The sequence below is a fragment of the Microtus oregoni genome, unplaced genomic scaffold, assembly GCF_018167655.1.
Source record: "Microtus oregoni isolate MIOR12 unplaced genomic scaffold, Mior012 000023F_ref0000262, whole genome shotgun sequence".
Lineage (NCBI taxonomy): Eukaryota > Metazoa > Chordata > Mammalia > Rodentia > Cricetidae > Microtus > Microtus oregoni.
In genome coordinates, this window is record NW_024543082.1 from 31,080,645 (window position 1) to 31,152,733 (window position 72,089).

Genomic DNA, 72,089 nt, shown 5'->3' on the forward strand with positions numbered 1-72,089 from the left:
CCTAGAAAAGAAACTCACTAAAAAATGTAAAGTATATTAGGTTGAGAGACATAAAAAATAATTTTGAGTTGTTAATACAAATTAGAATAGAAAGTGAATTAGGTACAACACATTGGACTCAGCAGGATAGGATAGATAAAGGAGTGTTTTCTCTGAAATTGTCAAAGGCAAATGGATTATATATTGTCAATGTATATATTGCCTGTATATATTGTATATTGTTACTGTACTTATTGTATATAGTTTTTTTTATATTAGTTATAGCCTTCTTTTTATTTTAGACAAAAAAAGATGTAGTGACATTTTGTTTGTGTTTTCTTTTATTTATTAATTAATTTATTTATTAAAGATTTCTGCCTCCTCCCTGCCACCGCCTCCCATTTCCCTCACCCTCCCCCAATCAAGTCCCCCTCCCTCGTCAGCCTGAAGAGCAATCAGGGTTCCTTGCCCTGTGGGAAGTCCAAGGACCACCAACCTCCATCCAGGTCTAGTAAGGTGAGCATCCAAACGGCCTAGGCTCCCACAAAGCCAGTACGTGCAGTAGAATCAAAAACCCATTGCCATTGTTCTTGAGTTCTCAGTAGTCCTCATTGTCTGCTATGTTCAGCGAGTCCGGTTTTAACCCATGCTTTTTCAGACCCAGGCCAGCTGGCCTTGGTGAGTTCCCGATAGAACATCCCCATTGTCTCAGTATGTGGGTGCACCCCAGTTTGCCTGAAGAGCAGAGTGCAGAGCTAAGCCACTATCAACCAGACAGTGGTGGCTCACACCTTTAATCCCAAGACTTAGGAGGTAGAGGCAGAGGGATCTGTTAGTTCAAGGCCGCCTGGGCTAATGAGATTAAATCTGTCTAAAAGAGTAACACAGCTCATACAAAGGGGATCCCAGCACGTGGGATCTCACACCTTTAATCCCAACACTAGGGAGGTAGAGACAGAAGTGATATTGCTGGGTGGACAGAGGAATATAAGGCAGGAGGAAACAGGACTTCATTGCAGTCTGAGAAGCCAGTCTGAGGACAGGATCGCCCCTTCGGTCTGAGCATTGGTAGAGGTAAAATGTCTCTCTTGCAGTTGGCTGCACTGCTTCTCTGATCTCTCAGCTTCCACCCCCTAATATCTGTCTCCGGGTTTTATTTATTAAGACCAATTAGACTTCATGTCACAGTTTCAGGTCAGAACGGGGAGGAAGAAGCTGTGTGTGTCAATTTTAGTATCTATCAGAGACCCCTCTCCCTATCTGCTGCCTATCAGGAATCTCCTTTAACTCGTACACAAATGCAAATGCAAGTGTACACACACACACACACACACACACACACACACACACACACACACTTTCCAGGACACACTAACATGTTTCACCTTTTATCTCCCAACAGCGCTATCAAGTACAAATCCACCAAGGGACACTTATTAGGTCAGAGTCCCGGGATCCAATTGCTTCTCCAACAAGTCTTTAAGACATGAACTCTGGCTGGGCACTCCACATCCAGAGCCCCATCCTCTCCCTGTGGCAGCAGGACTGGTAGGTTCTGCACTTCAGAGGTAAAAAAGGCCTCCAAAGGCAGCCATCCTCCACTAACCTGACCCTCCTTTCCTCCAGTGTGGTCCGTTCTTCAGCTTTCCAGAGGGTGGATGCCATCACCTGGTCACTGAGATCCAGCTGCTTACAGGAATGAGGGCTACTCACATGCCAGCACATATGATATGACTGGCCCCAGCCTTGCCTCTCTACCATGCATAGGGACAGGTTGCAACCAATGTGGACCAGGGGAGGGCATAAAACCCTGTTCTACTCTGCCACCCACTGAGGGCTCCCGCCCAGGTAAGAAAAGGACAGCCTGGCACACATAGGCAGCAGGTATCTCCTGGTGGAAGGGAATGCAGATCACAAGGGCCCTGGGGTAGTGGTCTCACTGTCCATGGCTCTCTGCTCCCAGTGCTCACACTCTGAGCTGCAGCTGATTTATCCTCCAGCTCTCTGTCCCAGTGACCCTTCTCGTGGTCCACTAGACAGTTGTGTTTAATGGATCAGAAAACTGCTGTGAGTCTGAAAAGCCTTCCCAGCAGAGTCATTGTGATCAGGATAGGGGCTTCTCTGGGAGAAACATCTTCCAGGCCTCATAGAACCTCACGGAAAGTCTCTGGATCTTTCAGCCAGAGGCTGCCTCTACCCAGGTTCTTGACTCAGGAGCCAGGGATATCTTACTGGGAATGGCTTGAGGCTCTGAAAATAAGGAGAGACAGCTGAGGTACAGTTCCTCTGTGTCCCTTGACCAAGCCAGGTCAGCAGTGGCAGAAGGCATTGGTCTGTCCTGTCAGGCTGCCCACACTGTGGAAGAAGGCGTTGGTCTGTCCTGTCAGGCTACCCACACTGTGGAAGAAGGCGTTGGTCTGTCCTGTCAGGCTGCCCACACTGTGGAAGAAGGCATTGGTCTGTCCTGTCAGGCTGCCCACACTGTGGAAGAAGGCACCCCTTTCTCCATCCCCAGCTGTCATCCACAGACACCAGACAGCATCACTCCTCATCTCATTGACTGGTCCTGTGGTGATATTTTGTTTGTGCTTTAACAAATAAAGTTTGCCTGAAGATCAGACTGCAGAGCTAGCCATGCTAGTTCCCATAGAGGCCAGGCAGTGGTGGCACACACCTTCACTCCCAGCACATGGGAGACAGAGGCAGACAGATCTCTGCCAGGCAGTGGTGGCACACACCTTCACTCCCAGCACATGGGAGACAGAGGCAGACTGATCTCTGTGAGTTCAAGGCCACCCTGGGCTGTATGAGGTTGAATCAGTATAAAAGAGACACAGAGCTTGGCAGTGGTGGCTCACACATTTAATCCCAGCCATAGGAAGATGGAGATGGGAAGAGATATGACTCGGTGGAGAGAGGAATATAAGGCCGGAAGAGACAGGAACTCAGGATGCAGTCTGAGGTTTCATAGAGATGGCATTCATTCTGAGACAGGAGCTCAGCCCATTTGGTCTGAGGATTTTTTTAGAGGTAAGAACTAGTGACTGCTGTTCTGCTTCTCTGATCTTTCAGGTTTCACACCCTAATATCTGACTCAGGGTTTTTATTTAATAATACCAGTTAGGATTCCATTACATTGGTCCAGAAAGTATTTCTTTTTCCTCGTCCACATGCCAGGCTGGGTCCTTTTCTCCCAGAGCAGTAGTTCTCAACTGTAGACAATTTTTCTTTCCAGGGGACATTTGCTGGTCCAGAGATATTACTGGGGTATCTGTGTGTGTGTGTGTGTGTGTGTGTGTGTGTGTGTGTGTGTGTGTGCCCTTGCAACATGGGCTGCACCCTAAAGGGGGTCTCTAGTCCTGTCAACCCCAGGCTTCAAGCAATCTCAGCAAAGTACAATCAAATGTAATGTCATAATCAAACTCACCATTTTGTAAGCTAAACAAACACAGAAATAAAGAAGTAAAATGGTCACATCCCTCCATTGCCCGAGCTGACCTTGGCTGAGAAACTATGAGATAGGTGGGGAGAGGGGCTGCCCTGAGGTCAGGGAGGGTCAGGATGGAGAGGTCAGGTGTGGAAAGTAGTGGACACAGTCCTGCGCTCTGTGGGTGATCCAATCCCTGGCTGCAGGGGGCTCTGTACAACCTGGTTCTGCTTGTGCATCAGGGCTTGGTTACCCCAGGAAACTGAGCTTCTGCTTGAAGCCCTGCACAGAATAGTGTGGGAGTTTAATAACTGTGGGTGAGGGCGGTGCTTCACTCAACTCCTTTCCTCTCCCACAGGGACTGCAGTTCCCGCAACCCACAGGTCCCCGCAACCCACAGGTTCCCGCTCTCATATCTGAAAGGATTTCACGTCAGTCTGGCCGTGAACTCCAGTTGTCTTAAAATTTTGCCCTAAGTCCCTAGCCCAGGAGCGTGTTTGTCTTTGTGTAAAAACAATGGCATGCTAACTGTAGGCAGACAAGGTCCTGCACTGTCTGAGACCACCACACACAGGACTTTAAGGGAGAAAAGCAACACCTATTTGTTCAGGATGGGAGCTGTGCACTGGGCTTCTTCAGAGCTTCCCAAACATTTTCACTATGTAATTCAGGTTAAGCACTGAGTTAGAGCTGTGTTCAATTGACAAAAATGCTGTGCAGTTTTGTACACAAGGGCACATAAATAAACGGGCACTTTTTATTCCAGAGAAAAGTCTGGTGTCTTCTGCCACCCCAGCTAGCTTCTTTCCCTCTGTTCTATCAACACATTTGTATTCAGTTTCTTCTTGTCCTGTGGCAGAGGGCATTATCCAGCACCGACTCTTAACTTTCCTGTGCCTCAATTTCTTCATCTGCAAAATGATAAAAATGAATCGTACCTTCATCATTGCCCCAGGGCTTAGGATGCAGGCGCATTTACCCATGAGGTTGTTTAACCTTGTAGAAATGTTTCATATGAGAATCATCTCCCTCCCTCCCTCCTCCTTCCTTCCCTCCCTCTCTCAGGCTCTCTCTTGTTCTCTCTCTCTTGTTCTCTCTCTCTCTCTCTCTCTCTCTCTCTCTTGTTCTCTCTCTCTCTCTCTCTCCTGTTCTCTCTCTCTCTCTCTCTCTCTCTCTCTCTCTCTCTCCTGTTCTCTCTCTCTCTCTCTTCCTCCTTCCCCCAACCCCACCCCCGCCATGGCCACTTTGAGGGAGCTTCAAGGTCTTTGGAGAACTCGGTGGTGTCTGTGAACTCGGGACCCCAAACTTGGCTTGCATTGGAGTAATTTCAAAGTTAACTTCGAGACTGTCCCCTGAAAAGGACAGAACACAGAGCCAGCAGCGTTTCCGCAGAGTATCTGTGCAATTGCTGATGCCAGGGAAGACGCTCTGGCCGGTGCACTCTGGAGCTGGGACCTTTGCAGTCAGTTAGGCTGCTTGTCAGCAGAGCAGCTAGCAGGTCTGGTCCTGGGGCCCAGACACTGACTGACCTGCAGCTGTGCACCCTGAGAGTCCAGTGTGCCTCCTCCCTCCACTGCGCACCTATCACAGTCCCTGAGCGCATTGCCCTGCGCTCCGCCCACCTGCAAATGCCTGCCCAGTCAGCGACCGCCCCAGCCTGGACAGCGCCTGTGGACCACCTGAGCAGGACAAAGGTAAGGGAATCCTGAACACCAGGGGGAAGGGACCACAGGGCAGGCCGGCATCCATGTGTTCCTTCTTTCTGTAAAATGAAGGCAGGAATGTTATGGAGCTTGTGGGAGCCTGGGTTCACTGACAGAGTCTTGTATACACATGAAGTTGTGTTTCTGGGTGGGTAACAGCATACACACATACATGAAAGCTACGCATCATATGGACACAGCATTTGCAGAACTCTTCTGCCTCCTCATCCCGTTTCAGTTCACAGGTTTCTAAGTTTACGGGACAGAGTCAGCTTTCAAATAATGAAAGCTAACAGAAGAAAGCTGCTATAGATATTTTTTTCACTTTTCTATTTGTTCTACCAACTTAAAGAAAACATATATTTTTTTTTTTGGTCCTATGTGTATATAGCGTCGTCTTCTGGGTTTGTTTCTCCTTCATTTACTACTTCTGCCCTGGGTCAAAGGATGGGGGAATAGGTTTTAATGAGATGGGGTCTGGGAAAAGGTCTTGCTCCAGTCAATGCTGGGGTGCCCAGTGGTTGCTCTTGTCCATTTTCTGAATGTAGGGAATTCTTGTTGCATGGCTGAGGTCTATACACACTTTAATGCCCATTTTTTTCTTTCTCTTCCTTCCCTTCCTTCCTTCCTTCCTTCCTTCCTTCCTTCCCCCTCTCTCCCTCCCCTCCCGCTTCTGCTCCTTCTTCTTCTTTGTTACAGGGTTTCTCTTGTAGCCCTGGCTGTCCTGAAACTTACTCATAGACCAGGTTGGCGTCAAACTCACAGAGATCTGCCTGCCTAAAGGCTCTGCCATAACTGCCGCCACCACCCAGCTTGCCCATTCTGTATAATGAAGTTTTTCAGTTAAATTATTGCTTTGGAAAAGGAATACAACTGAGTGGTAGAGAAATCCCTGGCATATGAGAGGCCCCAAGCTCAGTCGTAAGAACTGAAAATAACTACAACCAAAAACCTATCTGTTTACTTGCCTGTCAATCACCCATCCAGTCTTGTGTATGTTCCATCTATCTGCCTTGTCTTTTTCAGTTTTTGTTCTCTTAAAAAAAGTTTGAGTAATATGCAAATTTGTCTTCAAAGAGATTTTTTTTTCTGTCCTTGACAATGAAGGATTTTTTTTTATTAAGAAAAGAAGAAAAAAAACATAAACAAAAAACAAGTTTCCACCTCCTCCCAGCCTCCCATTTCCCTCCCCCTCCTCCCACCCTTCTCCCCCTCCTCCCACCCTTCTCCCCCTCCCCCCACTCCTCTCCCCCTCCCTCTCCAGTCCACAGAGCAGTCCGGGTTCCCTGCCCTGTTGTAAGTCCTAGGTCCTCCCCCCTCCGTCCATATCTAGGAAGGTGAACATCCAAACTGGCTAGGCTTCCACAAAGCCAGCACATTAAGTAGGATCAAAACCCCGTGCCATTGTCCTTGGCGTCTCATCAGCCCTCATTGTTCGCCATGTTCAGAGAGTCCGGTTTTATCCGAGATTTTTTTTTTTTTTTTAAGGAGTGACTGTGCACGGGTCTACTTAGAAAAATTAACAAGAAAGTCTAATTCTGAGGAAGAAGCTCAGGGCAAGGCTGTTGGCGTCAAGTCCCGGAAGAGATCTTGGGAAGCAGATCTTTCTCCCTCCTCTCCACCCCCAGCTTGACCCAGACAGTTCTTCCTTTATGAACGTTCCTCTCAGCAGATGTTCCTTCTTTTGTGGGTTGTGGGCAGGTGCTCTGAATAAACAATGGGCTTCTCTGTCTGAGACTGGACTTTATGAGATGAGGCCAGGTGTTCTGACATGCTGGGGAGTCTCCTTTCAGCTGGGCTCTCCTCCTTCTGTTCCCACTTGCTGGTTACAGGCAGTGGTCAGGAAAGGTTAGGTCAGTGCAGAGGACCCTAGGACTTCCATAGGCGGTCTCTGCTAACCTGAGCCTGACCTCGGCCTTAAACTCTGAGCTCAGAAACCTGACATCTGTTCACATCTGTTCTGTTTGTCCATTTAACTGGGCATCAGATCCTATTTCTCCTGGGTTTTCTGGTCCTGAGAGCCACTCCTGGTTCCTGTGGTCTTGAATAGCTGCCTGGTATCTTCTGTCCCCAGTACATGAGTTGACTGAACAGGATGTGATCCTTCCTTGAATATGACAGAGCTAGTGTCCTTTTCCTGACTCTAAGTATCAGCTACCAGGAACTCACTGCATTGTCATTGCCCCACCCTGGGTTGGGTGAGCTGAGTGAGTGTGTATGTGCATGTGTGACTATGTGTGTGTGTGATTTATGTATAGGGGTTGGGGTGGAGTTGTGGATGAGGAGGGTGAGAATGGGAGTTGGGGAGTGGCCTCCAGTACCCAGTTGGCTTTTCTCCTGATCCCTATTGCTTGTCTCTGCTCACTTCTCTGCCATCAGGGAAGCACAGGACTGGCAAGGGATCTTTCCACTTCTCCTGATCTCAGTCTTGGGGATTGTGCTCCATCAGCCTTTGCGACTGGCCTCCTGTGGGTTTGGACAACACTTTCCTTATCTTCTGGTAAGAGGGAATTATCTGAGCCCACGTCTGAATCGGCAGAGTGAAAGGGTGGGTAAGATGGATGATAGAGGTTTGGGTAAAGTTACCTAATCTCAGTTTAAAGCCAGGATCATGAGATTGAGTGTCCCCAGACTGAATTTGAAATAACTGATGACCAGCTGTCCTGGTAGTCGTATGGCATGAATAGGTTAAAGCCTGGACTCTGGAAACCACAGTCCTTGGGTGCTAGTTATTAAGATAGTTCATATTCCCCACTGCCCAACTAAGGGAGAGTGGGGGGTAGTGATGTTCCAGACCAGATTCATGTGGCCTAGATGCTACGTTGACATATCAGATGAACTCAGGCTCATTATAATTTCAATATAGAGATAAAAACACGCCATCCCATGCTGAGAAAGATCTTAGCTTGTCACAGCCCTTATAACTCAGCCTGAATGAGTGGCCGTTCAGAGCGCACACTTGCTCTGGGAGAGAAGAAGGGTCCTTTGGAATCTAAGTTGACTGTGCTTATCATTGGCCATCTAGTCAAATTTCTAGGTGGTTCTCTGAACTGGTTAGCCATCTGTATGTTATACCGAGTAGGGAAAGAACCTGCAGACCCAGCTATAACAGAGTTTTTGACAAAATTATATAAAGCGAGGACATGGATGATTCAAGGTATGGCTGAGGGGAAGGTTCTTATTGTAGGCATGAGGAGTGAACAATTAGAGGCACCTGGAAGAGTCCAGAGCAGGGACAGGAAGTAATAGACTGAACTGAGCTTTGAGAGAAGAGAGTAATGGGGAAGTAGAGTGAGAGAGGAAAAGTAGAGAAGAAGAGAGGAAAGGAGAGGAGAGGAGAGGAGAGGAGAGGAGAGGAGAGGAGAGGAGAGGAGAGGAGAGGAGAGGAAAGGAGGGGAGGGGAGGGAAGGGAAGGGAAGGGAAGGGAAGGGAAGGGAAGGGAAGGGAAGGGAGGATAAGAGAGAGGGGAGAACAAAAAGAAGAGGTCAAGAGGGGCTCATGGATGAAATGGCAGGGTTATAGAAGAAGAAGCTGGGGAATGGAATCCCCTGAGCTGGAGAGGATTAGGGGCAGGGTTAGAAGAGCTGAGAGGAGCCACAGGAACTGAGTGAGCTTGGAGGTCAGATTGTGCTTTCCATTGCTAATAGGCATCACAGAGAGCCATTTGTCCCTAGTTTGTTTGTTTTTTTGTTTGTTTTCAGAGATAGGGTCTCTCTGTAGCTTTGGAGCCTGTCCTGGAACTAGCTCTTGCAGACCAGGCTGGTCTCGAACTCAAAGAGATCCACTAGCTTCTGCCTCCAGGGTCCTGGGATTAAAGGCTTAAAAGTATGTGCCACCACCGCCAGGTAGTGAGTTGAAAACCAAGACCAAGGGTTCAGAATGCTATATAAAGCTATTCCTTTGGTAAAGATATCATCCAGACTTTTTATATCTGATTTTGAACATCATCCCACATCCTCAGTAAGAGCTAGAAGTCATTTGGGACCAAACAGGGCTAAAAATGTAGTTGATCACTTCCTCATTACCTATGTACTCATGGAGACAGAGGAACTCGGGCACATTAATTCAACCTGTACCTCAGGTCTCTCCATTGACACCACAGAGGCTGATATTATTATTTCTCTGGGTGCACATGAAGACGATATGGTCACACCTTTCCTTGTGATACCAGCGTTAATGATTATTGCAGCATTGCCTCTCATTTTCTAAGTTCTCTGCTGAGTTTTGCTTGGTTATGGAAAAAAATAAAAAGCTTCTCAAATTATGAAATAACTTGGTCTTAAGAATAATTTCCAGTTAGTATAAGATATATATTTGGGGCTCAGTAGACTAGCAGAATAGAGGACAGACTTTGGGGCACAGTGGCGAGTGTGCTGACTCAGGTTTGGGCTCTCTTCCATGTAGCTTGTTCTCTCTGTCTAAACTCCCTTCCCTGTGTCACTGTTCAAGGCTGTCTGTTCTCTCTCTTGCAAGACCTCATTTCTCTGTTCCCTGGGGGTGTGTTAATTGCCATGTGTTAGCTATGCAAGTTCCCTGTTAATCTCCTGGGTCTCTGGCAATTTTCTATGTCCGTTGTGTTTTGCTGACTAAATATTCCTCATTTCTCTGGGGAGCAGGACATTTATCAGGCTCCCCTTTGATCCACTTCTGGGAGTTCCTTTTTCCAGATTAGCTGGCCTGTCATTCTTGTTTAACACAGGCAGGATCACCTGGTTAGCTGCCTCTGTAGATTACAAGTTAGGTTGACCATTCTGCACTAACTCCCTTTTATATGTGTTTTATTCAAATTCTTCTCAGAGCTTCAATGGAACCCTCCATGTATATTACAATCTACTTCTTTGTTGTCCCATGTTATAAAAAATGGGGAGAGGGATCAGGCAATGTGAATAATCATGATGGCAGATTGCTATTAATGTTATTCTTACCAAAACAGGTTTTCAAGGCCACTCAGGTTAGGAAGGAATCAAATTTATACTCAAAGTTGCAAACTATTTCAGGCTGTAGAAAAGTCAGAGAGTTGCATACAAGCTATGTGTGAGCATGTCCCTGTCACATGGGTGGCACCTGCTGTGACTTATAAGGTGAGATAGTAAAAAGTGAGTTGGTCATAAAGTGTCGCCTTTCATTTCTCTCCCTGCCTTTTACCCTTTCTCCCTGCTCTGGATCCTTCCTCCATCCTTCCTGTGTACGTGTTCATATCTCTATGTGTGAGTCTGAATCTCACATCACTATCATAATGCTTTTGAAATTTGCTGGTATTAAGCTGTAGTGCTAATTTCTGCATTTTCATCACTATTGCTAGATATCTAGATGTTTTGCATTTTTATATAAAACAGAGTGGTAGGCATTCCTGATCTGTCTCCTCTTGCACAACTGTGTGATTTCCTGTAGATTAAGGATCTATCCATATGAGTGTAATTGACTTCCAGGGCTGTTCTAGATTGGTCTCAATCTGTCCTAGATCCTGAGGGATGTTACTTGAGAGGGTAGGGGCTGCACTAAACCACACTCCCACCAACCATATGGTTCACCACAGCTTGGCCAAGACTTAGACTCTCTGGACCTTTGCATTTGTATTAATAGAAAAAGTAGTAACTCTGTCTCATTGCTTTAGTATTCTTTTACCTAAAGCAGGTTGTGGTGCACACCATTAATCCCAGCACTCAAGAGTCAGAGGATGGAAGATCTCTGTGATTTCAAGGCCAGTCTGGTCTGCAGAGCAAGTTCTAGGACAGCCAGGGCTACACAGAGAAACCATGTCTCAAAAAAAGAGAGGAAGAGGACAAAAATATACATTACCTGATTCTAGCATAGCTGGCAGTGTTTTCATTAATATATAGGTCTTAGCCTATGATTTGTCTGTCTCTTGTTTATAAATCTGCCATCATCATTTATTGATTGATCTATCCATCTTTCAACTCTCTTTGTATTTATCATCTATCCACCACCTATTAGTCTTCTGTCTTCTATGTATCAAGCACTTGTCCATTATCTATTCATGATATATATTGTTTATCTATCATCTAATATCAATCTGGTGAATCTATCAATCATCTTGTAATCTATCATCTACCCATCTCTATTACTTATCAGTAGTCTATCATGTATGTTTTCATCAATCTATCTTCTATTTATAATCCATATAATTTACCTAACTTCTATTGTATATCTTTTTGGTATATCTATTATCTGTCTGTCATCTATCTCTGATTTAAAATCACATATTTTTTCTCTTTCACCTACCCATATTTCTATTTATAATCTATCCCCATTTATCTGTTTATTCATCTATTTATCCTATCTATCTATCTATCTATCTATCTATCTATCTATCTATCATCTATCATCAATCATGTGTATCTGTCTCTTTGTCACTGTGACCAAATACTTGACAAGACAGAAGTAACTTGAGAGGGAGGATTGCCCTGGGATCACAAGGGAGAAGGTACAGTCCATTACAGCAGGGACAGCATGGAGTCAGGACCAGCTCCTGTCTCTGGCAGCAGGAAGATGAGGTGATAGTCAAACCATACCAACCAGGCAACATAAAGCTTAGGTGAGAAGGAAACCAGGCTACAATTCTTAAACGTCTGCCCCCCACTCTATCCAGCTATGTTTCTACATCAAAGAGCCCATTGCCTCCTCAAGACCTGGCCAGAAATTGAGGACCAATAATTTATTAACATGGGGGACATTTACCTTTCATATTAAGGAAGTCCGTCTACCTGCCTACCCCTTGGCATTGCTCTTCTGTGAGGGATCTGTTTTTACCTTCTGTTCTCTTTTCATTTTGATGCCTTTTTCTTAGTGGTTGCATAGACTTGTTAGAGCCTTCATTTACCTGTGAACACTATTCCCTTAGAGCCCCAATTTTCACTGTGATGTCTGCTATACAGACATATTAGTCCAGGTGACCTAGAGTAGAAACTTGTAGAGACCAAGTAAGTCTTAGTTCAAAGTCCCTGAGTGGCTGGCTCCTAGTGAGGTCTCTCTTCTGGTTGCAGACTTCCATTTTCTGTCATTTGAAGGGCCTGGCATTTCTCTGACTTTCTCTTCTAATAAGTCAGTTGAATTAGGGCCCCACCCTGGAACCTCATCATCTAACCATAACAGCTTGAAGGCTCTGCCATACTGGGGTCAGCCTCCGCTATGACTGTTAGGGGAGGCACCATTTAGTTCATGACGTTGGTCTCTTTGCCTGTATCTCACCAATACATTCCTGACTTATGACTGAATGGCAGGATTTGCAGGCAGCAGATTTCCCTCTGTTTTCTTTGTAATGTGCTGGTCAGTTTTTGTCCTCTATGTGAATTTCACTTTCACTTGTCAAGTTGAGTTAAAACTGTTGTCAGTTTTCAGGATCACTGTTCTTTCATCATGTAATTTGCTGACTCCAAATCAAATACAACTTATTTATTCATTTTAATTATTATTATTATTATTATTATCATTATTATTATTACAGGTTCATAATTTTCAGACAGTGTTCTTGCTCTATAGCTGAGTCTGGCCTCAGATACTTGATTCTTCTGTCTCAGTTTCCTTAGTGCTGGGATTACAAGCATGCACCACAAACCTGGCTCAATATGCTTTATTTCCAGACTGTTTGCATTTTAACAGTGCTCTTGCTGATAATCATTCTGGCCTGGGATCACACCCAGAACCTCATGCTGCACTTGGTTTTCATCTCTGCTTCCCACACTCACTCTGTAATATTGGGAAGGGCCGGGACAATGGTTTCATAGAATATCATTCAGTGTGAACTTGCCTGACATTTCTTCTCATTAGAATGAAGTTAGGAATTCTTAATAATAGTGTAAAGGAGCTGAGAAGTGGTGTTGCATGTCTTTAATCCCAGCACTTGGGAGACAAGAACAGGTGGATCTCTGAATTTGACACTAGCTTGGTCTACAGAGTGAGTTCCAGGACACTCAAGGCTACCCAGTGAAACCATTAAAAAATAAAAAACAAGGGGGAAAAACACTGGGAAAAAAAGAAAAAAAATCTGTAAAGGAGTAATAACCTTACCTATATTCTTAATAGTTCTAATGTTCATATGTAGATGTCATTATATTTAAAAAATAAGTTTAGTATGTTTTATTTGTGTGTGTATGTGTCTTTGTGAATGAATGCCATGTGTGCACATGACCATGTGGGCCAGAAGAGGGCATTGGATCCCTTAGAGTAGGAATTGCAGGAAATTGTGAACTGCCCAAAAGGCAACTGGGAACTGAACTGCAGTCCTCTGAAAGAGCAGGAAGTGCTCCCAACCACTGGGGCATCTCTCCAGCTCCTGTCTTCAGTGTTTTAATGCAATTAATTATATTAGATGGTTTGATTATGAATACATAGAAAGGATACAGCTTGTCTTAGGGTTTTATTGCTTTGAATAGACACTATGACCATGGCAACTCTTATGAAGGAAAACATTAAATGGATGTTGGCTTACATTTTCAGAGGTTTAGTTTACTATCATCATGGTGAGAAGCATGGCAGTATGCTGGCAGACATGGTGCTTGAGAAGGAGCTGAGTGTTCAACATCTTGATCTGCAGGCAGAAGGTGACTATATATCACACTGGGCATAACTTGAGCATATAAGACCACAAAGCCCTCCTCCACAGTACAAACTTCTTCCAAGAGGACCACACATATTCCACCAAGGCTACACCTCCTAATAGTGCCACTCCCTATGAACCAAGCATTCAAACACATGAGTCTATGGAGCCATAACTATTCAAACCACTACACTCTACCTCCCAAAATACTGGGATTATTGGTATGTGTAATCATACCTGGCCATTCTGTGTTCAGCTTTGCTGGGACCTTCAAGGCTATTCTGATACCCAGCAAGGACAAAGGTAGCTGAAATGGGTCATGATAATTTCCCCAAACAGTGACCACCAGGAGCCCTAGGTAGCAGAGAGGCCAAGACTCATTTTATAGCTAGCCTGTTACTACAGATTCACCCAGTTCATTGGATACCCATTGTGCTCCTCTTTCCTTTTTTATTTTTATTTTTTTATGGAAAGCATCATATTCATCAATTCATCAGTATCAGCTGGAATGGATGCATTGCTGTACTTCCAGAGTGCAACCAGGTTAGCTTCAGCTCCATCTCATCCTCTTACCCATGTTCTTGAATCAGTTTTGCTTTTTATTCTCTCTTGTTTTTTTTTCTGTCTGTTCAATGCTGCTGTCTAGTCTCTCCCCAGCTCTAGCTTGTAGTGATGTGGTGAGCAGGCCTGCTTTTCGTCTCACCCAGCTCCTGCACGGCTAGCTTTACACCCAAAATGACAACACACACATTGTATTCATTTAAACACTGCTTGGCCCATTAGCTCTAGCCTCTTACTGGCTAACTCTCACATCTTGATTAACCCATTTCTATTAAAGTGTGTAGCACCATGAGGTGGTGGCTTACCGGGAAGATTCTAACCTGCATCCATCTCTGAGAGGAAAGCTATGGCATCTGACCCACTTCCCTTCTTCCCCGCATTCTGTTCTGTCTACTCCACCCACCTATGTTCTGACCTATCAGGCCAAGCAGTTTTCTTTATTAATTAACCAATGAAAGCAACAGATAGATAGAAGACCCTCCTACATCATTTCCCCTTCTTCTGCTTAAACAAAAAGGAAGGCTTTAACTTTAGCATAGCAAAATTACATATAACAAAACAGTTATAAAGCAAGAATTAGAGTTACAATATTTATATCTATTTTATCTTTTATAATAACAAAAAACTATAACTATAACTAACTATTCTTCAACTCCATCAAAGACTCCAGAAGGATATAATATTGCTTAAATAAACAAGAAATAAGCAACTTCCAAACTCTAGAAATGACAGAGACATCTCGCTGCCTGGACAGTCATCCAAAGTTCTTTTGTACTGTTGGAGCATCCATCTTCAGCCTACAGGCCCATAGTATCCAGTAGACATTTCCATGAAGCAGGAAAATTTCAAAGATAGTTCAGACACTTTCTTTTGTGTCCTGCAGAATGTCTCGCATACTCTTTCATGAGTCAGGAACCCCAAAGGATCATCTCACATTTAGGCAAGTTCAGCAGTCCTCTTCTCTGAGGGTTCTCTGTGTCCAGTTTATGCAATAGTCCAGGCAAGAGCAGTTTCTTGCCCAAACGGCTAAACAACTCCATAAGGAGCCTCTTCGATGCCCATCCTCCTCTTGCAGTAGCTGGTGCTGCCAGGAGCAGACATGTCTCATTGTCATGAAAAGCCCTAAGTTATTAAAACATTTAAAATGCCATGAAGTCTTGAAAGATATGAAGAATGCCTATTTAACTGAAATATATGTCTACATGTCTAGAAAATCTAACATGACTACAAGCTTGACTATTATCGATGATTATTCATTAACAACCTATATTTCCTGATTATACATTACATTTTTTAAAATAAACTACATAATCACAATACCTTAGTCAAGGTCAGAAATACATATACATATAACAAAACTGACCTTAAATTTATACCAATAGAGTAGAATTTTTACCAATGTAAATTATTCATATCTATATCATTTCCCCCTTTAAGTGTAAAAGAACATTTATAAACAACATTTGGGAATATGGATGTAGTTATTTCTTTCCAAACTGCTTCATGCTGAATGGGGGTCCTGTTATTTAGGTCTTTCATGGTATAACCTGTGTGCCAAGTTCATCTCAGTTGGCAGTTGAGTGAGGTAATTTTTTGAGGATGTTCACTACAATCTTTCAGGAGGACGTGGTCTGTCATACCATGTTGGGATAGAAGCAATCCACAGGGTCTCATCCTCTATGAAAACAAAAGAAGGACTTTTTCAAAGCACCATAGCCTTAGATCCAAGTTCTGAAGTCAAGGTATTTTCAAAATAGCTATCTTGGATTAGTTCAGCAGCATTTATAAACAAATATCTTTTAGCAGCTGTTGCTCTTTCCTCAGCATTCAAACAATTCAAAGAGAGCATAATAATATACAGTATCAAGATTCTCTGTGTATTTTCCATCTTTGTGCAGCTTTGTTTTAACCTCTATTTCTTTTATTTTTTATTTTACTTTTTGAGACAGGTTCTCTGTGTATCTTTGTCCTGGAATAACTCTATAGACCAGGCTGTCCTTGAACTCTCAGAGATTGACCTGTCTCTGCCTCCCAGGCATTGGGATTAAAGGTGTGTCCTGCCACACCTTGAAGACTCAGAGGTCAATCTACTTCTGCCCCTTGAAGTCTCAGAGGTCAATCTACCTCTGCCTCCCAAGTGTTGGGATTAAAGGTGTGTACTACCACACCCATCTATTCTCTTTTTTAACTTTAAGAACTTTAACCTTTAGCCTACATATATTTTTAACACACTATAAAACATTTAGAGGGTTTTTTTGTCTTTGAATTTCTCTTTACTGTACATCTGTCTTTTTCTGACTACAAGAGTCTTTAATTTGCTAAGCAGTATGGAGAGGATTAAAGTCATGGCTTTGACAGCTAGATCCAGCCCATTCCTTAGCTTTCCAGCCTTACGGCAGAGGTACTGGCTCTAGCCATTTTTATTGCCACAACTCTGAGGCTTTTCAAGGTCCCTGCCAGCAAGAAAGCTGCAGCATTCTGCTTATAGACCACACTCAGTTGGACTGCCTGCCTGAGTCAGAGTTTGCCCTGGCATGATGACCCAGAAAGCTGGCATTTTAAAATGGTGCAGCTTTTTTCCTGCTATAGCTGAAAACAGAAAAGCATAGTTCAGCTTTTTATCAACACTGTTTAAGTGTTTCATGGCAGGACCTCTTAAAAGAGCTGCAGGGTTTGCAGCAAAAGCTGAGTCAGGAAGCCTCTCTGAGATGAGATCATCTCCCTTAGATCTTATATTTAATGCCTATGTTCCCTTTGCTCTAACCTGGGGATTATTAGTGAGACTTTCATTTTCAGTGCTTCATCTTTCCTTTTGCTGAAAAGGCACATGTAAAAATCTGATACTTCCATTGTCCCTCCTCAGACCTCCCATGTGACGGAATTTGCCTAGAGCTGTGTCTCTTTGGGTGCTATTTTTGGCCTCTCTAAAAGTTTGTGGATTTGCTTTTTGAGACAGGGTCTGGAGCTCACTCCGTGTCTTGAACTCATAGTGATCCTCCTGCTCCAGTCTCCTAAGTGTGTGGTTTCATGTATGAATCACAATGCCTGACTTGAACTTGGTTTTTATTTCAGTGTGAATAGCAGAGAAACACAAGTTCCATGCTCTACTACACATTAAGAGTAACAGTAGTTGCTGAAATGATCTGACACAAAGATAGGTCAAAGAGACATTCAGTGTCCCATTTGTGTGTGTATGTACTCAGGAGCAAGATGTCAGTCATGGGTGTAGTTCTTTAGAAGATGTCCATAATATTTTTTAATTGGCCTGGAACTTGATGATTCATCTAGACTTTCTGACCAGCAAACTGTAGGGATCCTCCTGTCTCTACCCCTCCAGCACTGGAAAAACAAGATAAGATCTCACTATGTAGTTAAGGCTGTTGGGAAATTGTGACTCTTCTGCTTCAGGCTCCTGAGCTGTTGGGATTTTAGGCATGTGCCACCAAGCTTGGCTTAATAATGGAAATTCCTAGGCTATGTATGGATATACCTGTGAAAACAATTTTTAATACACCTAAGAGATTGTACCTAAAATTCTTACTTGATTTGTTGAGTAGTCTACTATTGCATATTTAGTTTTGAATTTGACATGACTTCAAATCCCTACCACTCTCTTCTTCCTTTCCCTTTCCTTTTCTTCCTTCAGACAAAGTTTTGCTACCTAGTGAGGCTGATTTCAAACTCAAAAATCTCCCTTCGCCAGTCTCCTGAATGTTGGGATCACCCCACCATGCCCAGTACTACTTTTCTTTGATTCTAAGTAATTGGAAGTTTTGATCTTTATGAAGATTGCTGTTAACTGATGCCTTGTGACCAGGATAATAGGCTACTTCATAAATTCGACGTGGTTGTATTGACATGTGGATGTTTACACAATGACAGCAATACTGATTTAATAGGAAGGCAACTAGAATCTGGAACTCAGACTCGCAAGTCATGATCTTAGTATATAATTAAGGGTGTGTGTGTGTGTGTGTGTGTGTGTGTGTGTGTTTACTTGTGGGTGGATGCATGTAGATAACAGAAGAGGATAATTTCCTCAATCCCTCTCCATTTTATTTTAGTGGGCTGAGGTCTCTTGTCGAACTTAGACCTTAAGGATTTGGCCGCTGTTTCAGGAGACCAAAGATTGGCTTCCCAAAGACACATGGTGATTTACAATCATTTGTAACTTCATTCCCAGAGGATCCACTGCCCTCTAGCTAGTGAGGGATCCCCGGCCTCTGCCTCTCCCTTGTTGGGATTATAGGAGAGTCACTGTGCCGACTAAGTTTTAGAAATCTGAGCTCAGATGATCACACTTTTTCAGCAAGATTTTTATTCACTGAGCTACCTCCCTGGTTCCTCACTCAACAAGTTTTTAAACAGGTAAAATATATATTATCAATAAAATTTGTAGACAGAATTACTACTGTGGGTTTTTGTGGGAAAACAGTTTTAGCCTGTTCCATTACAGCCAACGTGAAAAGTCAGACACCTGTTAAAACTTAGGAGGCCTCATTCTACCAAACGGGAAGAATTTCTAACAAACCTATCAATGTTTAACAATTTTAACAAGGTTGTAAAATGTGTTGTATGTTAGCTGTGAATCATTTTACAGTAAAATCTGTAGACTTCCTGGCAAAGTCATCTTCACTGCAAGCCATGTGTTTGCAGTCAGACTTGGAGTTATGTGAATGTGGGAAGCTAAAATCAGATTCCACAAGTAACCCAGATGCTGGAGTGGGCAGCCCCAGAATCCTGAATTTTGTCTAAACCCTCTTTGACAAGTGATTCCCTGACATTTCCACATCTGAGAGGTAAGATGAGGCAGACACCAGCTTAAGAGTGGGATCCAGTTCTGAAAAGAGGTCCCTGATGTCTTTAGACCTCTGTGACTACCTAACTTCTGGTAACATCACTATATGCAGCATGGTCTCCTCAAAGAAATGAAGATCTAGGGCCTGAGTGATGGCTCAGCTGTTAACAACACTGACTGCTCTTTCAGAGGACCCAGGTTTGATTCCCAGTATATACCCAATGATTCACAATGATCTGGAACTCCAGACCCAGGGGCTCCCCCAACTTCTTCTGGCCTCTGTGGATACTACTCACATATGGCACACAGACATAATGCAGGAAAAACAGACATAAAATAAAGGTTGAAAAAAATGAAGGTCTAGTGAGGAAAGGAAGAAGCACACAGGGACAGTTTTATAATTTTTTTAAAAAATGCTTCAAGATCCCTGGTGGAAGTTGGCAGCAGAAATGCTGTAGGCCCCAAATGGTGGTAGTGGGACTTGTGGTGGCAGACAATGGGCCCTGGGAGCAGCCAGTCCCAGGCAGAGATGGCTGCCAGTCCCAGAGTGGTGGCATAAGCGATGGTGGCAGGCCATGTGGCAGCAGGCAGCAGGCCCTGAGAGCAGTCAATCTCAGGCAGAGATTGCTGCTGGTTCCTGAGTAATGGCTGGTCCCAGGCAGGGGGACACATGTCGGCGGGCAGAAGACAGAAACATGAATAGAAACAACATGCAGAGTGAGGTTGAATATTTATTCAAGGTGGTTATGGAGGGGGAAGAATGAAGGGGGAGAGAGAGAGAGAGCAGAAGAGAGAGTGACAGAAGGGGGGAAGCAGAGAAGTGGGGAGAGAGGCAGAAGTTAAGCTGCCTCTCAGAGAGGAAGATGGAAAAGAGAGTGAGCTCAGGCAGGACGCTAAAAATCAGCCAGACTCAGCAGATGGGGAGAGAGTGGGCGTGGCTTGTCTCTAAAGGGACCAGGGACCAAAACCATAACAGACAGAAGGTGGCATGATAGTTCTGTGGGTAGAATTTCACTGAAGGCTGCTGTGGCCTGTCTCACTAAGAGGGCCTGAAAATAGCATGCTATGGAAATGTCCATCTCTACCAACTTTCCTGACCCAGGGATTGCCACTGGAATGCAGCTACCCTGCTTTGACATTAGAAGGCTGAGTAATGGACGGTTGGGGCAGGGGAATGGTCACCTTGGTTCATCAGAGAATGAATGGAATAGACTGGCATTCCCGCACACTGGACTCTACAAGGGTTTGCTCTGCCCAGATTTCCTGGGTTTAGGTCCCAATATATTGAGTGAATCAGGAGAACAGAGATGACTCAACAGTCTTTGTCCCCACTGTGATAAAGCAGCCCCCAAATGAAGGGGAAAGGTCAGTTTAAAAGGGTGACTTCATGATACACTGTGACACTGACCTTCCTGGTTTCTGTTGAAACCAGTTCAAACTAGTTAAGAGGATATTACTATGGGGCATCTTGAGCAATCTTAAACTGTGATCTTCGCACAAATCGATTTAATCCACATAGTATCCATGTACAAATACAACTTAAAATATGATTATAGAATATTCTATTATAGTTTGTTTTCTTAGATAGTCTTAAGACATACTTAAGGACTTCATTTTAAGCTTTTCTGCAATCCTGTCTTCTTTTCTTCAACTCTAGAGACCAAACACTGGGCCTTGTGTGTGACAGGTAAGCACTACATGGCCAGGCTATTGCCCTGTTGTACACAGTCATTGCATTCTTGTGCATGAATGAAGAACCTGGCAGTAGCCCTGAGTTTTCCATATTATGACACTAGGCATGTTGTTTGCAGTGAGCAAAGCTTGTGATTCTAAATCAAACTTCAAAATGTTCAGGGTCTTTGCATTAAGGTGATAGCTACTCACATTTGTAATGTTCTTCTTAGTTTATAAATTCCTTTCTGCATATTTGCTTTAATCTGTAAATGCATTCTTGTAATCCAATATCATCTTTCTTACTTTAAGCTGGAAGATATGGAAGCTCAAAGTTTTAAGAAACTTGTTTAAAATCAAACACTATGGGATATTTGGAGGAACCTCAGGCACTGGGAAAGACTTTATAATCTTCTGTATGGGGTGACTACCTTGGGTTGTCATTATACCACTGTTTTTCCAGCTCTCTTGAGCCATAGTAAGTCCCTGCCACTAGCTGACTTGGTTCATACATAGTATCTTAGTTCGCCTTCCAGTGCTGTGATAAACACCATGACCATAAGGAACTTGGGGAGAAAAGGGTGTTTTTTTTTTTTAATCTTTGCAGTTTATCATCAGAGGAAACCTAGGTAGAAACTCAAGTAGAGCAAAATCCTGGAAGCAGGAACTGAAGCAGAGATCATTGGGAAATGCAGTATATGGCTTGTTCTCTGTGTGTTGCTTCATTTATTTTCTTATATAATACGGGACCATCTGGCTATGGGGTAGTACCATCCACAGTGGGTCACGCCCTTTCACATCAATCATCAATCAAGATAGTACACCACCAAGGTTCCTTCTTCTTAGTTGACCTTGACTTGTGTCAAGCTGACAACAAAATAAAACAAACTAGAACAACAACAACAACAACAAACTAGCCAACACACATAAGATCCTTCACACATCACTTACTTCTGATATTGCTGTGATTGCTATTTTAGTTATTCAATTCCATCTTCCTTTTAGTATCCTGTCACATTAAGGTGACCCCATGGTACAAACATAGGCCATGATACAGTTTGGATAAAACTTGTATTCGGTTGTTTCTTTGTGAAGTAGAGGAAGGTTGGAGATGGAGGAGAGACAGAAAGAGATGTGCATGTTTCCGCGGTTGGACAGGAAGGAAGGGGTAGTCATGTGACCTTTTGTCAGCAGATGTGGGAAGCTGGGCAGTGGGTGGAATGGTTTGGGACATAACTCCACTCTGCTTATTTTCCCTTGCTCTTAGTTGACTTGGCTAGCTGTTGTCTTTGCTTAGTCTGCTCATACTTTTCTCCCTGTTCCTAATTCTCTTTGGATGCTCACAGTTGCAGAAGATTGAGTGACATCTTTTGGCTTCTGTCAAGCCCAGAACTTGAATCCCATCAGAAAGCCTTCTGCTTCTCCTAGCCTTTGTTTGTGAATGAGTAAGTAAATGTACCTGTATAAACATATTCTCTCTCTCTCTCTCTCCCTCTCTCTCCCCTCCTTTCTTAAATGCTAATAAAATAATAAAGGTTTATCTTGATTACTTTTTTATTGCTGTGAAGAGGTGCCATGATCAAAGCATTTACTTGAGTGAGTACTTATACTTTCAAAGATGAATCCATGACCACCATGGTGGAGTGAACACGGCAGCAGGCAGGCAGGCATGGTACTGGAGCAGTAGCTGAGTATAAACAAAGAATGGGATTTCATTTCCTGACCACCCATACCCAAAAAATCACACAGAAACTATATTAATTACAACACTGCTTGGCCAACAGCTTGGGAAAATTTATAGCTAGTTCTTATATCTTAAATGAATCCATTTCTATTCATCTGTGTATCACCACAAGGCTGTGACTTACTGATAATGTTCTGGTGTCTTTCTTCTTTGGCAGCTACATGAAGTCTCCCTGACTTCACATTCTTCCTCTATCTCTGTTTGTATTTCCCCCTTGCTGTATTCCACCCTGCTGCAGGACAAAGCAGCTTCTTTGTTCATCTACTGTAATAAAACATTCACAGAATAGAGAGGAGAATCCCATATCAACTCCTCTTTTCTGTCTAAATAAAAAGGAAGTTTTAAAATTTTAATAGCCAATACCTTACATCTTGCCCTCAAGTTGGAGGCAGAGAGAGAGATAGAAATAGATATGGATGATGGATAGACAGACAGATAGGTCAAGAGAAAGAGAGAGGGACACTAGGCCTGGGGTGGGCTTTTGAAACCTCAAAGTGTACCTCCAGTGGCCCACCTCCTAATCCTTCCCAAACAGTTCTACTAACTAGAGACTAGGCATTCAAACATATAAACCTATGGAAGCCAATCTCATTCAGATCACAAGTACTTCAGACACAACAATGTTAACAGATCAAACCATGTCCTAGAAAGATGGAAGAAGGCTTGGAACCCAGCATCAGGTGGGAACTGCAGCCACACTGAGGGGGCCATCTGGCAGAGGAGCTCCTTAGAGAATAAGCCTTTGGTCAGAAGTGGCCAGATGGGAATCCTGATGTCTGGTATTCTGACACCTGACCACTGTTTGCTGTTGCTGTTGCTCACCACTGTCCAGACCTAAAGGACACTGATCAGTAGAAATCCTCCAGAGTGCAGCAGGTGGGGAGAGAAGTCATCTAACATGCAGACACATCTTGTGCAGTGTAAAACCCTTGCATAGAATCTTGTCATGAACTGACCACCATCTCCAAGTCCCCATTTTGAAACCACTGTATGAAGAATACTTGGGTTCCCTTTTAGTTCCCAGCTCATTTGTTGCTGTGTGTCCTCTGACTGTACCCTGGTGACTGACTGTAGCTTTTCCTTCTTCCTTCCTCGAGTCCATGCTTGGCACAGACTCTTGTTAAAAGACTTAATAATCTTCAATAGAATTACTAAAGACAGTCTCTTTGTACATGGTCTTTCCCCCAGGGAAGCAATATGTGAATATCTTTTCTTCCTGAAGGACTGAAAAATACTAAAAGCTAAATGAGTTTTTTTTTTTTTTGAGTAAAAAGTGGGAGCATGAAGAAATATATAGTTGTCTACAAGAGGGTGATCTAGCTTTTCAGGGATGTGTCAAAGCAGATTAGCCATTGGGGTACAGCAGAGAAAGTGCTCCTTACCAGACTGGAGAAGGCTAGAATCAGAGGCTGATTTCTTGTTGTTCTTGGGCACAGGGAACATTATGGCAGGCTGTGAACTTATTCTGCTGTAGGCATCAAAGAGTCATGTGCTAAGGGGGTGGTCATGTAGGTGAAAGGGAAGCAATGAGAAATTGTGGGTGAACAATGAGAATTGGAATGAGGAGGGTCTGGGGGGCTGTCTAAATAGCCTTGCCCTCAGAGCATCTAGAATGGAAACCCAAGGTGAATTCCTATATTACAGAAGGCTTCCATGACCAGAACCCAAGCTAACTCTAACTTTAACCAAGTCTCTTATTCCAGTCCTAATGTAAAAGACAACCCTAACTCAACCCTATCCAAACCGAAGACTAAGCCTAAATTTAAGCCTAACCCTAGTCGTGAGCATGACACTAACCATATCCCTAGCTCTAATGCTAATGCTAATCCTATATCCAAATCTCACTCAAAACACAAATCCTCGACCTAGTTCATCTGTAACTGTAGCTCTGGCTCTAAGTTTAACCCCAGTCTTGACATAGCCTAAGGCTATCCCAGCCCTGGTCCTGGTTCTAAGCTTAGTTCAAGAGAAGGCACAGAGAGAAGAAGGGGGAGAAAGGGGAAGAAGGAGAGATGGGGAGGAAACTATATTTAAAAGCCTAGTCTCAACCATAATCCTCACCCTAACTCATCCCTAAACCTCGTGCTAGCCTTGACACCACCACTAGTCTCAACCCTAGTAGGAGTGAGCTCAAGCTTGTCCTACACCTGCTTGCAAAGTATCACCCGTCATCTTTTATGCCCGCTGACCACTTGACACGCAAGAAAAATTGGTACCAGTGTTCTGAAAAAGTGACTTCCACTCTGGAAAGTGGTTCAGTCAGCCTGCATTTTCCTGTCTATTGGTTGGAGACAGTACTAGATTTCCATCCTGCTGTGGTTCCCACAGCTGCCCTGAAGATGCAGAGCTTGCAGGAGGCTTACCATAGCCATACATGAAGGAATGTGTCCCTGCAGTGTTAAACAATTTCCAAAGCTTGTTATGGTAGATCCTGTGTTGTGTGTCAAAGCATTTTGTGTGGCTAAGGATAACTTCATCCCTAAGTAGGCTGCTTCTGGGACATTTCCTTCCAAAGGATGAGGAATTTGGGTTCCTCAAGTCTAACAGCTTGTTGGAGATCTCTGTGTTAGACAGAAGAACATGAGCTCTATTCCTGCACCCTGGAGTTCAAGGCGATTCCTGTTCCCTCTTGGCACATGCTCCAAATCACTGCCCTTCTTTAGGCCACAGGCTGCAGCCAAGGTCTTGTGGTTTATAATCAGTGGAATGTCACTAATCCAGAACTCCTCCCTTTTGAGTTGGCTGTTGCCAATTGAGTTGTTTTATAGGAATCAAGTTCTAGCTGGCCCTCTTCTCAAGTTCACTTGCTCTCCTTCCTCCAGCTTCTTCCTGGATGACCTTAACAAAAAACCTTTTCTCACTCAACTCCTCTCAATTTTCAGAATTTATTTTACGTGTGTGTGTGTGTGTGTGTGTGTGTGTGCGTGTGTGTAAGCATGAGTGTGCATACAAGTTCTGTGTAAAAGAGCATGATAGCTGGAAAGAAAGAATGAATCCTCTGGAATGAGTTACTATGTCTATACTAGGAACCAGACTAAGATCCTCTGCAGGAGCATCAAGGACTCTGAATCACTGGGCCTTTTCTTTAACCTCCTCCCAGTCTTTTCATTTTTAAAAGATTTAATCTGTAGGCTGGTGTACTAATTAGATGATATAATGTTCATGGACTACAGCAAGAGATTAGTAAATGTAGCTCCCTCTCTCTCCTTGAACATGGCAAAAACACAAGGGATTTCTCTATACTCTCTTGAAGTGAGGACAATTCTGAGCCACAGAGACATTTCTGCATCATTTTAAATATCCAAATAGTTTTCCGATGAAGCAGGCTATGCCGCACTCTCTCTCTCCACCAGAACAGCCATGAGCTAAGAAGATGATCAGTTCACAGCTCCCTTCTTTGTTAGATGATTGGCCCAAATTACTACACAGTCAGAAGAGACCATAGGGTCCAGAGGATCTAGGGCAGGATGACTGATGAGCACTGTACTCTGTAAGTCATGGAGGAAGGCTGCTTTAAGATGGTTAAGCTTACCTTTAACTGAGGAATCTATATCCCACACAGGAAAAGATATGGTACCTATTTGTTTAGAGTCTGATCCTCAGGCACCAAAGGCACAGATAATATTGTGTTTCCATGGTTCAGGTACATGACAAGGTCAATTTTCTTGACTGATACCATTGATTTTCTTTCCATTCTTGGGAATCCATTCTGGGGTTCTTATACAATATATATGGGCTGGATTCATGCTGAAGCAGGTCCTTCTTTTCTTCATGTCCTTCCTTCTTGATGATTTCTCAGCCATACACCAAAATGCACAAATATTGGATGGCTTTCTTGACACAAGCCATGTGACTATCTGGCATTAATTTGGTGTGTGTCATAGCGTCTGCTCTATATGAGATGCATGTAGAATCTCTGTATTTTCACACAGTGTGAGGGGTGTTGATATGGATAAAGGGGCAGTGAACAATGATGCCTAGATGAGGTTCTGTTCAGAGTCTCTGCTGGTCAAAGGTAAACTGGGGAGATTGGACTTTTGACTTCTGAGTAAAGGTGACTAGTTGCTGATCCCAGCTGATCTAGCCAAATTTCTTCCTGGGTGACAGCCTTTGAGAAATGCCATGAGCCAGGTCAGGCAGTAGTGAAAGGGGAAGGAGAATAATAAGCACTCCATGTCTGCCTACACCTTTCATTGTTCAGCAGAGTCACCAAGGAAGAAATACTTCCCAGAAGTGTTTAGGCTCGAGTGCTGATCTGGCAGCTGGTGGACACACATGGCCACATTTATTCTTCTTCCCTGCATTTTTGGAGCTAATCACTTATGAAAAATCAGCCATCAGTTCTCTTTTAAAAGTCCATTTTCAACAGAAAGAAGAGAAAACAGTTAGTGAAGGGAAGCTAGCAGGGAAGCTAGCAGCAGGGACACTGGAGCACCCTAGTGCTGAACCTGCCCCAGAAGCACACTGGGTCTCTAACCACCCACCAGCCCTGAAGCCCCACCCCATGAACAGCATGGAGTGAAACATGACCACTTCTTTTCTGCAATAAACCTGACTCACCTCTCAGAAATCATACAATCTCTTAGGAAAGATTCAGAGAGCAAACATACCTGACTCAATCAACATTTTGATCATCAGTTGAGAAGCCACGTAAACCATGTGTCTGTTTCCAAGAGGGAAAAATGTACTGACTCAAGAAGTGTGGGAATCTGGAGACAGGAATCTCTTCCATTCTCATCTACTGGCTCAAAACATCCCCTTGGGTGGCCATGTGCTGGATCATCTGTCCATACAGAGTCTATAATAGTGGAAAATGCAGATAGATGATACCTGGTTCTCTGGAGTTGTCAGCTAATGATAAGGTGGGCTGTACAACCCTGTAATTAAATTCATATAACACAATGCTTTAAGTGCCCAAGTTTATTACCATGCCACGGTCACCTGATATAGCCACGAAGAATTAAATCATGCCATCTGGAGGGGCCACAGTACAAGTGATTCTGTGGCAACTTTAAGAAGAGCAATCAGACTTTTGAGATCTTTATCAGAAACAGAATGTAACAGCAGTTGCCAGGATCAGTACAGTTGTAGTTTCCAGGATACAGTGAAGTTTGCAAACTACACAGGGTACAGAAGATCAGTGTCTAAGAACAATTGTCCTCTCAGGCTTCTATGCTTCCTTGACTTCTGAGGGAACATACAGAGAAACACAAAGTAGCCTGAATCCTTCATTGCCTGAGGGAGTGCCTTTGTCTCTCAGGTCCTGGAAGGCACATGGTGCGCCAGGAGCCATGGACTCTAGCAGGAAAAACCTATGATGCATGCCTCTTAAAGCAGCTAGGTTAGGCCAGCTCCATGGTTCCCTACACGACAAAGCACATTGGTGATATGAGTAGCCTATGGAGGGGCTGGCAGAGAAGGGAGACATGTGGTAGTAAACAGAGGTGTTGCACATAAGAGCCACACAGGGTGGGGGTGACCAAGGCACAAAAACTGGTGTGAGGGCTGGGCATTGGGGAGTCACCAGGACTAGACAAACCAGTGTGCTGACCATGGGAGCCATGTCTTTCAGAGTGCTGAATTTGCTCACCAATAAGCCATGAGATTTAAGGTGGTTGCATGGTCAAGAACAAGGGATTGGACTTGCTGAAGCCCTTGCCACTCTTCATACTGCTGTGATAATACATCATGACCAATGCAATTGTAGAAGAAAGAGTTTATTTGGGGTGCACAGTTTCAGAGCGTAAAGGTATAAACATCATGGTGGAGAATATGGCAGCAGGCAGGCTGACATCGGGCTGGAGCAGTAGCTGAGAGCTTCCATCTGATCCACAAACATGATGTAGGGAGAGCAAACAGGATGATGAGCCTCAAAGCCCACCCCAATGTCACAGCTCCTCCAAGGCCACACCTCCTAATCCTTCCCAGTTGAGTTTCACTAATTGAGGACCGAGTGTTCAAATATATGAGCCTGTGGGGACATTCTCATTCAACCGTTTGCAGGGTACAAAGGATGCAAGGATTCCTTCTTTATTGTATTTCACTGAACCTTAGTGGTCAAGGATCTAATACAAAATTCTCACAGTTTCTAACTTGGATGATAAAAATACCCAACATTGCTATTGATGTCATTCTGCAGATATATATATATATATATATATATATATATATATATATATATATATATATATATCTTTTAATTAGTTTTGTTTGATTTTTGCTAAGAAGAAAACCTTGTTGCTTTGATTTTTTTTTTTTGGTGTATTGACATCACCAAATTATTTTTCTAAAGCAAACAAAACAACTCAACCTCCTTAAATATGTAAACATTTTTTTGTTCCTTTTTGTCACTGTGGATAAATTTTGCTCAATAAAATTTTCAGTATCGTCTGGGGTTTTCCTAAGAAAGGAATAGAGCAGAAGTCCCATGCTTGTGCCATACAGGGTGAAGATCCAGCATGTTGCTCACTAGTTGGTTCTTTAAAAAAGCTGATTCATATAAGATTGTGGCAGCTTTAACAGGGATCAGATTGCAGCCTGAGGGACAGAGCTTGAATACAACACAGATACCCCTACCCTCTGCATTGGCACACTGTCTCCAAATCTGTGTTTCCAACCAAGGTATGATAACATTTTCCATGTCTGAGAAGGAAAAATTTGAGGTCAAGTGTAATTTCCCAGCAGGAGACCCCCTGCTAGGCCAGAAAAGTGCAACAGCCCTACCCCTATGGGATTGAGAGAGGTGCCCCATGACTGTTGGAGATGATTCCTGCTGTGGACTGTATCAGCATCCTCTGATTCATAGGCAGAGGCTTAGCTAGCCTCCAGAGCACTGGCCCAAAAGACATGGGGCCTTCGGGAGGTGAGCAGGTTTAGGTGAGATCAGCACTGTGAAGTCCTAGCAATGGGAATAGTGCCCCCCATAAGAGTAGGAAAAGACAGCTGGGCATGTTGACAGATGCATTTAGCTGCAGCACCCTGGAGGCAGAGGCAGGTGGATCTCTGAGTTCAAGGCCAGTTTTGCCATAGAATGAGTTCCAGGATAGTTAGGGTTGTGTAGAGAGACCCTGCCTTAAAATACCAGAGTGGGAAGGAACATTAAAATTATCTCTGCTGCGCAAAGACACAGCAAGGTAGGGAGAGAGGGTCCTCCCTAGCAGCTGATTCCCTGCTTGGGGCCTTCAACTTCAGAACTGTGGGATGATACATCTGTGAGTTTGGCTATTAGCATGTTTTTCCCACCATAGCTGGGCAATTGGAGAAGCCTCCTAAATGACCAGCTTCTTTGCTTTCTTGGTTCTGAGACTGGTCATGACCAGGCCATGAGGAACAGCCTCCCTAGATCTTCCCTCAGCTGCAGCTTTCCCTCCACACACTGCACTGTTACCAACCAGGCTATCTTGGATGCCCCGCCTCTACTCATTGACTCCCTGGAGTAGAAACATCCCCATGTGAGACCTCACTGGCCTGGGCCCTACCCACTGGCTTTAGATAAAACTTCTTGACCCAGCCAGTCATGGGAGGGCAGATGTGTGCTTACACTGCTCTTTAAGAGAAAGTCATTGACCTTTGAGGGGCTGTGCTCTTTGTCCTAGAGACGAGGCTTGGAACAAGGCTCTTATTCTTTAGACTCTCCAGTTATCCATGGAGAGAAAATTTCCATTTATAAGCAGGAAGGCTGGTGCCCACAAAGGCTCTTGAAAAGGTGGGGCACAAGGGGCAGAACCAAGCTGGCATCCCTGAGTACCCTATGTGGATGCTACTGCATTGTAGTTGGAAAAAATCAGTTACCCTGTTTTCCATGTGATGAGGGATTCAGGACAGAGATGTGGAGCATGACACACCATGCTGGGATTGAGCTGGAATGAGAACTGCTTTCTTTGTGTGTGTGTGTGTGTGTGTGCGCGCCCGCGCGCGCATTTGGAAATTGGAGGTCAACTCCAGGTGTCATTCTTCACTCCTGGAACTTGCCAAATGGCCTAGGCTGGTTAGCCAGTGAGCTCCAAGCATTTGCTGTCTGCACTTGTCTGGTGTTTGAATCAGACGTGTATGCCACTGTGCCAAGCTTTCTTCTGAAGATAGAACTCAGGTCCTGTGCTTGCACCAGCTGAACCAGCCTTGTGAGCAGTCTTCTAATTCCAAGTTCCTGGTTCCCTCTATCCTAGTTGTATACTGGGATTCCTGTACCTGAGTCTGCTGCCTCAATGCCCGTTCGTAATGGAAATCAATAGCCTTTCGCGTGCAATCGACTGACTCCGTAAGTTATAAAATATTGCAAGAGCCATTGTGCAAACTCTCAGGGATCAGGGTCCTGCCAGGCTCTAGTCTAACACCAACTGATGTGAGGTTTGGATTGGACTGAAAGAGCAAACCCAGTTTTCTTCCCACAGCCTGTGTTGTGACACACAGAAACACGAACTGCATTGTGGGAGGAAAAATCAAATCTGTGGCCAAATAAATTTGGGTAGTTGTGGAGAAGATACCAAAATTTCCGAGATTTATTTCTAATTGTGATAAAGGTATTTGTAGAAGGAGCGGCAGGCTGCGTTCCCACCCAGCTCCCGCACGGCTAGCTTTACACCCAAAATAACAACACACAAATTGTATTCTTTTAAACACTGCCTGGCCCGTTAGTTCTAGCCTCTTATCGGCTAATTCTCACATCTTGATAAACCCATTTCTAATAATCTGTGTAGCGCCATGAAGTGGTGGCTTACCGGGAAGGATCTTAACCTGCGTCCATTTTAGAGAGGAGAGCTATAGCGTCTGCCTCACTGCCTTCTTCCTCCCAGCATTCAGTTCTGTTTACTCCGCCTACCTAATTTTCTGTCCTATCAAAAGGCCAAGGCAGTTTCTTTATTAACCAATGAAAGTAACACATAGACAGATGACCCTCCTCCATCAGGTATTAGCATATATTACATCATTTTCGTAGGTGTGATAAAACACTCTGCAAAAGTGACTGACGGAAAAAGGAGTTTATTTCAGCTGATGGTTCCAGGGGCATAAGAGCTCATTATGGGAGGCATGTCAGCAAGGATAAGTTCAGGAGTGGGGGAGCTTAGAGATCAACTCTTCAGACAGGAAGGGGGGAGAGAGAGAGAGAGAGAGAGAGAGACAGAGAGAGACAGAGAGAGACAGAGAGAGAGACAGAGAGAGAGAGAGGTTGGAGTAGGAGATAAATCCCCAATGCCTGTCTCCAGTAATGTAAGTTCTCCAGCAAATCTCCACCTCCTGAAGGTTTCATAGCCTCCCCAAATGTCACCACCAACTGGGGACCAAGTGTTCAAAATCATGAGCCTTTGGGGACATTTCTCATTCAAACCACATTACATAGTGTGTGCCTAGAACAAAAGGCACAGATCTTAGCTATCTGGCCCAACAAATCTTAACATAAAATCATTTCCTTGTAGCCACCATTCTGATCAAGAATAGAATATATTTAGCTCTCCAAAATGTTTCTTGTGTCCCTCCCAGTCAATAAGTCCTCACCAAAGATAATCACTGCTCTGTCTTCCTCTACCGTGGAAAGGTTTTTCCTGTTTTATATAAATGTGTCCATTCTTGTGTAGTTCCTTTCTACAACACAGTGTCTGTTGTGTTAGCACACAGTGCATATGCTGTTTGTATTTCATGGCTGTGTGGGAGTTCACTTATTTGTCTTTCTCTTAATGCGTATTTCCTGACAGCAGCTGTTTTAGGTATCAGTGTATTCCTGCTGGGCTCCCAATTTGCCCTTTCTCAAAGGCTGTGAAAGTAGATCTGGATCTTTTGAACACTGTTCCTCACAATTCAGCTCTTAAAGCTTGTCAGCAGAGGGTGAAACTGGAGAAGCCTTGAAGGGGAAGCATTTTCCTAACAGGTCAGCCGGGCTGGCATTGCAGGCTCCTATAGCATCATAGCACCCAGCAGAAAGCAGCTTCACTGAGAACACATCCTCTGGGGTTTCAAGCAGAGTGCAGCTGTAAGGTAAATTGCAAATAGATTCCCCAGGCAAACCAGAGGTCTTCAGCTCTCTCTGTCTCTCTCATGTGCACGTGCATATGTGTGTATGTGTGTGTGTGTGTTAAAACATGTTCCTGTGAAGTGCAACTGCATGGCTCTGCCTTTCCCCCATGGTCCAGATCTAAGCCTGGGGCTGTGAGGTTTTGCCTTGGCTGTGCATCTCAGTCTGGGATGGGCAGTGACTCTTCTCAGTCCTCCAGAGGTCTCTTCTTCCTCTGGTTAATCTTGCACTGTTCACATCTGCCCCTAATGCAGCAACTTCTTTTGTATTAATTTCCTGTTTGCAAATAACTCAGTGACTTCTCTCTCTTGTTTGGATCCAGAGGCATTTTTGGGAGAGCTAAGCCATGCTACCATAAATGTTCTGGGCTGTGTCTCTTGGTGTCCACCAGTAGTCATTTCTGTTGGGTATGATCAGGAGATGTTTGCTCAGTCGTGACATGTGTGTCCTGCTTAGGTGGATGCTGCCAAGGCAGGCGGGCCTTTTCTAAGTGTTTCTTCTTCTTCACCTTCTCCTTCACATTATTATTATTATTATTATTATTATTATTATTATTATTATTATTATTATTATATTACTTTAAAAAAATACCCTTCCAAATTCCTACTTCCTCCCCTCCTCCCACTTTCCTCCCACTCCCTCTACACACTCTCCTCCCACCCCTTCCAATCTTAAGAGAGGGCAAGGCACACTGCTCTGTGGGAAGTCCAAGTCCCTCCCCACTACATCCAGACTGAGCAAGGTATACATCCAAAAAGAATAGGATTCCTAAAAAGCCAGTACATGCAGTATAGACAAATCCCATTTCCATTGGCTTCTCAGTCTTCCCCAACTGTGAACCACATTCAGAGGGACAGGTTTGATCCCATACTCGTTCATTTACAGTCCAGTTGGAGTTGGTGAGCTTCCATTAGCTCAGGCACATTGTCTCAGTGGGTAAACCCCTCATGGTCTTGACTTCCTTGCTCATACTCACCCTCTTTCCACTCTTCAACTGGACCTTGGGAGCTCAGTCCAGTGCTCCGATGTGGGTGTTTGTCTCTGTTTCCATCTGCTGTTGGACAAAGGTTTTATGGTGATATTTAAGATAATCATCAGTCTGACTACAGGGCAAGGCCAGTTCAGGCACCCTCTCTTATTGCTTTAGGGTCTTAGCTGGGGTCATCCTTGTGGATTTCTGGGAATTTTTCTCGAGCCAGGTTTTTTGCTAACCCCCAAATGGCTCCCTCAATCAAGATATCAAGATACCTCTTTCCTTGCTCTCACATCTGTCCTTCCTCCTCAACTATCCCATTCCCTCAAACTCTCCCCAACCCTCCCTTTCTCCCCTCCTCTTCCCTTTCTCCCCTTCCTTCTAGCCCCCACCCCCATGCACCCAAATTTTGTCAGGCGATCTTGTCTGATTCCAATTTCCAGGTTCCAATTTCCATATATAAACATTAATATATGTTTTTCTTTGGGTTCACCTTATTACTTAGCTTCTCTAGAATCAAGAACTATAGGCTCAATGTCCTTTGTTTATGCCTAATATCCACTAATGAGTGAGTACATACCATATTCATATTGGGCCTAGGTTATCTCAATCAGGATAGTATTTTCTAATTTCATTAATTTGCATGCAAAATTCAAGATGTCATTGGTTTTTTAGCGCTGAGTAGTACTCTACTGTGTAGATGTGCCACACTTTCTTTATCCATTCTTTTGTTGAGGGGCATCTAGGTTGTTTCCAGGTTCTGGCTATTACAAATAATGTTGCTTTGAAAATAGTTGGGCAAATGTCTTTGTAGCATGACTGAACATCTTTTGAGTATATGCACAAGAGTGGTATTGCTGGATCCTGAGTTAGGTTGACTCCCAATATTCTGAGAAACCACCATACTGATTTCCAAAGTGATTGTTAAGTTTGCTTTTCTACCAGCAATGGAGGAGTATTCCCCTTACTCCACATCCTCACCAGCATATGCTATCATTGGTGTTTTTGATTTTAGCCATTCTGAAAGGTGTAAGAGGCTATCTCAGAGCTGTTTTGAATTGTATTTCCCTGATAGCTAAACATTTTGAACATTTCTTTAAGTGTTTTTTGGCCATTTGGGATTCTTCTGTTGAGAATTCTCTGTTTAGCTCTGTACCCCATTTTTAGTTGAATTATTTCAAATTTTGATATCTAATTTCTTGAGTTCTTTATATATTTTGGAGATCAGTCCTCTGTCTCATGTGCGGTTGGTAAAGATCTTTTCCCATTTTGTAGGCTGTCTCTTTGTCTTATTGACTGTGTCCTTTGCATTACGGAGCTTCTCAATTTCAGGGGATCCTATTAATTTATTGTTGCTCTCGGTGTCTGTGCTACTGGGGTTATATTTAGGAAGTGATTGCCTGTGCCCTTGTATTGAAGAATACTTCCCACTTTCTTTTCTATCAGGTTCAGTGTGGTCAGATTTATATTGAGGTCTTTAATACACTTCAACTTGAGTTTGGTGCATGGCAATAGTTATGGATCTATTTTCATTCTTCTACAGGTTGACAACCAGTTATGCAAACACCATTTGTTAAAGATGCTTTCTTCCATTGTATAACTTTAGCTTCTTTGTCAAAATCACTTGATCATAAGTGTGTGGATTAATATCCTGGTCTTCTATTCAATTCCATTGGTCAATGTCTCTGTTTTTATGCCAGTACCAAGCTGTGTTCATTACTGTAGCTCTGTAATAGAGTTTGATGTCAGGGATGGTAATGCATCCAGAAGTTCCTTTATTGTATAGGATGTTTTTGGCTATCCTGGGTTTTTTGGTTTTCCACTTAAGTTGATCATTGTTCTTTCAAGGTCTGTGAAGAATTGTGCTGGGATTTTGATGGGGATTGCATTGAATCTATAGATTGCCTTTGGTAGAATTGCCATTTTTACTATGTTGATCCTACCAATCTAAGAGCATCGGAGATCTTTCCATTTCTAGTATCTTCTTCAGTTTTTTTCTTCAAAAACTTAAAGTTCTTGTCAAATAGGTGTTTCACTTCTTTGGTTAGTGTTACCACCGAGATACTTTATGCTATTTGTGGCTATTGTGAAAGGTGATGTTTCTCTGATTTCCCTCAGCTTCTTTATCCTTTGTGTATAGGTGGGCTACTGATTTTTTTTGAGTTTATCATGTATTTTGCCACATTACTAAAGGTGTTTATCAGCTGTAGGAGTTCTTTGGTAGAGTTTTTGGGGTTGCTTACGTACTCTGTCATATCATCTGCAAATAACAAAAGTTTGACTTCTTCCTTTCCGATCTGAATTTCTTGATCTCCTTATGTTGTCTTATTGCTATTGCTAGAACTTGAAGCACTATGTTTAAAAGATATGGGGAGAGTGGACAGCCTTGTCTTGTTCCTGATTTTAGTGGAATTACTGTGAGTTTCTCTCCATTTAATTTGATGTTAGCTTTCAACTTAGTGTATATTGCTTTTATTATATTTAGAAATGATTCTTGTATCCATGATCTCTCCAAGACCTTTATCATGAAGGGGTTTTGAATTTTGTCAAATCCATTTTTGGAATCTAATGAAATTATATATGTTTTTTTCCTTCAGTTTATTTATGTGATGAATTACACTGATAGATTTTCATATGTTGAACCAGCTCTCCATCTCTGGGATGAGGCCTTCTTGATCATAATGGATAGTCTTTTTTGATGTGTTCTTGGATCCAGTTTGCTGGTATTTTATTGAGAATTTTTGCACCCATGTTCATGAGTGAGATTGGTCTGTAATTCTCTTTCTTGGTTGAGTCTTTGTGCATTTTTGGTTTCAGGGTAACTGCAGCTTCATAAAAAGAGTTTGGCAATGACCCTTCTGTTTCTATTATGTGGAACACATTAAGGAATATAGGTATTAGCTCTTCTTGGAAGTTCTGGTAGAATTCTGGACTAAAACAATCTTGCCCTGGGCTTTTTTTTTTTTGGTTGAGAGTTTTGTGATGACAGCATCTATTTCCTAGTGACTTATAGGTCTATTTAAATTGCTCACCTGGTCTTGATTTAATTTTGGTATATGCTATCTATCTAAAAAATTGTTCATTTCTTTTACATTTTCCAATTTCGTGGAGTACAGGTTTTTGTAGTAAGACCTAATGATTCTCTGAATTTCCTCAGTGTCTGTTGTTATGTCCCCCTTTTCATTTCTGATTTTGTTCATTTGGCTGTTCTCTCTCTGCCTTTTGATTAGTTTGGATAAGGATTTGCCAATCTTGTTGATTTCCTCAAAGAACAGCTCTTTGTTTCATTGATTCTTTTTATCGCTTTCTGTGTTTCTATTTTGTTCATTTCAGCCCTCAGTTTGATTATTTCCAGTCTTCTACTCCTCCTGGGTGAGTCTACTTCTTTTTTTTTTCTAGAGTTTTCAGGTGTTGATATTAAGTCACTAATGTGAGCTTTGTGCATTCTCTTTCTGTGAGCACTTAGTGCTATGAACATTCCTTTTAGCACTGCTTTCATAGTGTCTCATAGGTTTGGATATGTTGTGCTTTCATTTACGTTGAATTCAAGGAAGACTTTAATTTCTTTCTTTATTTCTTCCTTGTTCTATGGGTGCTTCAGTAGTTGACTGTTCAATTTCCATGAGTTTGTAGGCTTTCTATAGGTAGTATTGTTGTTAAATTCTAACTTTACTCCATGGTGATCTGGTAAGCCACAGGTAGTTACTCGATTTTTTTTTTTTTTTTGTATCTGTGGCTGTTTGCTTTGATGCTAAGTATGTGATCAATTTTCGAGAAGGTCTTTTCTGTTTGGGTGGAATGTTCTATAGATGTCTGTTAAATCCATTTGTTTCATTGCAGCTGTTAGTTCTCTTATTTCTCTGTTAAGTTTCTGTCTTTTTGAACTGTCCATTGATGAGAGAGAAGGATTGAAATCTCCTACTATTAGTGTGTGGGGTTTGATGTGCGATTTAAGTTTTAGTAATGTTTCTTTTACATATGTAGGTGCTCTTATATTAGGGGCATAGATATTCAGGATTGAGACTTCATCTTGATGAATTGTTCCTGTTATGAGTATAAAGTGTCCTTATCCATCTCTTCTGATTGATTTTAGTTTGAAATCAATTTTGTTAGATATTAGGATAAGCACATCTGCTTGTCTTAGGTCCATTTGATTGGAAAACCTTTTCCCAGCACTTTACCCTGAGGTAGTGACTGTCTTTGAGGTTGAGGTGTGTTTCTTGTAAACAGAAGAGTGCTGGATCCTGTTTTTGTATCCATTCTCTTAACCTGTGCCTTTTAATAGGTGAATTGAGTTCATTGATATTAAGTGATATTAATGACCAGTGGTCATTAACTCTGGCTATTTTTGGTGGTAGTGTTTGTGTATTTCCCTTCTTTGGGTTGTGTTGGTAGAGGGTTATCAGATGTCTGTGTTTTTTGTGGGTGTTGTTAGCTCCTTTGGGTTGTGGTTTTCCTTCTAGTACTTTCTGTAAGGCTGGATTCTTGGATACATCTTGTGTAAAAATCTTTTTGTCATGGAATATCTTATTTTCCCCATCGATGGTGAACCATTACTTCTCAATGACTTCTAAGTATTCCTTATAACACACACCTACTAGAAGGTTTGAAACTTCCAATTCTTCTCATTCTTGGCAGGGCTTGTTGTTGCTGCATGTGTCCTGATTACACTCATGGTGTTTCATTATGAGTTTTGTTTCATTTCCTAATGAATAGTTGTCTTAGTCAGTGTTCTATTGCTATGAAGTGGTACCATTACCACAGCAACCCTTACAAAAGGAAACATTTAATTGGTGCTTGCTTACAGTTTCAGAGGCTTAGTCCATTATCCTCATGGCAAGGGGCATGGCAGCACCCAGACAGACATGGTCACTGAGAGTTCTACATCCAGATCTACAACAGGTAGATCCCCAAAGCCCACCCTTAGACACACTTCCTCCAACAGGGCCATACCTACTCCAACATGGCCACACCTCCTAATCACTCAGGTAGTACTAGCCCTAATGATCAAGCATTCAAATATATGAACCTATGAGAGTCATTTTTATTAAATTATTAACAAATTGTTTTAAAACAATCTTTTCTCATTTAAATACCCAGTTCCCACTCCCCCCTCCCATTCTCCCCACCTTCCCTTTTTCCCACCCCCCACCCACTCCTCAGAGAGAGTGAGGCTTCACAAATGGAGACAACAAAGTCTGGCGCATCCTTTGAGGCAGGAACAAGGCCCTGTTTCATATCTAGGCTGAACAAAGAATCCCTCCAAAAAGAATGGGGTCCAACACACCAGCTCAAGCACTAGGGATAAACCATAGTCCACTGACAGTGGCCCCAGAGACTGCCCAAGCCACACAAACTGTCACCCACATTCAGAGAGCCCAATTTGATCCTATGTAGGTTCCCCCGCTGTCAGTCCAGAGTCAGTGATCTCTCACTAGCTCAGGTTAGCTGTTTCTGGGGGTATTCCTAATTATAGTCACAACTCTTTTGCTCATATTATCGCTCCTCCCTCTCTTTGGTCTCGGGGAGCTCAGCCCAGTGCTTAGCTGTGGATCTCTTTATATTCTTCCATCAGTTGCTAAATAAAAGTTCTATGATGACAATTAAGGTAGTCATCAATCGGATTACAGAGGAATACCAGTTCAGACACCCTTTCCACTATTGCTTAGAGTCTTAGCTGAGGTCATTCTTATAAATTCCTGAGAATTTTCCTAGTGCCAGGTTTCCTGCTAGCACCATAATTGCTCCTTCAATCAAGATATCTCTTTCCTTGATCTCCTTCTCTGTCCTTCTCCCATCTCAGCCATTCTATTTCCTCATGTTCTCCTCCTCCCTTTTCTTCTCCCCTCCCCCTCTCCTTCTGACCTCCTTTCTCTCCACCCACCCAACTTTCTCAGGAGATCTTGTTTCATTCCCCTTTCCAGGCAGATCCATGTATGTCTCTCTTAGGGTTTTTCTTGTTACATAGCTTCTCTGGAGACATGGAATGTAATCTGTTTATCCTTTGCTTTATGTCTAATATCCACTTATGAGTGAGAACATACCATGTTTGTCTTTCTGGGTTTGGGTTACCTCATTCTGGATGTTTTTTTTCTAGTTCCATCCATTTGCATGAAAATTCCAAGATGTCATTGTTTTTTACTACTAAGTAGTACTCCATTGTTTAAATGTACCACATTTTTTTAAAAATCCATTCTTTGATTAAGGGTCACCTAGGTTGTTTCTAGGTTCTGACTATTACAAATAATGTTTGTAATAATGAGAGAATGTCTTTGTGGTATGAGTGAGAATCTTTTTATATATGCCAAAGAGTAATATTGCTGGGTCTTGAGGTAGAATGATTCCCAGTTTTCTGAGAAACCGCCCTACTGATCTCCAAAGTGTCTGAACACCAGCAATAGAGGAGTGTTTCCTTTACCCCACATCCTGTCCAGCATAAGTTGTCATCAGTGTTTTTCATATGGGCCATTCTTACAGGTGTGAGATGGAATCTCAGAATTGTTTTCATTTGCATTTCTCTGATGACTAAGGATGTTGAACATTTCCTTAAGTGTCTTTCAGCCATTTTAGATTCCTCTGTCGAGAGCTCTCTGTTTAGGTCTATACTTCATTATTTATTGGATTATGTGTTCTTTTGATGACCAATTTCTTGAATTCTTTGTATATTTCAGAGATCAGACTTCTCTATGATGTGGATTGGCGAATGGAGATGCTTTTGTGTCCATTACTTTTCTTGTTGCTATGACAAATACCTAAAGAGAAATGATTTATGGGGTGGGGACATTTACTTTGGAGCTTGATTTGAGGTTATTCTCCTTTGTGGCAGAAATACATACACACCACTGGGAGCAGTTTGTAGCTGTGGTAGCAGGGTGTGAGGTTATTGCTCATAACTTGTGGATCAGGAGGCAGAGAGAGGACATGAAGTAGACGGTGCCATAAACTTAACACTCATCCCCCAGGTCTCACTTCTCTCAGCCCCATCTCATAAAGGGTTCTATAACCTTTCCCAACAGCACCGTCAGCTGCAGGCCAAGAGTTCAGACACATGAGTTGTCAGGAACTCATAGTGTGAAGAGTTGCTTTTTTAGCACGAGAAGTCTGTGACCAGTCCTGTGTTTCCACCCTGAATGCACAGCTGTCAGACCTACAGGCTGTCTAGCTGCATTATAACATTTTTTTTTGTCATGGATTCACCAGAGGTCAGAGCTGAAATCTCTTGGGAGATTTGGTCCCATATACTGAAAGACAATAGTCTGAATACCTCATCAGTGAAGTGCTGGCAGTTCCCAGAGCTGGGACCAGCATCTAGAATCCCAAGGCTGTCAGTGTGGCACTGGAGAACAGCATGGCAGGCTGTTCTGTGTGCTTCACTGTAGAGGAATGGCCTTGATTTCTGTGTGTTGAAAGATTACAGAGTTTTCTTTCTTTTTCTTTTTTATATGTTATGTATGGGTGTTCTACATGTGTGCCTGACTGCCAGAGGGGGGCATCAGATCTCATTAGAGATGGCTGTGAGCCACCATGTGGTTTCTGGGAACACAACATACTCATATTTTTAAAAGCTCATTTTTAAATTGTGTATATGTGGGGTTTGGTATGCATATATAATGTGTACTGTTTACACAGATTCACAGTTCCATTTCCTTAAACATCTATTTTTCTTTTGTTTTGATACACTTTGGGTAAAATTTAAAAGTTTTTGGTTTATATATTAGGGAATTTTGCCTGTATGCTTATCTGTGTACCACTTGTGTGCAGTGCCCACAGAGGCCAGAAGAGGGCATCAGATCCACTGGAACAGCATATATAGGTGGTTGAATGCAGGAAGTGCTCCTAACTACTGAGCCCTGTGTTATGAACTTTCAAATACTTCTTTGTTAGGTCCTTATAAACTATAAATTCTGGCTCTGGTGCTAGCTTTGGAACACCAGAACAAAGCCCTCTGATCTCCTTGAGTTTGGGTATATGTTCCTCCACACTCTCGCTTTGGAGACCTGGCAGATTGTCTTTGTTCTTTCAGATGGACTTCATGAAGATGAGGCTGGTTTATGCTTTCATTCTGACAATGGGTGCTCTTTGCTTATACTTCAGCACGGAACTTTTTGAGGAACCACCATTTGTTCTCAAGAAAGGTCACGGGCAGTTTCTCCAGCTTCCAGATATAGACTGCAAGCAGAAGCCACCTTTCCTTGTGCTGCTGGTAACTTCATCCCACAAGCAGCTGGCAGCTCGCATGGCCATCCGCAAGACATGGGGTAGAGAGGCAGAGATTCATGGGAAAAATGTGAAGACCCTCTTCCTCCTGGGGGCCACAGACAGCACCGATGAGATGAATGCCACAGCCCAGGAGGGCAAGCAGCACCGTGACATCATCCAGAAGGATTTCAAGGATGACTATTACAACTTGACCCTGAAGACAATGATGGGCATGGAATGGGTCCACCACTTTTGTCCACAGGCAGCTTTTGTGATGAAAACAGACTCAGACATGTTTGTGAATGTTGGTTATCTGACTGAACTGCTGCTGAAGAAAAACAAAACCTCCAGGTTCTTCACGGGCCACATAAGGTACCATCAACCGCCCTTCAGGCATAACTTAAACAAGTGGTTTGTGAGTAAATTTGAATATCCCTGGGACACGTACCCACCTTTTTGTTCTGGAACAGGTTACATCTTTTCTAGTGATGTGGCCAGCCAAGTATACGATGTCTCAGAGAGTGTTCCATTCCTCAAGCTGGAGGATGTGTTTGTTGGGCTCTGCCTGGCCAAGCTGAAGATCCGGCCTGAGGAACTCCACACCAAGCAGACCTTTTTCCCAGGTGGCTTACGCTTCTCTGTGTGCCGCTTTCAGAAAATTGTGACCTGCCACTACGTGACACCCCAGGACTTACTCACTTACTGGCAGATACTGGAGAACTCTCAGGAACAGAATTGCTCTGATGTCTGAGGGGAGCCTGTGGCACAAACTTCTAATAACCTTTGGTGATACTTTGGGAAGGTCTGGGGTGGCCTTGCTGGGAAATGTCAGGGGTAGAGAGAGAAGGAGGAGGAAGGCAAGAGTTCTGTTCTCAATGCCCTGCATACACTAGAGTGGATGTACACACAAACAGAGTCAAGACTTGTTCCCACTTGGCACCCAGAGCAACAACAGATCTTGACTTTCAGGCTTTTGCACTATGTTCTCAAGGTTTGAGACATGCCCTCATCTGCTCATTTCAGGGTCCAATATACATATGAAGCTGTGGATGTGATCATTCCCATTTTACAGGTTAGGAACCAGGAGCCATGGCCACTTATTTGTCCAAAGACTCCCAGTCTGCAGACAGAACAGGATTGAAAGTCAAGTGCTATTAGAATTAAGTTGGTGGCCTCCCACTGAGTGTCCCGTTCTTTGGGAGAGGGTGGTAGTAGAAGAAGCTTAGGATTGGGGTGTCTTAAAGTTAACTAGCATCATTTAGTTTCTTTCCTGAGTCCCCTGCCCCTCACTTCCCAAACCTTCTATTTTTAAATGCTCAGTCTGGGATGAACCAGCTTTCTCAGTCCTCTCCCCTCACTTGAATGATGTAGCTAGGCACTGAGTCTGTTAGCTACTGGGTACCCAATGCATCTTCAACATGAGACATGCATGTCTGCAGACACTAGCTCACCTCCATGCTAGAAGGAAACTGGGTTATATGACCATATAAATCAGGCTGAGAAACCATAGCTGGGTCTCTGTATAGGCTTATAACACTGCTGAAATCCTAACAAGGGTGACATCTCCTCTGAGCCTTTTGAGACACCTTGTCTCTGTTGAGGATGTCTTGATGTATTGATGGTGGTGACCAGCTGCAGCACTAAAAACCCTTCAGATCTCAAACTCAGGGGCAGCCAGGCACAGGCGTGATCTGTATGGGTGTCCAAGAACTCTGCTGGAACCTGAACTGGTCCAAGCTTCTGGGATGCAGAGCATGGAGATAGGCCTAGTGGAAGGGCTCTCCCTGCATCTGTGATCTTTCTGACCCCAGGTCTTCACACTGGATTATCACATGGTCAGAGATCTGCTGAGTGTTTTGGTTTGGAATTTAACCTTGATGGTTTTCAAAACTGGGTAAAAACAGGGGCTCATGGCAATTCAGCCACTGTCACCAGACATATATATAGTCTTGCTCTGTATCATGGGAATTATTGTTTCCCCCTGATTTTTACTTTACTAGATTTTAATGTGTGCTTGGAGCCAAAGCTTCATGTGACTGTGTGACTGTAACGTTGCAATATGCTCTCTGAACACAGGAAAACTTACTCAAGTTAGAACCATTACTCCTCCAGTTGGAGGAGGCTGGAATCTACCTTCAGGGCCTCATTTCCATACTTGTTCCTGTCACTCCTCTGAGTCTCTCCCATAACTCTTGGGGGAAAATTATTCTCTTTGTGACATTCATCAAAATCCTACAGCACTGGGTTCTAGACCCTTAGTTCAGAATATGTGAAAATCTGAGCTGGGGAAAGAGTAAGGGTGATTGTTCCTGCGTGTGTACTAGGGACTACATACACCATCCAAACAAAACCAGATCTTCTCTTGACAGAGAGGGAAGCCAAGGCTTGTAACAATATGGTGGCTTTGCCATCTAGATGATGGAAGAGCTGGCATCAGGACCTGGCACCAGCTGCTCTGCATCAGACCTTCCCTCTATTCATTCCTTCTTTAGCCATGTTTGCTCACTGCATTCACACACATCACATGCAAGGTCAAGGTGAAGGTCTCCAGACAGCAGATCTGAGTGAGCTCAGTGCAGAGAAGATGGTCAGGCACAGGTTCTCTTGATCTATGCACAGTGCATGGAAGCATAAGCAGGTGTGATTACCTGGGCCCAGAGTTGCTCTTGCATTGAAGATGCAGACATTCTTTGCAGGTAGCTGCACTTCATTCTTACAACCAAACTGGTTGTCAGCAGAAGCAACTGAGGTGACTCGGTGACTCTCCCAGGGTCTGAGATGCAGTGGAAGCCCAGCCCTCAGCCTTCTCCATTGGCACAGCATTAACAACCTTCCTGCATGATTACTTCTCTCAGAAGCCTGGGGCTGGTGCTACCCAAGGAGTCACCAGCATCTCTCTTTGCCTGCACAATGCCACCTCTGTCCTAGGTGTTGGCTAGAGTGTTGGTCTACTTCTTCATGGTTCTCCCTGAAACTCACGTGGCCCTGGGGCCCTCTGTGGAATTCTCACAAACCTCCCGTTTAGACTAGCTTTATCATGAGATCATATGCATTTCACATGTGCACACAAAGATCCAGGTGTCTACATGCAGGATCCAGGCTACTTTTATTACTTGGGATGAGACATAGCAAGTGCCTCCAATCTTCTCTTTAGAGTGTGAGGTTGCCTTGATCTCTCTCTTGCACAATGAGCTGCAAGCTTGTCACGAGGCCAGGTGTGCTATGGTGGGGACATGAGCTGAAGGAGTGGCTCACAGTTGCACACCCAGGGGGTTCTTGACCTCCAGCCTCCAGGCAGAAGTGAAACACACCCACCAGCCTGCTGAGGGGGCACAGCTTTTACCATCACAGCTGCACCAGTGCTCACACTAGAATGTCCATCGCTGGCCTCAGGATGCTGTCTTGAAAGAACAAAGCCAGGCTTCAGACATCGTCTGGTTTCCCCACTGAGTCTGCAGCCTCATGGCAGACTGAATAATTCACAAGCTGAATTTAATATGGTAGCTGCTGGGCATCACTTAAAAAATAGATGAGATGTTGCTTAGATCTTTTCCATCCCTCCTTTTGGAAGCTTTGCTTTCTCATACCATGGTTTTAAAATTAAAAACTAATTTCCTGTATTCATCACATTAGAAGGCATCTGAGCCTTCTCTAGGCTGGGTCTCCTGGTAGACAGGATGCTTCCTCCTCTCTGGCTGCAACTTTGGCTTGGTATAGTGGGGGAGGAGAGTCTTGTAATTATCCACAGGTCCTGAGAGGACTTCGTAAAGGAGGTGTCTGATGCCAGCCAAGCTGCTGCATTCTGTGAGGGTGCTAGCCTGGGAGTCTCTTCTGGCCTGGGTAAGATGGTTCAGTGGGTTAAGGTATTTGCTGCCAAATTACTCTAGCAAATGCAACTCAGTCCTTGAGACAATTGAGCTTCACAAGCCCATGGTGGGCCTGCCCACATGTGCATGCACACACATAAATAAATGAAATGCAAACAAAAATAATCTTTGGAAAGGCTCCTGCAAACACTGACCTCCCAGGCTCTTGGCTTATTTTTGTTTCTCTGGCTCTTCATGATGCAAACCCTGTGTGTGAACACTGGCACAGATGAATTAGAAGTAAACTCTCAATCACACCTCTAGGATTTGCGTGGTACTTTCATTTGGCTGAGAATTTGATAGGAAAATTTATTGGGTGCTTGCCTCATGTGTCTCCTGACTTTTAGCCTAACTAGACAGATCCTCAAAGATGGCTTTAGATTGTTCCTGGAGGTGAAGATTAAACTGCCCAAGCTCAGAGTTGAGACGGGCTGTATGAGCCTGAAATGAACGAATTGGAATGAAGCCTAATAACAATAGCAAAAGGTTTTAATCAATTAAAAGCAGCATTCTCTAATGACCAGGCATAGTCATTTTAAATACAAGAAGAAAAATGAATTCTATGGATAAATGTCATTTGTGTGTGAGTATGTGTGGTATCATTTTGGAGTTTTGGTATTGGGGATGAAGCCCATGACTGCGTACAAACTCTCCCCAGCCCCTGGTGAGTGTTTTGCATCATGTGATCTACTACCTCCATGCAGGGGTCATGGGGATCAGCTCCTGATGCCTGCAGTTCGAATGCTGTGTTGGGAGGTTATGACTGTTATCTTGACACAACCTACAATCACACCACAGAGGGTTTTAATGAGAAATATCTCTCTAGGATCCATTGATGTAGGAAGACGCAGCCCACTGTGGGTGACACTGTTCCCTAGGCAGGGTGTCTTGAGCAGTATGAGAGGAGGAAGCCAGCTGAGGGCAAACAAGGATCCATGTGTTTTCCTGTCTCTGTTGGGACCATGGATGTGCCCCACTGCTTTAAGTTCCTGCCTTGACTTCCCTGCAAGAACAGACTACACCTGGCATTGTGATCCGATGAAACCCGTATTCCTGGAGCTGCTTTTAGTCAGGGTGTCTATCACAGTAACAGAAATGAAGCTAAAACAGATGCTCAGGGCGTTACCCACACGGGGTCTCAGACCCTTCTCACACCACAATGCTCCTGGATGTCATCGCCAGTGCTCTCCCTCTGTTCCAAACAGAGGTGAGTCCAGAGAGGTGTAATACCCTTCTTACATTCTGCTTCAGGCAATATCAGAGGGGGAGAGTGGACTCATTTCACCCAGTCTAAGAAGACAAAAAATACCCCCTGTGACTGGAAGCCACTCATCTGAAACTAAGGACACTTTGTGGTCAAATCTAATTTCCTAAAGGATAAAATTTAAATGTCTATGTCACTGAATGCTGTTTGAAATAGTCATTTGCCTATACACTGAGGAGGTTCTACAGACTGATACTCTGTTTGGGGAGCGGGTATATATATATATTTTTGATTTGTTAATAATGATATTTATCTTTAATAAAATTTAAATTAAGAGCAGCATAGTGCGTGTGGGTGGTTCTAACTTACAGCTCCTCTGAAGTTATCCATATCTGTATGGTCTAAATTTGTCTTTTTTCTCATTGATGTTTGTGTCTGGAATATTTTTATTTGGCTTTGATTTTGTATGCTTAGAAAAGTATTGCTGAACAGTCTTGTTTATGTTTGAAATATAAGAGGACTTCTTGTTTCACTCATATTTTGGAGGCAAAGCTACAGAACTCAACAGAACGGATGGCTCAACACTTTCATGACAGGAGATTAGAGAGATGGTCTCTCTGCCACAGAAACTACAGTATAGGGGATAAAAAATACTATCTGTTTGTATAACAAGAAGAATGTTTTTAGAAGGAACTGACTTGACCAACACTTTGACCTCTGACTTCTAGAACTGCCTGATATTTAAGCTGACATAAAAGATATCTGTTCAGGAAGCCCAAATGAATAAAACAAGACTAGATAATTTGGGACTAGAGGATAGCTGTCTTTATAATGTGATACATAAAATTTTGCTATGGTTCCCTGTGATTTTCTGCCCTATTCTCCGGGACAGAATCGGGTGAGACAGCACAGCTGTGGCTATGCCATATTGCATGGCAAAACAGATTTTGTGGATGTAATTAAATTCAGGATCAGTTGACTTTGAGTCCTTTAAAGGGGCATGGCTTGAATGGGTGCAGACTGGGAGCCTTTTGAAGAGGAGATTGCTCTGGACTGCACCGAGCTTCCAGGATGGGGAAAGAGCCATGCCACAGCTGTTGATGGGTGTGTACTGGGAATGGAGGCCCTCAGCTAACATCCAGGGAGGAGATGGAACCTCAATCCTGCAAAGCCTGCTGAGCTGAAGCTGCTAGCATTTACCCAGTTCCTCCTGGGATAGCCTTGCTGTGAGAACTCCTTCAGCTAACAGCCTTTAAGATACCGGCCCACTCTGGACATGGTTTCATGTAGTATAAGTACAGACAAAAAGCATCCATGGTGCTCTTTTTCTGCTAGTGTAGGATTCCCCTCTGTATGCTGTGAATATGTTTTATTACCCTTGGTTAATAAGGATGATGTTTTCACCTGTGGCAGGGCTCAATAGAGCTAGGCAGGGAACACTAAGCTGAATGTAGGGAGATAGAAGGCAGAGTCAGGTAGACACCGTGTAGCTGCAGAAGGAGAAAGGTGCTGAAACCTTGCCAGTAGAGTGATACATAGATTAACAGAAATGGGTTAATTGAAGAAGTAAGAGCTAGCTAGAAATATACCTGAGCCATTGGCCAAACAGCGTTGTAATTAATAGAGTTTTGTGTGATTATTCAGGCCGGGGAGGCCAGGAAATGATTGTGCAATACCATTTGCATAGCCTTTCCTTGACAAGCATGGCAGGCCTCCTGCCTTCAGAACTGCAAGGTAGCAAGCAGGTGTTTAATATTCGCTCTAATTAGTTGCACGATGTGGTGGTTAGTTTTTAATGTTGGCCTTACACGAGCTAGAGACATCTGGGAAGAGCAAATTTCCACTGTGGAATTAATTAAACCTATTGGCCTATGGGTATGTTTTGGGAGCATTTTCTTGATTGATTATTGATGTGGGAGGGACAGTCTGCTGTGGGTGGACAATCCTTGGACACCTGGATTGTATGAGAAACACACTGAGCAAGCCGTATAAAGCAAGCAGTAAGCGGCCCTTCTTCTTAGCCTCTGCTTCAGTTCCTGCCTCCAGGTTCCTGCCCTGATTTCCCTTGTGATGGGGTGGGACCTGAGGGTGGTAAGTTGATTGCCTCCCAGATTGCCTTTGCTCAGTATTTTATCACAGCAATAGAGAGTAAACTAGAGTAGAAATTGGCACCAGAAAGTAGACTATGGCTGTGACACATCTAAACACAGTTGGGAAGATTGTGGAAATGTTTGAGCTCTGCACTAGCAAAACCACCGAGTACTCAGAGCTTACCCTGATCTTCTGTAAGAGTTTGGGAGGTGAGACTACTGAGATCAGTGCAGGCAGTGGAGGCCTTACTTGAAATTTGAGAGTTTCTCAAAGATTCTATCAGTATCATTCATGTGAATTAAGAACCTGTTGTGCCTAACTGTGTGAGGCTGAAAATTCAGATGTGATTCAGAGGAGACCAGCATGAAATAAAGTCTTCTGGAAATACATCCTTGGGGTCAGCAGACAGAAGCTGCAGTCCAGAGGGAGGCAAAGCTGCATCCAATGCTGGCAGCTGGTTATGTGCAAGAGTCTTCCATGTGGTGCTGGTTTTAGCAGTATGAGAGCTGAGGAGCTGAAGAGATCACGGAGAGCAGCTGAGGGTTGGCACAGTGAGAAGCCAGGAGATGCCGCTCATGAAGGTGCAGCCTCAGTAGCAGTGAAAACCGCAGGATTGAAGGGGTCATGGGAAGAAGCTGACACTTGGTCCCCAAAGAGGGAAAAGGAATTCATTCATGAAGGTGCAGTCAGTAGAGACCCCAGCACACTGGAGATGCCAGGACCATGGGGTGCCCACCAAGGATGGCAGAAGGTGTGGAGGGGAACTGGCCTGACCTTGGAAGGCAAGCTGTGGGTGCTGCAGGTGGCAGATTCAGCAAGGTGAAGTCCCAAGACTTTTGGAACCCAGAAGACCATGAGCGAAGCTCTGAGTCAGGGACTAACGTATTTATACTGCTCGGTTTTGGTTTTGCTTTGGCATGGTTAAAATGAGAAATATATAACTAATTGGTGTCTATGTGAGTGTGAGTGTGCACACCCACTCGCACACATGCACACACGCATGCACGCAGGTACCCTCTGAGGCCTGAAGAGCATGTGAAGCTGGAGTTATAGGAAGTGATAAAGCCATGTTTTATGGATTCTGGGAACTGAACTCAGGTCCTCTAGAAGAGCAGGAAGTTCTCTTAAGCACTGAGATATTTCTCTGACTCCCTTATATGCTTCTTAGAGATTTATTTTATGTTTTCCAGCATACATATATGTGTACCACATGTGTGTGTAGTAGGAGCTGCGGGCTCTGTTCCTGCTGCCGCTGCTCCTGGTCGTCTGGCTAGCTTATGCCCCGAAATAACAACACACAAACTGTATTCTTTTAAACACTGCTTGGCCCATTATATCTAGCCTCTTCTCGGCTAACTCTCGCACCTGGACTAGCCCATTTCTAATAATGTGTATAGCACCCCAAGGTGTGCTTACCAGGAAGATTCTAGCCTACGTCCATCATGGGTAGGAGCTTCATCACGTCTGCCCCAGAGAGCAGAGCTAAGGCGTATGAGCTCACTTTCTCTTCCTCCCAGAATTCTGTTCTGTTTACTCCACCCACCTATGTTCTAACCTATCAGGGCAAGCAGTTTCTTTATTGATTAACCAATGAAATCAACAGATTGATATATGACACTCCCACATCATGTGTGCACTGCCTACAGAGGCTGGGAAAGCCTAGAATCCTTAGAACAGGAGTCACAAACAGCTATGAACTGCCATATGGGTGCTGAGAATTGAACTTGGGTCCTCTGCAAGAGCAGCTAGTGTTTTAACCACTGAGATATTTCTCTAGCTTTTAATTTACTTTTGATTTTTATAGAAGTCTGTAGTTGAGATATTTTGGACATTTAAAAAGACTTTGTTTTTTAAGAGATTGGACTTTAACACTGTTGAAAAATTTAAAGCCTATGAGAGTTTTAAACATACACTTGTTTTATATTGTGTCATATACAAGAGACCTTGGGGATAAATCAAAAAGAAAGGCTATCGTTTAAGAGGGATGTATTTGTGTGTTGACAAGGGGTCAATTGCGCCTCTGAGTTTTTTGTCAACCTGGCACAAGTTAGGTCATCTTGAAGGAACTGAGAAATTAACTTCATCAGATTTGCCTGTGGGAAAAATCTTTGTGGTCTTTTCTTTATTAATGATTGTCATGGGAGGGTTCAGCTCAATGTGGGCAGCACCAACCCTGGAAGGTGATCCTGAGTCGTGTAAGAAAGCAAACTGAGCACACCGTGAGGAGCAAGCCAGTAAGCAGCACTGCTCTGCAGCCTCTGCTTCAGTTCCTGTCCCCAGTTCCCTGCCTTGACGTCCTCCAGTGATGGAGTGCGACCTGAGAGTTGAAGGCTGAAACAAACCCTTCCCAGGTTGCTTTTGGTCATGGTGTTCATCACAGTGATGGAGGCTCTGGACAGTGGGAGTAGAGGACATGCTTAGTAATGAGAATTAGGGCTGGCCTAGTGGGTAAGGGCGCTTGGTACATGAGCCTGACCCTTGAGTTTGATTCCTGGGACCTAACAATGGAGAGGCGGGGGGAAGTGAGTAACAGAAGTTGTCCTCTGACTTCCAAATGTGTGCTGTGGCACACCTGTCCTCACACTCTCATGCATCAAACACACACAATAATAATAAATAAAACATTAAAAACTCGGGAAAATAGAAAGGAGTTAATACTTTAAGAGACAGGAACAGAAGAAACAACATAAAGAGAATAATAGTAATATATATATATAAAAAACAGGACAGCGAATGAGAACCTGGAAATCAAGAAAATGGCAATAGAAAAAAAAAAAAAACATGTTCCCATAAGCCAGAAACTCAAACTGATCAGATGAACCGCCCTCTCTTCTCTCCAAGGATAGTAATCTCAACTCTGTCACCTGGTTTATCTAGGGGCAAGGGTTTCTAGGAGATGTGTCTTAGTCCTCTTGTGTTGCTATACCAAAATACCCAAGGCTGGGACATTTAAAAAGAACAGATATGCGTTTCTCATATTTGTAAATGCTGAATAGCCCAAGATCAAGGACTTGTCAGGCTTCTGGTCAACCAGTGACCTGAGTCTCATCAAACTGATGCAAACTCTGAGTTTGAGCTGGTGGGCTACACAAGGTAACAGTTGGGTCTAGGGCTATCTCTGACTGCAGGGGCAGAAGCACCTTCTAGTGTTTTTCCTAGGCTGTTCTGGAATGTTCCTTGTTCTCTGGGCTTAGTTGTGGCCTCTACTGACTCAGGTCCACTCTGATATTCTGTCAGGCTGTGCATTGATTCTCTGTCACCGGACACTGCTCTGCTGCTGTGGGGATGTTGTGAGTGTGATGGGAGTCGGTTTCTGTTGACTGTACTGGAAACCCTAATTAGTGTGTACAGAAAGCCTACAGCAAAAATCAGACCTCTTGGGGAAAGGTCAGAATCCCATCTTTAAAAGGGTCCACTGCCCTAGACTACTGTGGAACCCAAGCAAGGCCTGAGCCACATTCCTTTTCACCCTGCATCTCTAAAGTGACAGCTGTCCTGTCGGGATTCTGCTCAACTGCAAACCATAGATAGAGCCCCTGTTCAGGAAGGGGAATCACACACGAGCCAGGAGCATAGGTGTGACCCCACAGAGAAAGTAGCTGAGATCAGTGAGATAACTGTGTGTACCAGCGTGTGTGTTAGCTAGAACCACAGGAAAGGAAAGTTACCAGAGTCCCCCTTACCACCTACCAAGACACCTTATCTAAAGTAAGTGGTTGTCATCAAACAGCGGACTGAAAGGGCAAGGAATGAGATTTAATTTGGCAGGGCAGATATTTGTGGAAGCTCAGATATATGGCAACTAAAGCTGGAAGAAGCTGAGGGAGGAGTTGTGGGATTAATTGTTCCAGATTTTCTATGTCTCATATCTCTGTCTACTGTATTTTTAAAATTTTAGTATGATTCTATCATATCTCCCTTCTTTCTCCTCTGTTTGCTTTCAAATTTACAGCCTCTTTTTCTTCTATTGCATGTGTATATAAACACATATATACATACATAATTCCTAAAAATGAAAAATATAACCTGCTCATTTCATATAATATTACTTGTATTTTATGATTTCAGGGATGACTATTTTGTGTTGGATAATCAATTGGTGCACCCTTCCTGGGGACGACTATCTCTCCTGCTCTCAAGATGCGTTAGATGGCTGTGATTTTTATGGTTGAAGCCTCATGGGCTTTATTGCGTATAATATTAGGTATTACCTTCTCTCTAGTTCTCACAAGGTTTTATTTGGGCACCTTAAAAACATGGCCCAATGTGTTTATAGGCACTATGTTCATACCTTCAGAAATGAGTTGTTTCAACAGAGTACAAAAGATGGAAGAGAGAATCTCAAGTGCTGAAGATATAAACCCCACACACTAATAGTGAGAGACTTCAACACCCAAATCTCACCATTGGACAGGTCTTTCAGACAGAAAATTAACAGAGAAATAAGGGAACTAACAGATGCTATGATTCAAATGGGCTTAACTGACATCTATAGAATATCCATCCAAATATAAAATAATATACCCTTTTTTCAACATCTCTTGGAACCGTCTCAAAAATTGACCACATACTAGGTAACAAAGAAAACCTCAAAAGATAAAAAACAAAAATTGGAATAAGCCCATGTGTCTTATCAGATAATCATGGCTTAAAATTAGAATTCAAGAACAACACTAATTTGAGAGGGCCCACAAACACATGGAAATTAAACAGTTCTCACCTGTATCATCAATGGGTCAAAGAAGAAATAAAGGAAGCAAAGACTTCCTAAAATTCAATGAAAGTGACTTCACAACATACCCAAATTTATGGAACACAATGAAAGAAGTCTAAGAGGAAAGTTCATAGCAATAAAAGCTTATCTAAAAGAGCTGGAAAAATCTCACACTAGCAAGTTCACAGAACATTTGAAAACTCTAGAACAAAAAGTAGCAAACTCACCCAGGAGGACTAGATGGCAGGAAATAATCAAATTGAGACCTGAAATCAACAAAATAGAAATAAAGAAAACTATACAAAAAAATCAATGAGACAAAGAGTTGGTTCTTCGAGAAAAATCAATAGAACAGACAAACCTTTATCAAAACTAACCAAAAGACAGAGAGACAATACCCAAATTAACAAAAACAGAAATAAAAGGGGAGACATAAAACAAAAATGGGGGAAATCCAGAGAATCATTAGGTCATATTTTGAAAACCTGTACTCCACAAAATTGGAAAATTTAAAGGAAATGGACAACTTTCTGGACAAATATCACTTACCAAATTAAATCAAGACTAGATAACCAAATTAAATAGACCTATCACTGCTAAAGAAATGGAAACAGTCATTAATACTCTCCCAAATAAAGAAAATCCCAGGACCGGATGGTGTCAGTTTAGAATTCTACAAGATTTTAAACAAACTAATACCAATACTTCTCAAATTGTTCTACAAAATAGAAACAGAAGGAATATTGCCAAACTCCTTTTATGAGGCTACAATTACCCTGATAACCAAACCACATAAAGACATTACTAAGAAGAGAACTACACACCAATTTCACTCATGAACATTGATGCAAAAATACTAAATAAAACATTGGCAAGCTGAATCCAAGAACACATGAGAAATACCATCCACCATGATCAAGTCAGCTTCATCCCACAGATGCAGGGATGAATCAACATATGAAAATCTGTCAATGCAATCCACCATATAAACAAACTGAAAAAAAAAACCCACATGACCATCTTATTAGATGCTGAAAAAAACCTTTGGCAAAATACAGCATCCGTTCATGATAAAGGTATTGGAGAGAACAGGGATACAAGGAACACACCTAGGCATAATAAAAACAATATTGATGGAGGTGGGTCTTGTATCTTATCTGTTGCTTTCATTGGTTAACTAATAAAGAAAACTGCTTGGCCTGATAGGACAGAAAATTAGGTAGGCAGAGTAGACAGAACAGAATGCTGGGAGAAAGAAGCAGATTCAATGTAGTAGCCATGATTCTCCCACCCGACACAGACGCAGGTTAAGATCTTCCCTGGTAAGCCAGCTCGTGGTGCTACACAGAATATTAGGAATGGGTTAGATCAATATGTAAGAGCTAGCCAATAAGAGGTTAAAACTAATGGGCCAAACAGTGTTTAAAAGAATACAGTTTCTGTGTAATCATTTTGGGGCATAAGCTAGCTGGCGGCCTGGAGCTGGGGCCGCAGGAACATAGCCTGCAGCTCCTCACTACACAATATACATCAAACCAATAGCCAACATCAAACTAAATGGAGAGAAACTCAAAGCGGTCTCACTGAAATCAGGAACAAGATAAGGTTGTTCATTCTCTCCTCATCTATTCAATATATTTCTTGAGGGTCTAGTTAGAGCAATAAGACAATAAAAGGAGGTCAAGAGGATATAAATTGGAAAAGAAGTCCAACTCTCACTATTTGTTGATGATATGATAGTTTACATAAGTGGCCCCCAAAATTATACCAAAAACTTCTACAACTCATAAACACCTTCAGTAATATAGCAGGATACAAGATTAACTAAGAAGCAAAAAACAACAAAAAACAGTAGCCCTCCTTTAAAAAGATGATAAATGGGCTGAGAAAGAAATCAGAGAAATATCATCCTTCACAATAACTACTAATAGCATAACAAGTGGAAGACCTGTGTGACAAGAACATTAAGTCTTTGAAGAAAGAACTTGAATAAGACACCAGAAAATGAAAAGATCACCAATGCTCTTGGGTAGGTAAAAATTAACATAGTAAAAATGTCAATCTTACAAAAGCAATCTACAGATTCAATGCAAGGCCCATCAAAATACTATAAAGTGGAGGAAGAGAACGGGAAGGTGATGGAGGAAGGTCATTGGCTAATAAAGGAACTGCCTTGGTCCATTTTATTGGTTAGAAGATAGGTGGGAGGTGTAAACAGAACAGAACACTGGGAGGAAGAGGAAGTGAGGTCAGAGACTCGACAGCTCTGTTCGCTGGAGGAGAGACGCCATGTCCCGCTCCCGGGATGAAGCTCCGACCCAGGATGGACATAGGCTAGAATCTTCCTGGTAAGCGCACCTTGGGGTGCCATGCACAGATGATTAGAAATGGGCTAAATTAATATGTGAGAATTAGCCTAGAAGAAAATGGGCCAAGCAGTGTTTAAAAGAATACAGTGTCCGTGTAATTATTTCGGGGCATAAGATAAGCCGGGCAGGCGGCTGGGGTGTTGGGGACGCAGCCCCGCCGCCGCCTTTATTATTACAGGAAGGGAACAAAGAAAAATAGATAGCTCCATAAAAAACAATAACAAATAAAATATTAAAAAAGAAAAGTGTTTGATCTTAGTTAAAAGAAGAAACACACACACACAAACAACCTCCGGTGTAGACAGACAAGGCAGCCATTTCTGCTTTGTGTGAGTGATTTCTCACATCATGCCTTGTATACGAAGCAGTGTGCAGGTGCTGGCTGGTACACAAGCAGTGAGAGAATTAAGGTCGGCTGAGTTTACAGTGTCAGAGGTCATGGTTTGACAGGTCATCTTACTCTCAAGCTTAAACCTGCAGGGAGCCAAATGTCCTGTTCTGTTTGTTCTTCCAATTTTGTGCAAATTCTGGGTTTGTCAACTCTTCTTTGGAATCTTACAGAGAAAGAGATTATAGGAAACATGGATCTTATTTGATCAACATGGTGTAATGGAAACCACTCTAAATGTTCTTCTACAAAGGCTGTATAGGGCATTAGCAACAGCCAGCAAAAATCTTACACACACTTGTCATCCTTTGAGCTAAAGACCCCAGTGTGGTGTCTCACAAACCACTGAGCTAATGCAAAAGGGCCGTTAACGGGAACATTGCTTACCTTAGCAAAATATTGAAACAATGCTCACATTCAAGGAAAACTATGTAATAAACAGTGAAGGGAAGTATGGAGCCTGTGGTCAACAAGCTCACAGAAGCCTTTGAGCTGTGGGCAACACAGCCTTGGCTCTGGAGTTCTTCCAGGAAGTTCTCCTAATAACCCTTCACCTCCACCTAGGACCCCTGGCTGCCAGTTCCCAAGTGCCTCTGTATCACGTAATCAATACAGACATGGCATCACGAGACCTGGGGAGGGTACTCAGTCAGAAAAGTGTCTGTTGTGCAAGCATGAGGACATGAGTGTGAACCCAGCATCCCCATAACACAGCTGGCTTTGTGGCATGAGCTTGGAATCTCAGCCCTGGGCAAGCAGAGGCAGGAGGATCCCTGAGGCTTGCTGGCTGGACAGTCTGGCTGAATCGATGATTTACAGGTTCAGTAAAGGATTCTGCCTCAAAAAATAAAGTGAAGAGCGATGGATTAATACACCTGGCATTGTCCTCTGACTTCTGCATGTGTGTGCACATATGTGCACAGGTGTCAGCAAGCACACATATTCATACATGAACATACAAACACAAGGAAATAGCATCACCTAACTCCTGTATACTAGATGACATCTCCCAGCCTTCTTTGCATCAGGATTAAGATCATGTGATCAGTTATAGCCAAGTAGGTCATACCCCACTATGTCTTCTGGGCACAACACACAGAATATGTGAGTTCCCCAAGTTTTTTCTTCATATCCTTGGTGGTGATTTCTGAGACCCTTGCTGATACATTTGAGCTTCAGTTGGACATGGCTTAGGTCTCAGAGGACTATGGAATGCTGACCTCTGAGAGAGCAAAAGCCACCAGTCCCTGCACATGAGAGCCTGTGCAGTTCCTCTGTAATGTCCTGTCAGTCAGAGCAGTGTGTGTGCTTCCAGTGTGGCGTTTCCTCCCTTAGTGCTATTAAATATGAATAACACGACTGCTAAATATGAATGACTTCAAAGATAAACATGAATGAAATTGGATCTACACCTGTAGCTCTGGAGAATTGTAAAGATGGGGGTGACATTTGCCTCAGGGAAGCTGGAGTCCTTCCTATAGTGAGGGTAATGACAGGTGGGTCCCCTCTGTGGTGATAACCTTCTGATACTGCCACTCCAGAGCTACCTTTACAGTATTAAGTCACTCAGTTTACAACCTTCAGGTTAATACCTTTGAAAACAACATGATAAGGAAAATTTCTCCGGGCAATAAGGCAATATACTGACAATAAGCAGAGTTATACCAAGCGAGTTTATGTCAGAGAATACATACCATCAGTGATTAACAGTGTGTTAGTCATTGTTCCCTTTGTAACTCATGGCCTCTCCAATGAGGCATAAGGTTAAGATCCCTCTGTTCACAGTAGTGGGTATGATTTCCTGTGAGCCCTTCCTTTCTTCCCTCAGATTTTTCTCCTTGGTGCCTGTTGACCAGCGATGAGCTGTGCTATGGCAGCGAGTGTCATTGACTGACTGTTAGAAATATTTCCTGACATGAGCTCTCTGCCAATGCAAATCCCCAATCAAACCAAATCAAAACAAGCCAGATTAAAAGATATCCAGGTTTAATGGGAGTTCTGCATTCTCTGGTGGCCTCTTTTGGGAGTTCATTTAAATACTCTTGGGAGTGGTCCTCACCTCCCCCCCTCCCAGGGAGAGGTCATGACCAGGCCTGCTGGGATTTGGAGTCCAGATCATTACAATTCTCAGGCCTAGAGGCTGGGATAGATGCAAGAGGCTGGGGTCTATGCTCCCAACCTAACATTGATAAGAATAAGAGCATCTCTGCTGGCACAAGAAATCCAATTAGGTTAAATCAAACAAATCAAAGTGCTCATCGTTGTATTAAGGATGACACTCTCGGGTGGCAGAGAGCATGGCAGGGAAACAGGGCAGGAGGGTGCCTGTGCAGACCCGAAAAACCACACATTCTTCCTCTAGGAGGCTTAAATACCGGTGGGACTGGTCCTGACCCTCCCCCTAGGGAGGGGTCAGGGCCTGGCATGCTGGGATTTGGAGTCCAGAACAAAGCAACTCCCAGGCCAGGGGCTGGGGCTACACTCCCAACTTAACATTCCAGAGTCTTTGGATATAGGGGTGACAGGAAATTGAAGTGATAATTATGACAGACATTTAGGCTCTCTTTGGAAAAAGGGCATAGACTCAAGTCTGGCTACTTCCTGCGGGCATGGGGCGACATGGGGAGGGGAGAGCTGGCTGTTGGTGGATCCATTTTCGCTGGTGGTGTGGCTGGAGAGGCATCCTGTCAGCTGTCATTCCAAAGATGCCGGGCATTTGTTTTATTGAGGGAAGTAAGAAGGCAGGTGTCTAGGAGAAAAAATATTGTTATTACTGGACTTTTGTAGTAGGGCTACCCCTGGGATGAGACACAATAGTAGATGAAACCAGATTTGAGTTGGCAGGTGTCTGTGATCAGGAGAGCTGTTACCAATGGTGTCCCAGGAGCTGGTTGGTGTTGTCCTGGGAGCATTTTGTAGGTTGGTCTTGGCTAGGCAGCAGGAGTAACCTGAAAAATATGCCTAGGACTGGAAAATTAAAACCTTGGATTTTACCAGACCTGATTTTGGTGTAGCAATGGAACTTTTAGGATCCTGTAAGAGAACTGGCAGAAGGCTATTAGAGGAAATTGAGAACTTTGAGCCTCTCAAGACTGAAACCTGTTAATCCTGTACTGTGAGGACTGTTAAAGAACAGTCACCTTGAGATGTCAAATGCCTTAGACAGATCTGGGAGAAATAGATGAACAAAAAAAATGAGGCAGCTTTTGGCCAGCAGGCAATCCCAAGTCCTCTCCTGGTCCTTGGAGAACATCAGGCTTAGAAGCAGTTTTTGCCATTAGCTGTTGAGGGTGAGAGACCCAAGATTTTTTCCTGTTAGGGGAAGAACATCTTACCTGGGTTGACAGATACGCTGATCGATTCCCTGAGGAAAAAGGCCTTTTTTGTTTTTGTGTGGGTGCTTTGCAACCCAAAGGAAGCCTGGAAACATAGGTCTTTTTCTTCTAAGAGGACACACATAGGATGCTGCAGAGACTGGCTTGTCTCTATATTAGAAGCTCTGTATTTTTAAAATGCCATGGTCTCAGGTCTGTAAAGGTACTTGAGAAAAAAGATTATTGTCTGGTATTTTAAACTGGGTATATAAGTTAAATTTTTAAAGCTGTTGTAATCTGGAAGCACATACATATATAACATTTATAACACAAAAACATAGTTACACATATTGTGACCACATTATTTTTTTTAAAAAGTATTTATTTATTTATTATGTATACAATATTCTGTCTGTGTGTATGACCGCAGGCCAGAAGAGGGCACCAGACCTCATTACAGATGGTTGTGAGCCACCGTGTGGTTGCTGGGAATTGAACTCAGGACCTTTGGAAGAGCAGGCAATGCTCTTAACCTCTGAGCCATCTCTCCAGCCCCTGTGACCACATTATTTTAACAGAGAAATAGAACATACTTGGAGATCTGTGTAAGCTTACTAGGCAAGAGAGAGAGTGGAAGGATGGAGGAAAAAGTGGATTTATTGTCAATAGGGAAAGGCGGGGCAGTGCAGAGACCAGCGAAACAGCTGGAGAAAGGCAGGGCCTGGCAGGTGCTGGGCCCAGAAGTTGATGGGCAAATGCACTCCAGGAAATGGCGCTGCGTCTATTACTGATGGAAAAGTGCAGCTCCGCAAAGCGCCGCTTTGGGGCCAAGTGCCCTTCTGCAAACTGGCTGCACCGCATTTGGGCAAGTGTGCTCTAGGAACAGGCAGACCCTCATCTTTGTTGGGACTTTATTGTTTTTACAGGCGTAGTGCGGCACGCAGCTTCGGGCAAGGTGGATACATAGTGGCGGAGTGCCGTCACCGTACTTGAAAAAATAAAACAAACACGGGCTTTGAGTGTAATTTGCTTTACATTAGATTGTTATAATTTAAAAATGTTTTAAGTGCCCGCTTAAAGGTGTTTGAAATCAGCTAGGAAATGTAAGAAACCCACTTTAAAAGCATGCTTCTGACACGGGCCCATCGCAGTGCGTCCACTGGAGAGGCAGCACCGAGTCAGTCGGAATATACGTCTAATCTATATGGGGTACATGAGAAATTGGGAGAGAACATCTTCCAGCACCCAAATCCCATCTCAGCAGAAAACCTTGTCTCTGCCGCTGCCGGTCAGGCCTTTGGCATGGCCGTGACTTCAACAAAAGCCTGAAAAAACAAATGGCTCACCCCAAAACCCTACAGCTTAAAACCCTGCAGCTTAAAAGGGAAACTCACCAAGTGAAGCCGAACCTGTCTGGCGGAGTGTGTGTGCAGGAAGGCCCATTTTCCAGCTTGGCCTCGGACCCTGGGCCCTGGGATCCGGGCCACACGGGAAAAACCTAAGGCCCCTCGGTGAGACACTCCATAGGATAGGAATAAGAGCAGCTCCACTGGCTGCCCAGTGATCCCCGCACTCCTGTGGATTCCCTACAATTAGTCCAGGAGCAAATCCTTCTGGCCTGTGACCCAAGGCAGAAGGCAACTGAGAGTCACTGGAGCCTCTTCTGTCTTCTTCTCTGCTGAGGTGACACTGGGGCCCATGGGTCCCCAACTGTGGCATGGTCCACTTTCTGTCAGACTTACCATAAGTGAAAATGAGTCCAACTCTGTCAGGCTACTGCGACGCCAGGCCTTCTTTTCGGTGTGCTCAGAAGATGTCCCAGGTTGAGTCATAACATTGCTTGCTATCCAGGGTTTATAACTGCGTCCTAAAGAGGCATCTGCCAAGGTTTCTGGGAATGATTGGCACTGAAATTGGGCTGCAAAACACCCTTGAAGACTTTGAGTGTGAAATGTTTAGATGCCCACAGATAGAGTTGTAGATTTTTTAGACTTATATCAGCTTCCTTATAGGAATAATTTTTTAAAGATTCATGACTTTACCCCAAATATTAACCATACACAGACTCAATGCCTCTGGGCTGTAAGACCCACAGGGAATGCTCACATTAGCCTATCCCTCCCTTTCCTGCTGCTGCTGGGGCCCTGCCTGCTGCTTCTGGGATTTATTACATTCACACTAATGTCCCCAACAAGGACTCTGCTATGAGATGTGTGCTGTCATGAGATCTTACCATGATGGGGTTGGTCAGCTTCTTCACACTTTCCTTACAGTGGGGAAATGCGGCTCACACTGCATGCATTACATGTTATGGCATGATAAGGCATAGCTTTTTATGGTGCTCATCTTCTATAAGAAGGAGTAGGCTCTAAGACAAGGACAGTGTAGGCAGTAGGGACATGGAAGAATCATTTCATGTTTATGGATGATTGATGTCAGATATCATGTGTTGCAAGGAGAGGGCCTGCTTGTTCATCCTGCCCACCTGGCAAGCTTACACCTGAAATAATCACACAGAAACTGTATTCATTAAAACACTGCTTGGCCCATTAGCTCTAATTTATTATTGGCTAATTCTTATGTCTTAATTTAACCCATTTCTGTTAATCTGTGTATTGCCATATGGCTATGGCTTAGGCTTCTGGTCAATGAGAACAGAATTCAGGGAAGAAGAAAGTTTGGCCCACAGTTGTGACCCAGCCACAGAAGAAGTGAGATGTGACTGCCTTGCCAAACAAGGTACCAAGCTGTGTGGCTAACATAGACAAGTATAAGTTGTAGGAGTTAATAAGAAGCCTGAGCTAATGAGAAAATCAGTTTATAATTAATGTAGACCTCTGTGTGATTTTTTTGGGACTCAAGGATTGTGGGAACTGGGCAGGACAGAAGCCCCGGCAACAAATGTGGCCCACGTGAACAACTGCATCCACATAAAGCCTGAGAGAGCTTGGGAAGTAATTCTAGACAGAAGAGAATAGAGTTAATCACAGCTTATTGATAACAGCATTTTATCAGGTGGGATTTGTTTGCTAGAGGCTTCCTGACTCAGCTTTAGCTGTAAAATTTTGCAGCTCTTTTAAAAGGGCTTGCCATGAAACACTTAAGTGGTGTTGATGAAAAGCTGACTGCATGCTTTTTGCTTTTCAGCCATAGCAGGAAAAAAAGCTGTGCTCTTTTAACATGCCAGCTTTCTGGGCAGTACTGCCAGTGCAAACTCTGACTCTTTTAGGCAAGAGGTCTAGCTACAGAGCATTTGACTGTGGTTTGTGAGCAAAAAGCTGCAGCTTGCTTGCTGGCAGGGACCTTGAAATGCCATAGAGTTGTGGCAATAAACATGGCTACAGTTGGTGCCTCCACCATAAGGCTGGAATCTCAGAAAGCCAAGAAATGGGCTAGATCTAGCAGCAAAAGCCACGCCTTTAACCTTAGCCATATCACTTAGCAAATTAAAGACTCCTGTGGTCAGAAAAAAAGAGAGAGATAGTAAAGATAATTTTAGAAGAAAAAGCCTCTAAACAGGTTACAGTGTGTTTAAAAATATATGTATGCTTGGAAGACTAAAGAATAAAAGATTAAAGTCCTTAAAATAGAAAAGAAAGAGAGTAGTTTGGTGCGGTGTCACACACCTTTAATGCCAGCACTTGGGAGGCAGAGGCAGGCAGATCTCTGTGAGTTCAAGAACAGCCTGGTCTACAGAGGGAGTTCCAGGACAGCCAAAGATATACAGAGAACCTGTCTCAAAAAGCCAAAAACTTAAAAATAAAAAGAAAAGAAATAGAGTTTAAAATAAAGCCATGTAAGATGAAAAATACACAGAGAGTCTGGATACTGTGTGTTATTATGCTCCCTTTGAATTGTTTGAATGCTGTGGAAGGAACAACAGCTACTAAAACATATTTGTTTATAAATGCTGCTGAATTAATCCAAGATAGGTATGTTGAAAATACCTTAATTTCAAAATTGAAGTCAAAAGATAAGTTACTTTGGAGAAGAAGATTTGCTTTTGTTTCCACAGAAAATGAGAGGCTATGGATTTGTTCTGAGTTAAGAAAAATCAGGTTTTATCAAGGAAGATCTCCTGAGATATCTCTGGTAGAAACAGATGGCCCAGATGTCTGAGTTCTACATCTGGAACAGATTCAAGACTACTGCCTAAGATAATCAAGCCTCACAGGATACTCCAGTCAGGACTTAATCATAATTCTAAATTTTCTTTAGGCTTCTATAAGATTATCAGTGCCCCCAACTAGCAGGGAGTAGCCTGAAAAACTATGTGCACATTTCCAAAGGATGGACTATGGATATTTTCTTTTGTTTAGAATGTTGGTTATAAGTTGTTATGGCTAATGGTGAGGAGAAAAGCTAAACAAAGAATATTAGATACAGAGTTCTTATTTTCTTTTTTTTTAAAGAGGGGGAAGTGCTGTAGGACAATGGTTTGTATCCTGTCAATTATATTTGAAATAAATGCTGATTGACTAGTAGCCAGGCAGGAAGTATAGGTGGGACAACCAGGCAGGAAGTAGAGGCAGGGTGATGAGAACAGGAGAATTCTGGGAAGAAGAAAGCTTGGTCCGCAGTTGTGACCCTGCCACAGAAGAAGCAAGAGGTGACTGCCCTGCCGAATAAGGTACCAAGCCACATGGCTAACATAGACAAGAATAATGGACTAATATAAGTTGTAAGAGTTAATAAGAAGCCTGAGCTAATGGGAAAATCAGTTTATAATGAAAGTAGACCTCTGTGTGATTCCTTGGGACTTAACAACTATGAAAACTGGACAGAAAACCCTCAGTCAACAATCATGGATTAGACACATACTTTCACGTATCTCTGTGTGTGTGTGTGTGTGTGTGTGTGTGTGTGTGTGTGTGTGTGTGTGAGAGAGAGAGAGAGAGAGAGAGAGAGAGAGAGAGAGAGGACTCATGTGGTGGCAATCAGAGGATAACTCATGGGGATTGTTTTCTCTTTGCACCATGTGAGTCCCAGGGATTGAACTCAGGTTATTGGGCTTGGTGACAAGGACCTTTACCCACTGAGCCATCTCATTAGACCCACCAGATTCCATGTGTTTTTATACAACAGACAGCATTTTAGGTTTGTGAACCTTGTGTGTGCTGTGGTGTTGGTGTGGTGTCTCTGGGAAATACATTTTCAGCATCACTACAGTCTTACTGGGATATTCTGTCCTTGAATGAAATGTCATTTTATTACACAGGGGTGTTTTTGAAGAAGACATCTAGATTATTACCCCAGCATCTTAGCCATTCTTTCCTGGCATTCTACTTATGCAGTCGGAGGTTTAGCTACTGTATTTGTTATTTTTGCATCTGGTGAAAAGTCCCAGAGTGAACAACTCAAGGGAGGAAAGACCCATCCTAGTTCATTTCTTTCTTTTATTAGTGCTGAAGAGTCTTCCATTGTCTAGACGAGGCTATTCATCTATTAGATGATATACAATTCATCCCAGATTTTACAAATATACAGCTGTTATAAACACATATACTTTTGTGTTGTATGAAGTTAAATTTTTTTGTGTAATGGGTAAGAGCACGGCTGACTGATGGACTGTAAGGAAAAGTGCATCAGCTCTGAAAATGGTCTGCAGATTGCCTTCCAAAGTGGCCATGCCGTTCACCTCCCCACCAGCTGCAGAGAAACAGTTGTGTTGCTCCACAGAGTCTCCAGCACTCAATGTTGTCAGTGTTCTGAATTGTGCCATTCTAAAAAAGGAATTAACTATGCCTTAACTGGTATTTGTTGGATTCTATTTCTACTGACAAATATAATGTGTGCTAATTTATACTCAAACTGACTTTAGCAACATGTTTTTGGATCTATTTTGCACACACACACACACAAAAAGTGAAATATACAGGAAACGTGAAGCATAAGTAATTTGTTGAATAGTTATAAGAAAACTCAGGATGTACATCTGACAATCAGTGTCTTGTCTTGCTTTAAAGTTGTATGGCCTGGACTGAGTTTCCAAGCAGAACAGCTGCTTTGTCTGGTTTTCTGTTTTAGCATAATAGCCACAGAGAACATAAAGACAGTCTATTCTACTCTGAATCTATCAAAAGGAGAACCCCCCATTGCTGATGGATAGATCAGTGCTTTGTGTGTCTGTGCTGTGAACACTCCTTGCTGTTTCTCTGGTGATTCTTTTCTTTAAAGAGTTATTGAATTTTTTTCATGCATTATGTTTTTATCAGATTATTTTCTTTTTCAAACTCCTCCCAGTTCCTCTCCATCTCCCTACCTAACCAATTTCATCTTTTCTCTCTGACACACACACACACACACACACACACACACACATACACACACCAAATAACAAAACAAACACACAAGAAACCCAATAAGACCAAACAACAAACACTGCGGGATCTGTTTAGTGTTGATTAACATCTACTGGGTATGGGGCATGCCCTGCAGTGAGTTGATGTTCCCACTGACAGTCCACTAAAGAAGACAGATTTCCCCTTTCTCAGCAGCTCTCAGTGGCAATAACTTCCTGGTTAGGGGTGGGACTTTATGTTCACTTCCCCTTCTGGTGCTGCCATTTTGCCTGGTTTGAACTTGTGCTGGTCTTGTGTGTGTGGTCGCAGTCTCGTGAGTTTATAAGCATGAGTCCTAGTGTGTCTGGGAGACACTGGTACTTTAGTTGACTCCTTTGTTTGCACTTGTATTCCTAGTACAGAGATGCTGGGAGAAACACATTTTCAATACCAACATAAGGCTTCAGCTTTGTTTCTAGCTGAGTTACACTAATTCAGGTCCGAAAGAGAAGCTGAAATGTCTTCCTACTGAAAACCCCACTTCACCTGGTATTTCCAGCGATTCAGGGTCTGCCAGTGTGGCAAATGGATAGCAGTGCCCGTGAGACTGCGAAGCTGAAACAGGGATCCGGTTATAATAACGTAAGAATTTGGGTCTTTGGATGTGGTGACAACTTTGTACACTGACTGTATGTGAATTATTAGGAGAATGAGCTACAGTGGATTGAACACAAGCTCCACAAAGATGCCCACGGCCACCCATAACAGCCACAGTTCCACTCAGACACTGGGGATAAGAGCATGTTTTTTTTTCTATAGATTTGTGTACACGTGGTCATCTTTTTATTTTAAATTTTTAATTATTTTTTGTGTGTCTTTCATATCATGCATCTCAATCTCTTGCACCTCCCTGTTCTTTGTATCAACCCTTGCCCTTGTACCCATAATAGTGGCTGACTTCCCAGCACTACAAGGTGCTGGGTGGTCCTGTGTTTTCTCCCTGGTGCCCAGGGTGAAGTGCCCCAAGTATGTGACAGGGTTACATTTGGTGAGCACTTTGTTCCTGTGTTTAAAATAATGTTCTGAGAGTTTGTTCTCTGTCTGCGTATAACATATTTTATTCTTTTCCTGCTGTTAAATAGTGCTGCATGGTATGAAAATATCCAAAAGTGTTAATTTGTTTTCCACACTGCAGACATGAAAGTCTTTTCTTGTTTAAGCTGTTTTAAATAAAAGCTGCTGTGACTCAGGTCCTCATCCTGTGTGGGTGGATATTTACATTTCAGAAAACAAACCACATAGGGTCATATTTTCCAGTTTTATTGCTTCCGGGTTGGAATTGTGTACAAAGATAATGGACCTTAAGTCTAAATGAATATAACCCTTATAAAATATAATTGGTGTTTTTGTAAATATTCTTGAAGTGCCTGCAATGCTCTTATTCACATGGCTCTGAAGATCTACATCACACTGAGGTTGTGATGCACGAGGAAACACATTTTCTGATTTCTGGGAACATAATATGCTACCTTGTTTGTCTAAGGTGTTTCTAGGCAGAAGTCCTGTGGCATTTGTCTGAGTAGACCGTTATACTTTGTTACAATTTACCACAAATTCTCATCCCATTAGTAGCCTCCCTTGGATCTTGGCCAACCACTAAATTGCTTAGCAAACATTTCCTTGCAGAAAGTATGAGCTAGACAATGGAGACATAACAGATTTTTGGCTGATGAGGCCAATTAATGAAGCTGTGACTTTATGTAAATAGAATTCAGACCCCAGTAACTCAGCCCATGAGGATCAACAAGTCCCTAAGATGCTAAGTGAGCCCATGGGAGCAGAGGCTGATGTTTAGTGTCACAGCACTGAGTGACAGGCTTCTTCTAAGCACACGACCCCTGGTAGGATATTTTAAAGACAAATGTCACAGACAGGAAGGGTGTGTTAAGCTAAAGTAATAAAAGCAGAAATCTTAGTTCTGAGCACACCAGCTGACCCTGTTGCTCAAATTTAACTACCTAAGAATTAGTCTCAGGAGAGAGGAAAATGGGAACACTATTAAATTAATTCTCCCAGGTAAATAGAGTAGAAATTGTGTGCTTATTGGTCAACAAGACAAAACAGAAACCTACAGTATGGGAGAAAGATCTTTACCAACCCCACATCTAACAGAAAACTGATCTCCAAAATATTAAAAGAACTCAAGAATTGATCATCAAAAGTACAAATAATCCAATGAAAAAATGGGGTACAGAACTAAACAGAGAACTCTCAACAGAGGAATCTAAAATGGCTGAAAGACACTCAAGGAAATGTTTAACATCTTTAGTCATCAGAGAAATGCAAATCAAAACAACTCTCAGATTCCATCTTGCACCTGTAAGAATGGCCAAGATCAAAACACTGATGACAACTTATGCTGGAAAGAATGTGGTGTAAAAGGAACACTCCTGCATTGCTGGTGGGATTGCAAACTGGTACAGCCCACTTTGTATATCAGTGTGGCGATTTCACAGAAAATTAAGAAACAATCTACCTCAAGACCCAGCAATACCACTTTTGGGTATAAACCCAAAGGATGCTCTGTCATCCCACAAGGTTGTGTGTTCAACTATATTCATAGCAACATTATTTGTCATAGCCCAAACCTGGAAACAACCTAAATGCCCCTTGAGTGAAGAATGGATAAGGAAAATTGGTACATTTACACAATGGAGTACTACACAGCAGTAAAAACAACGCCATCTTGAAATTTGCAGGCAAATGAATAGATCAAGAAAACATCATATTGAGTGTGGTCACCCAGACTCAGAACGACAAATGTCATATATATTCACGTATAAGTGGCTTTTAGACATAACACAAAGAAAACCAACCTACAATTCACAATCCTAGAGAACCTAGACAACAACAAGAACCCCTAAGAGAGACATACATGGATCTAACCTACATGGGAAATAGAAAAAGACAAGATCTCCTAAGAAAATATGGAGCATGTGGGCCATGGGAGAGGGTACAATGGCAGGGGAGAGGAAGGGAGGAGAGTTGACAAAAATATATCATTCATTAAAAGCAATTTTTAAAAAATACAATCTAAAAAAAGTAAAAAAGAAAGAAATTGTGTGCTTTACAACCTGCACCAAAAATAGAAAATGGTAAGATTGAAGAGCCTTAGCCAGGACTTTGGGGGAGTTCAGACATTGGAAAGCATCTTTTCCAGGTGGCCCAGCTGGTCTGAGCCACTCTTTTAGGCATCTCAACTGGAGCTTGCTTCTTCCAGGCTGCTTGGCCTCTCTGAGAGTGACTCTCAGCACTCTTTACTGTTCATAGGCTTAAGGAAGGAAAGGCCTCGGGAATCAGGTCAGTTACAGGGACTTCCTGAAGCATTTTGAGGTGATCAATTCCTATATTAATGAGCTTCCCTTTAAGATGGAATGTTTCCACCCTGGAGGAAACTGATACACAGCACCAATGTATACATCAACAAAGTTTGGTTTTTGAGAAGAAAGAAGTAGTGTAATTATTCCTTGCCATAGTGTCACTACAATTTTTTTAAATGAACTAAATAGTTTAAATCTTAGAAGAAAATTGCCGTAAGTTTTGAGAAATCTTGAGGGCTGGGAATGGGGAGGTTGGGTGGATCTGGAAGGCGTTAGAGTTAGGTGTGACTATGGTTAAATACATTGCATACTCCCAAACAATTAAAATATACTTTTAAAAGAAGATTATGGGAAACCAGTTACTTTAATCCTCATTGTTTACAGTAAGTTTCATCAACTTTATATTAAAACCTCATCAACTCCCAAGTTCCACTCCACCCTCACCACCCTAGGTCTGACTCACCATGGAGTAAGGGAATAATGACAGTTTCAAAGGGCTAGGAAGCTGGCTGCACTCTTGCCTACAGCTGTGGCCACCATGGGCAGTAAAGCCTACAGAGTACTTGATATGGCTGTTATTCTGTCCCACTCGGGATTCTTGGATGGATGGACAATGAATGCTAGGGATGCGGATGAGGTGACCTCTCTTGCTCATGTACATGAGATCTAGAAAGGGGAAGGGGACACGTGCTCACTGGGCTGGGTCCCAGTGCTCATGCCTGCTGGTGAGCTGAGTTGAGTACGGGAACAGCAATCTCTACTGAGTTACATGTCACACTCTTCTTGGGATCCACATTTGGTCTAGCAATCCACTTAAACATTTTATGATTTACAACCCATGGCAGAATCATCTGATTCTGCACCAGATTTTCCCTGAGCTTGTTAAAACACACATATATTCCCACCAAGACCTGATAAATTGCAGTTTCTACAGGGTAGAGGCCTGGGGTCTGTACTTTTTAAGATCCCCTGGTGACTTTGTACTATAGGAAGTATTACAACAAGTGGTTACTTGCCCACTGGGGCGTGGCCTCCTATACTATATATGCTGATGTAGAGCATGCACCTGGCCTCTTTTCTGGCCTCTCTGTTCCAGTTGCAGGATTCGTTTTCTGATCTCTGTTTAAATAGAGGATTCTGATTTGTGAGTCTACCCCTAAATAAATAACCATCTACTTATCAATTCTGAGCTAATGTGGTATTTTTAAGCATCCATCCACAATTGGCACCCACGTGGATTCAGACTTCACACCTACCACATGGGCAGCCTAATAGCTTATCCGGTCCAAGGCCCTGACAGTCTCCCAACCCTGTCCACTTGGCTTGCTTTTATCCAAGAGGATTTTTTTTGTAGAATCCCCACCACAGCAGAGTTTACTGTGTGCGGCAACTTGGAAATATTCCAAGCACACGCATGACTGCTGCATTCCCTGGGAAGGTTCCTTGCCCTGTGGCAAATTGTGCAGCTTCCAGTTTCTGCTCCCTGCTCGTGAGTTCTGGGTTTCTTGTTCCGTGTATGGAATTGATTTAACCGCTTTTAATTTGTCAAGCAAAGCATAATTCTCAGTATTAACCAGTACTAAGGAGGGAAAGTAAAGTGGCTCAGAAACTAAAGCAGTTCAAGACTGCTCCTGCCAACACTGCGAATCTGCAAACAGGACACCTCCTGGACTATAAAGATTATTACACCTAAAACAATTTACCAAGTCTTGTAACAGGTTAATAAACAGATTAATAAATTAATAGGGCAGACTACATTAATACTGAAACTTTTAGTAATTTTTTGCCAATACTATGGATTGTATTGTGCGAGGCTTATATGGTTATGGTGATATTTATTTATTGGGTATTAGGATTCATTTTTCTTCTCCATATTTAATCATTAAGAAAGAATATGGCACTTTTAGGAATGAAACTGTTTTTACAGACTAATAATGAACAGCTAGTTGACAGGATTAATACCATGGAAAATCAAAAGTTCCCTGAAAAAAATTAATAATATTAAAAAGGATAACATTAATTTGCTAGACAAAATTAAATTCATATCTAAGGGTACCAAGAAGTTATCTTAAAGAATTCATACTGTTAAATTTGATAATTAAAATTTGTTAAAAAAATTGTAAGTTAGCAGATAGACTGTCTCTCCAGGATGGCACTCTGCATGCTATTTAAGTAATGTCCATGGATGAAGTGTTATCTCTAAAGGAAAAACTTCATACCTTGAAATCACAAGTGCAGAATGTGGGCCAGAGGTTAGGCGCCTCAGTGAAATCACTAGAAATATATACAGAATAGGAGATTCAGGCTTTACAAAAGACAATGATAAAAAGATTTGAAATAATTGAAGCAATTATTGGAGCTGATGAGCAGGGAAAGAAGGCACAAGGACAGGATTCAACATTGCCAGTAGCTGTTAGAAATGACTTATGAAGGTTTTAGCGTCCTACCCTGTAAGCTACTCTGACAAAGCATCAAGTTCTAAAGGCCCAAAGAAGGTAGATGGATACCTACAAGAGTGAATTATCTAAAAGAAATTAAGCAAGCTGTTGTAACTTATGGCTTGCATTTTGTATTTATTAAGTAGATGATAAAGACTTGGGCTTCTAGCATCAAAACAACACCAAATGATTTCTTTTAGTTAGTTTCAGCAGTCCTGGATGATGGACCTCAATTAATGTTTAAAATTTATTTTGGAGAATAGGCCAAAATTTTGGAACAACAGGAAAAAGCAAAAGTCCTTGAGATTTTCCAAGATCAAATTCCTGGTGAAGGCCCTTATGCTGACTTATAGGTTCAAGCTCTTTATGATGAAGAAATCTTGTCCCTCTGCAACAAAGTAGCCTTTAATGCTTGCAAAAATGATT

At 42.9% G+C, this 72,089-nt stretch overlaps 1 protein-coding gene across 4 annotated transcripts; it reads left to right on the forward strand.

Annotated features, from left to right (window-relative positions):
• Positions 1–7,444: 7,444 nt before the first annotated feature.
• LOC121461913 (beta-1,3-galactosyltransferase 5-like) lies at positions 7,445–47,490 on the forward strand. 4 transcript variants are annotated; one of them, XM_041673276.1, is made up of 4 exons: positions 7,445–7,609; positions 22,043–22,141; positions 30,606–30,697; positions 41,443–47,490. In XM_041673276.1, exon 4 carries the CDS (start codon positions 41,443–41,445, stop codon positions 42,367–42,369), a length of 927 nt encoding a protein of 308 aa, XP_041529210.1. In that variant the 5' UTR covers positions 7,445–7,609; positions 22,043–22,141; positions 30,606–30,697; the 3' UTR covers positions 42,370–47,490. The 4 variants fall into 4 exon arrangements, with proteins under 4 accessions (XP_041529210.1, XP_041529209.1, XP_041529211.1 ...); XM_041673275.1 differs by lacking the exon at positions 30,606–30,697; XM_041673277.1 differs by lacking the exon at positions 22,043–22,141.
• Positions 47,491–72,089: the final 24,599 nt, after the last annotated feature.

What these genes read in the sequence shown, in the direction of transcription:
- LOC121461913 (XM_041673276.1), top strand. Translation starts at nt 41,443, where the DNA reads ATGGACTTCATGAAGATGAGGCTGGTTTATGCTTTCATTCTGACAATG.